Source organism: Felis catus, chromosome E1 (assembly GCF_018350175.1).
Source record: "Felis catus isolate Fca126 chromosome E1, F.catus_Fca126_mat1.0, whole genome shotgun sequence".
NCBI classification, from domain to species: domain Eukaryota; kingdom Metazoa; phylum Chordata; class Mammalia; order Carnivora; family Felidae; genus Felis; species Felis catus.
In genome coordinates, this window is record NC_058381.1 from 54,618,073 (window position 1) to 54,688,228 (window position 70,156).

General features: G+C 53.7%; 4 long non-coding RNA genes across 16 annotated transcripts; 3 read left to right on the plus strand and 1 right to left on the minus strand.

Moving 5' to 3' along the window:
* The first annotated feature begins 8,147 nt into the window (after positions 1 to 8,147).
* On the plus strand, positions 8,148 to 20,000 carry LOC109494453. Of its 2 annotated transcripts, none has more exons than XR_002149348.2 (4): positions 8,148 to 8,399; positions 9,058 to 9,149; positions 17,915 to 18,049; positions 19,312 to 20,000. It is a non-coding gene; the product is annotated as an uncharacterized LOC109494453 (long non-coding RNA). The 2 variants fall into 2 exon arrangements; XR_002149347.2 differs by having other exon boundaries at positions 8,150 to 8,399; positions 19,408 to 20,000.
* A 6,415-nt stretch (positions 20,001 to 26,415) lies between these two features.
* On the plus strand, positions 26,416 to 29,056 carry LOC123382010. Its single transcript, XR_006589736.1, has 2 exons — positions 26,416 to 27,639; positions 28,776 to 29,056. It is a non-coding gene; the product is annotated as an uncharacterized LOC123382010 (long non-coding RNA).
* Positions 29,057 to 31,770: 2,714 nt separating this feature from the next.
* LOC102901701 lies at positions 31,771 to 37,699 on the minus strand. 12 transcript variants are annotated; one of them, XR_006589731.1, is made up of 6 exons: positions 37,481 to 37,699; positions 37,080 to 37,159; positions 35,097 to 35,323; positions 34,578 to 34,645; positions 33,814 to 34,000; positions 31,771 to 32,008 (listed from the first exon to the last, which is right to left on the minus strand). It is a non-coding gene; the product is annotated as an uncharacterized LOC102901701 (long non-coding RNA). The 12 variants fall into 12 exon arrangements; XR_002738212.2 differs by having other exon boundaries at positions 34,578 to 34,640; positions 37,481 to 37,698; XR_002738215.2 differs by having other exon boundaries at positions 33,814 to 33,936; positions 34,578 to 34,640; positions 37,481 to 37,697.
* Positions 37,700 to 64,424: 26,725 nt separating this feature from the next.
* LOC123381961 lies at positions 64,425 to 65,396 on the plus strand. Its single transcript, XR_006589623.1, has 2 exons — positions 64,425 to 64,526; positions 65,224 to 65,396. It is a non-coding gene; the product is annotated as an uncharacterized LOC123381961 (long non-coding RNA).
* The last annotated feature ends 4,760 nt before the right edge of the window (positions 65,397 to 70,156 follow it).

Genomic DNA, 70,156 nt, shown 5'->3' on the forward strand with positions numbered 1-70,156 from the left:
GGAGTCATCGGCAGGCTGGGAGAAGGAGCAAGGCCCTCCCACAAGGGGGCAGGCCCACTCCCCGAGGCCAGAGGGGTCCAGGCAGATCCTGCCACCCCGTTTTCCTCTCACCTGGTGCCCTGAGCCTCCTAGACCCTCGGGCACCTGTGTATGAACTCAACCAGATAGCAGGGCCACTCCGGATCTTCCCCCCACCCCCCACTCCTGCTTCTGGAACTCATCACATCATTCAAAGGTGTGGAAGGAAGACCATTCATCATTTTGGCTCCCTGGTCTGAAAAGGAGGCAGTAGAAGATTGGGTCTCCAAGTGGTCCTGACTCCCCCTGCCCCCCGCCAGCCTCTGAGGACAGTGGGGTGGAGGGGACCCCCCCCTTCCCTGCAGCTCAACCAGGATGAGCTCAACTGGAGAGGCAGGCAGGTGGGAAGACGAGGGGCAAGGACGAGTTTCTTAAGCATTTGAAGAAGGGACGTGGTGAGCCTCCAGCAACCCGCAAAGCTCAGCACGGTTCCGCCGCGTCTCCCCGAGACGTGAGACGGCCGAGGGCGTCGCCAGCAGATGCGTGAAAACTCGCTGCGCGTGTGGGATCCTGAGGGATGAGCTGTCTCACAGGCGTGGGGACAACCGAGTTTTAAGCAGCTTTGAGGAAGGAAGGAAAAGCAGACGGAACAAGAAGGAAGTCAGAAAAAGGAAAGGATAGGGTGTTTATCTAGTGCCTTTGCGCACCGCGGAGGGAAGCATTTTTACCCCATCCACAGGTGCTGGAACAGAGGCTGACTCGGTTCCCCCACCCGTGTAGGAGAGGCCTGAGCTGGAAATCCACGAGGAGCAAAATATCCAGACGTTTTACCAAAAAAAAAAAAAAAAGACCAGATCTCACCCTGCACGCGGCTCACCCTCCTCCCCTGATCCTGGCCCTAACGGATCCTGACTTCATTTGGAATCTGGATAATTTTTTCCATCGTGGGCATTTGGGGTTAATTTTCATTTATTTTTCTCAACATGGCATTAAAATGCTATCCATCTTGATCGCTGACATTTTTGTCCCCTCTCTTAAATCTGGCACTAAGCGGAGGCCTCCCGTCGCTCTCCCTGGTCTCTGTCCTCCTGGAGGCCAAACGGGGCAGTGAACAAAGAGCAGTGACTCTGTAATCGGACACAAAGCCAAGTCCAGTGTTGTGGCTCCAACCAGCCGAGCCTCGACTCCTCCCCCATCAAAACGGGCAAGTGAGGCCGTTAAGTAGGGAGAGGGTGGGCGAGACGGCCATGTTCACCCACCACGGTGTCCAGCATGTAGCAGAGGCTCCGGAAGTGGCTGCTGCCCTCGACGCCACCCCTCCCCCACCCCAGCCCCTGGACTGCAGGGCACTGGGAGCCACGGGCCCGCAGAGCCCGCCAACCGGGGAGCCCCCCTCTCCCGCCCCCACCTCGCAAAAGTCCCTTCCGGATCTTTCTTCGGCAAGTCGAGAAACAAACCACAGATTCTGGGTGAGAAGGAAAAACCGGTGTCAAACCAATTTGTTTGTGTTAATTACAGCCAATTAAACTTTTCTGTTTTTAAGTTACCCCCGGTCAAGCTGTTTTAGAGAAGGTGATTTCTGGCCAGATGGGAAGAAACGCCTGTATCCACCCTCACATGAGGTGGAGAGAGAAACGTGAATTTCAGAGGCCCTCCAAAATGATGAACAGATGGACAGAGGGCTGGAGAGGACGGGACAGGTGGAGATGAATGGCCAGGGCAGTCTGACAACCCAGCCCCCTGAGGGGCGCACGAAGGGGGGAAGGAGGGCCGAGGCTGGCTACTGGGTGTGTGGTCCTCAGACCAGCTGCCTGGGCACCACCCGGGAGCTTGTTAGAAATGCAGCATCTTGGGCCCCACCTCAGACCTGCTGAGTCAGAATCTGCATTTTAATGAGATGTCCGAGGCATTCTACGTATCAGCACAGTTTGAGAAGCGCGGCCCTAAACCTCTCGAGATCCGCCCATCCTGGATCCGTCTGCCCAGGCATGGAATGGCGACTCCTTATAGTCTGGAGACTCCTCTGAATCTCCCCATCCGTTTCCAGAGCTCCTGGCTGTTCACTAAGAAAGGTCCTCTTCATGGGGTCACTACCCTCCAGATCCCTTCACCCTGCCCTGCCCTGCTGGGGATCGAGGAACTGTCCTCAGGTGTCTGCTTTGACTCAGCCAAGGGGAGGCCCCGGCTGGAGACGGGAGCGGGGAGAGAGAAAAGCAGGGGTGTTTACTCCCCACCCTCTCCCTGCAGAACTGCAATATGGCAACGACTCTGCCTCTGTCCTGATGGCCACATCTGGCGGGAACCCACTACCCAAGCTCTAGCTTGAGCTGTGTCCATTAGTGATGCCCCCTCCCCTTGCCCCTGCAGACCTACAGATGCCAACGCTTCCTGGCTTCTCCCTGGATGGCTCACTCTTCCCTGTTGTCTCCCTTACCCCGATTATTTTAGCTGTTGTCATTTTCGCAGATATTATTCAGGCCAACGGATCGGGAGATGATGGCCATTCAAAAATCCATTATACTCACAGATCCTAAGGTACACAGCCTCAGGGTGGGCCACGTGGAGAAGAACCAGGGTTGGTCACGCGGCAGAGGGGGAGGGGAGAACTGGGGACAAGAGTGGCTGGTCTGAATCATTTCAGAGGGCTCTGGGGCTGTCCCGGAGTGATCTGGTACCTGCTCCTGGAGTGTATCGTAGCCTGGAGTGTCAGAGTCCAAAAAGAGAGGGGGTTGGGAGTGTAGGCTCTGCACTGGTTTGAAAAGCATGCCCCTGGGAGGAGGACTCTTCCCTCAGGAGGGACAGGGGTGAGGGGGGCAAGGCCAGGCGACTCAAGTTCATTACTGAGCTCAGACCATGCCGAGTCCGGCCTGTGCCTGCAGGGAGGATGCTACAGCATCAGATTGACAGAAGCCAGAACGTGGCTAACGCACCTATCTCTACCTCTAAAGCACTGCTTCCAGAAACTCTCTCCAGTTAACCCTTTGAATGTGCCGGCCGCTTCCTGCAGGGCTCCGATTAAATCAAAAGGCTCATCTTCTTTGATTCTGTTCTCTGCAAACCTTGAAGACACCAGCGTTTCCTCCACCCGGACCCCGGGCCCTTCAGTCATTAACTAAACCTGTAACCGATGTGGAGTCTCTTTAGAACACATCTGAAGTGTCTGTGCGTGCCTACTAGTCATTTTCAAGGGTGATTCCCACTCGCGCCAGACTCGGAGAAACCGGAAGCCTTAGGCACAGTTATGCGAGGCAGAGCAGAAGGAAGGGTTTCTTCCCAGCCAGGGGCAAGAGGGACCCTGTGGGGAGACATCCAGTCCTCTCCTAGCCCCTGAGACACGGGGGCTCGTCGCCCCCCCCCCGGCTTTGCCTGAACTCGATGGTGTGGTCAGGAGCCCGGAAGGTGCCGGGTATGTTGCCTGGAGCTCGGAGGCTGAGGATAATCAGATTTAATAATTATTAGTGATCTGCACACTTTCTGCAGCAGATGAAATAATTGTATAGGAGGGCTGGTGGAAGGAGGAAAACCATTAATGCCTTTCCCTTTCAGCATTAAACAGCCAAGTTACAGAGCTTGCCGCAATTAATTAGCACTCTGTCTTATTAGCACCTTTGTCTACTCGTCCCCGTCCGACGCAAATGTTGTGTATAACAGCAGACAACTCTCTGCCTTGGCTGCTGCTGGATTTCATCTAAAGGAGCCCCAGGCCTGGGCGGAGCCAGGGAAGGGCCTTCCTGAGCACCCGGCTGGGACCTGGGGGACAGTGCGTGTGGGGGTGTTGCCTAAACATAGCTGCACCTCCAACAGAGCAGAAGACTGACTCACCTGGGCACCGGGCCCGTGCAAGCAGCCCAGGGAATCTTGCCCATGCAAAGAAATGCCAACTGCCAGCAAGTGGCCGGGAAGACCGGGCGGCATGATTGCCTTTCCAGGAGCACACGAGCTCCAAGATGGGCCGTCAAGACCAGCGTCGTGGGCGTGTGACCGGTGCGGTCACACAGGGCTCCAGGCTCGGAGGGTCCCTTCTCAAAATCCTTAATACTTATAGCTTTGAACTAGCCATTTGCAAGTGAACTCCAATGGGACCAGGGAGCGTGGTGGGGGGCCTCCTTGCTTCCCCACCTCCCTGTGGGTGAGTCTCAGCCGCTCACTCTCCCACCCACTGCTGCTGCTTCCCATCTCTGGTGGGGGGCCTGGGTGTCAGGGTGTGCACCCACACCCCCGAACTGTGGGGTGGGGCCCCTGTGCCTTGCACCCGCCCACAAGTGTTCCCACAGGGAAGGAGTGCGACATTAGGTAACAAATAAACACATCCTGACCCATTGCGGAGCTAAAGAAAGGGAAAGGTTTGTTTTGTTTTGCTTTGTTTTTGTTTTGTTTTGTTTTGTTTTTTGCTTTTTGAACTCGAGGCTCTATCAGGTATGCAAGCTGGCCTCCGGGCTGCTTCCAGGCGGGAGTCGGGGTGCTTCCGAGCCTCACCCCGCCATCTACCCCACGACTGCTACACGCCATCTGGGTGGCCCCTCGGGGGGTAGAAGACGGACGTCACAGCTCCCTGAAGAAACCACAACCCTGGACTCCACCGCCCCTCCCGAGCCCCTGAGGACCTGCCGCAGAAAATTCAAAACTACTCGTAAATTTGAAAACATGGAGGTCCAGAGCTCTCCAGGCGTTGAAGTCCGGAGCCCCGGCTGGGATTTTACCCGGCTGGGAGGTGGGGACAAAGCGACAGCACGGAGGTGGTGTAGAGGCTGCTCAAATCTGGCAGGAGGGCAGCTGGATGGGGAAAGAGGGAGGAAACAGAGCCAGAACTGGTTCAATTCCTGCCTCTGTACTTACAATGTGATTCTCGGAAGCCCTTTAAAGTCTTGGGCCTCCCTTTCCTCACCTGTAAACGAGTGCCCTTGACTCTGGATCAAGTAACACAGGATGTGTAGGGCGGATGTTCATTGGCGGTCGGTCCCGGCTGCTGTAACAAAGTGCCACAGAGTAGGGGGCTGGTAGACAACATATCCATGTTCCCCACGGTGCTGGTGCCTGCCTGGAAGTCCGCGATCAGGCGTCAGCAAGGCCGGGTTCTGGCGAGGAACCTCTCCCGGGGTTGCAGGCTGCTGGCTTCTTCCTGTGGAAAGAGCGCAAGAGAGCTCTCCTGGGTCCCTTTTCCATGGGCCCTAATCCTCTTTGCAAGGACTGCACCCTGCTGACGTGGTCACCTCCTGGGCAACAGAAATATCAAGTAACTTGCCCAAGGTTGGGATCCAACTGATGGAGGTTTGGAGTGGTGGATGTCCAGAGCTGACGGCCAAGAAAGAATTCTGGAAGACGGCTTTGGTGCAAAAAGGTGATTTTCTTAAAGCACGGGGACGGGACCCGTGGGCAGAGAGAGCTGCACTGGGGTTGTGAGGAGTGATTGGTTGTAAACTATGGAGTTGGGCGAGGTAAAGGCAAAAGGGAGGACTCCATGAGGACTTTTATTTGCTAAAGAGGACTCAGAAGATACCAGAGCCCTTGCTATCCTCAGGCTAAGGCTATTTTCCCTCTAGTAAGGCATTAACATTAAGACAGGGTGGGGGGCGGTTCCTGGAGAAATGTTCTACTCTGTATTTGCCTCAAGTATTTGTCCACGGGCTGCAGGTTTCAAAGAAATTTCATTTTACCTGCCATTTCCTTCTTGTCTTTGTTGCAACATCACTATGGAGGGGAGGGTGATGCTGGGGCTCCAGGAAACTGAGTCTATAGGCTGTGTATGAAATTGTCTTTTTCTTGTAATTCACTAAGACATTTGTAAACTGATGGAGACCCACGTCTGCATGACGGGGAATCTCTATCAGTTAACCATTTGCTTTCCCCTTTTCTTTGTTCCCGGGAGGCCAGGAGAGCCTGAGGAATGTCACACAGATCCCAACTGGGTGGTGGGGCAGGTGTTTGTCTCATGCTCCCTTATCACGACTGCTGATAAGCAGGCATACTCTGCCACTCTGTGAAATGGGCCCGAAAACCCCAGTGCTGGTAGGCACAGGGTGTTGGTCTTTAGGTGAAATCCACAAGCACGGAAGTGACGTAAAGGAGAAAGCGGGAGTTCTCTGCAGGCGAACACAGAGAACCACGGCCGGGCCTAGGCTGAGTGCTCCCTTCAGCAGAGAGGGGACAAGAAACAAAGAAACAGAAGACAGACCTCAGCGGAATCCCAGGCATCGTTACTCCCCCCACCCCACGCCCGCAGCAGCTGTCACACCCTAAATCTGGGAGCCCCTCGCCCCACCCCATTCCTGGGAAGGCAGACCGGGTGAGCACGGCTAGCGGACAAGGACACTGATGTCCGTGCTACCTGTGACAGTCAAGTCATTCCCTGGGAGTAATCCAAGGCCCCCGGATCTCCCAGTCTGTCTGAGAGCCAAGGTACGGCAGAAATCGAAGCATGTAGCATCTGCAAATGATGACAGTGACAACGGTCCTGCCGAGATCCACAGCCCCCCTTCCAGCCCAGCCCAGCCCAGGAAGGAAGCCCGAGAGCCGACTCCCCTGGAGCTAATGTGCGCCCCTGGAAGGAACACCTTTCTCCACCTGTCCCTGCCTGGGGTAAAGGAACCACAAGTCCCTAACAGAGACAGTTCCTGGTCCTGGCCACATCCGGTTGGCCAAAGCCCCGAGGCCGCCCAGGACCACTTTTTAATTCTTTTGCAATCAGCATTTTCCTTTCTTCATTTGCTGGTTGAATAATGCAGCCTGTAAGAAAAGGGCCCTCAGCACAATTCTGGTGCTCGTTTACAATGGAAATTGGGAAAACGGGCGAAACGCATACTGCAAAATGCATTTAAAAGAAAATGATTCAATTGGATTTGGCAGCTCTGATATTCAGGACCAGAAGGAGAAAATCTGTCTATGATTTGAACATGTATAATTAAGATGAAAACCTTAAGTACCGGGTGCATTTCTTAAGATGTCACCGGCTCTGTTGACTCCGGGCGTTCCGATCAGTGGTGCAGAGCATTTATTTCTGAAATCTGAATAGCGTGAGTGAGACGCCTTTTTAAAACCAGCACTGGGTGCCAAGTCACAGCCTGACACTGCACAGCTCATCAAGTGGGGCGAAGGCAGGGGCGGAAGGCAGCGAGAGTAGAGTGCCTCGGGCCCGGCTTTGATCTTTCCCCGGGGTGTACCCCCGAAACATTCGCAGGCTGACTGCTCGGGCAAAACTGGATCCGTTTGCTGTGTCCTATTTTGGTTCTTCTTCTGGTGCCGACTGGTGTGCCAGTGCCCTGGGAACTGGTCCATCCCGAAAACAGAGAGCCCGCTGTGAATGCTTGGAACCGTGGGCTTTCAAAGACGCAACCTGGTTTCGTGGGAAAAGCCAGGCGTAAGAGCCAGGAGATTGGGGCTCACACCCCGTCGTCACTCCTCGCTCCCCGTGTGATCTCGGGCAGCTTCCTTGGGCTCTCTCTCCCTGCCTCAGCTTCCTCATCTCGGAAATGGGGCTAAATGTTAGCACCTCCCTCGTGAGACAGGACAACTATGTGAGGTTACTGGGCAACTCCCAGCACCGAAGCGCCACTGGCTGCTTGTGAGCTATTTTTCTCCTTCTCTTTGGGCCCCTCCTTGAGCCACTCAGAATGAGCTCCACTAGTCCAGCTCGCCTGGCCCACCGGGCCCTCGGAGCTTCTGATCTGTGCAGAAACCGGATATCATGACAAACTCACTTGCCGTTCGAGATGACTCAGTGACAGAATTTCTGGCAGCCGGACAGCCTTCTCCATGGAGGGCTGGGAGGCTTCCCGAGAATGACTCACAGACAGAACCTGGAGGCTCGGGCGAGCCACGTGACTGCACCTGCCTCATGACTTGGGAGTGCCTCTTCCTGATGGAGGCTGGAATCCCTCTGGGGACTCCTAGGGTCTGCTCTCTGTTCCTTTCCAGATGGGAGAGGAAGGAGGAGCCCTGGCCGTTTTCCTTCAAGGTCTGGCCTTCACCGGAGGGACTGTGTGTGACAAAAGCACTCTCTCCACCCCCTCCCCAAACAGCCTGCCTTTTTCTTGGGGTGACAGGAAGGGAGGAGGGGAGGGCACATGGGGAGCCGGTGCAGGGAGAGAAAAGGAAGAAGCAGTAACACAGGAAGTAACGTCTCACGGGCTGTTGCAAGGCCCCCAGAGCGGCTGCACTCCCTGGGGCACTGGCCAGTGCTTCCCTCCGCACACCTGCAGCCTACCCAGTGGGTGCAGCCCAGCCCCGATCCCCAAGGCCGACAGTCCTGCATCATGGGACCAGAAGAAGCCAGCCTCCCTGTTTCCAGCGAGAAACCACAGCCCGTGTGGTCTTCATAGAGCAGGGAGGAAGCCCCTTCCACCGAGGGTGGTCTCTGGAAACGAGCTCAGGCCAGTTCTGCACAGGTGGGGAAACTGAGGCCCGCCGTGGCTCAGCAGAGCCCAGGCACGGTGGGAACCCCGCACTCCCAGGCCTCCTTCTGGCCCAGACCACTGAGCCACACTGCCCGCCTGGGTTCCAGGGCTTTGCGGTTGTCCACACAGGTGGCTTCAAGCCCTCCAGCCCTGCCTCTTACCAGCTCTGTGACCTTTGGAAAGTTCCTTAGTCTTCCTTTGCGTCTGTCTCATCACCTATAAATGGGGTAAAAGCGCTTTCCTCTGAGGTGTGCCAAGAACCCCGCGAGCAGAGCAAGCACGAAATAAATGTGAGCTCCACCGTCCTTTTCCTTCCCTGTCCTGTCTGCGTTTCTCCCCTTCCCCAGAGCCACTGAAAGCTCAGTAACACCCGTGCCCCTGCTCCCACTCATCCTCCTGCACAGCGATGCCCCCGCATGTGACAGGGAGCCCCTCGGCGATGGGGAGGCCAGGGCTGGAAATATGGGAGGAAACGCCCTCTGATTCTTAAGGAAAGCCCCAGGCTTCAATCCCTAGGAGAAGCGAGAAGGGGCCCGCGGTCCCCCCCCCCACCCCCAGCCCACCCCGTCCAGAGCTTCTGATGTCCTATAGTGTGAAAAATTAATGTTTCTGGTTTCCTAAGTTTTGTTTCTTGCTTTTTACCTTCCAGATCAGGCATAGCTTGCAGGAACCAAAGCAATCCCGACGAGCAAGGAGGAGTGAGGGAAGGAATCCGAGAACAAGCGAAGCAGAAGTGACAAGGTGATGTTCTGTGCTCCACAGCTGTCCCAAGGGTGGGGGGGTGGGCGAGGGCGAGCCTGGCCGCTGTGGCCCCTTAGTGCCGGGGACGATGGCCGGCCATCCAGGTTGACCAAACGGGAGGGGCTGTGTGGGTACCAGCAGCGGGGGGCGGCACCCAGCGACTGACAGTCCCAGGGTTCAGGGCTGCTGTCTGTTCAGGCCTGAGGGTTCGCAGACCTCACCCCCAGCGGCGTGGAGTGTCACCTTGCCCTCAGTGATTCCGTATGTCAGGGAAGCCAGACCAGAAAACGTAGGAGGAAATGCCCTCTGGATGCTGAGGATTGTCCTGTAAGACTATATTCTATGGGGGCGCCTGGGTGGCTCAGTCAGCTAAGCGTTTGCCTTCGGCTCCAGTCATGATCTTTCAGCCCGTGAGTTCAAGCCCCGCGTCGGGCTCTGTGCTGAGAGCTTGGAACCTGCTTGGGATTCTCTCTCTGCTCTCTCTGCCCCTACTCTGCGTGTGCTCTCTTTCTTTCAAAATTAATAAATAACCGAAGAAGAAGAAGAAGAAGAAGAAGAAGAAGAAGAAGAAGAAGAAGAAATTAGAACTTTTGTTGGCGGGCGGTTTCTGTGAGGCTGGACTTAGGCTGGTTTATTAAGAGTTCTGTTTTGTTCCTGTTTGTTTTCACCAAATGCACACCGTTCTCCCTCCTGCACGAGCTCTTTGGCGTCCAAAGGGGGAAGCTGATTCTGGCTTTTCTTACTTCTCCACCCCCCCCCCCCGCCTCACCCCACCCTCCCCACCACTGCCTAGGGAGGACCCTGAACTTTGGCTTAAGAGTTCAGAGTATGCGTTCTGGGGACAAACCCAGAACCCTGGCCGGGCACCGCTTAGGTGATAGTCTCGGGCAAGGTATTGAACCTCTTCACGGCACTACCAGTCACCTGCCCCCAGAGCCAAAATCACCAGGGACTCCCCTACCCCCTGTAGCTAGGTCTTGAACATATGGGCAGTCCTCGTCAGTGAGAGGCAAGGGAATCCACTGAGGTCTCTGGGAAATATTGCCTTGCCTCACTTTTTTTTTTTTTTAATTTTTTTTACATCTATTTTTGAGAGACGGAGAGAGACAGAGCACGCGCAAGGGAGGGGCAGAGAGAGAGGGAGATGCAGAATCCGAAGCAGGCTCCAGGCTCCGAGCTGTCAGGGCAGAGCCCGACTCGGGGCTCGAACTCACAAACCGCGAGATCGTGACCTAAGCCGCAGTCGGAGGCTCAACCGACTGAGCCACCCAGGCGCCCCAGCCTCACCTTACTTTTTAAGGGAGAAATGGAGGAGGAGGAGAAGGAAGAAAGAGCAAGAGGGAGAGGAGATGGAAACCCTTGCCTGTTACTCCTTGCTGCCTTTGAACACAGATGGGTGAGGAGGTGAGGCTTGGGCCTCTGCCACCATCTCGTGATAAAATGGAAAAGCCAAGAAAACCTCAAGAGGCTGCCTGGCCAGAGCGCGGGCGTCACTGTGTTGATGTGCCCCCAGATTCCACACCAGATTCCTGTGATTTCAGTCACTCGTAGCTGGGTGCTGTTCCGTGTGGCCGGATGCATGGCATGCACACCCTTCCCAAGCCCTCATGTGCACAGCCACAGGGTAGAGAGGAACAGTACCGGCCCCGGGACGGCATAGCTCATGTAAAGTGTGCGGCAATGTGCACTGCACGAAGGATGTCCCCAGAAGGCACTCCCTCTTCTAAGCCCAGGCGTCGAGCCCCCCCACCCCCAACATTTCTGGAAGGCTCCCTGAAGCCCAGCCCGGTTGCCAAGGCAGCCACCCCGGGGCCAGGATTCAGAGGGAGGCTCGCTGGCCCAGAACACCATCCGGGGGGAGCTCCTGCCCAGCGACCCAGGGAGGTGGGGGAAACAAAGCATGAGGTCTTGGGAAGGGAGAGAAAATGTCAGGGAAGTGAGCCAGAGGGCTGCGAACATCTGACCCCTCCAGAAAGTGCTGCTGAGGCGAAATGCCAGTCGGGCTTCGCTTTCAGCCCCTGATTGCATTAATAAGATAATGATGAGTCATTTTGCTCTGCATCCAAAGAGTGAAGCAAATTACCTGTGTCTATATTGCTTAATGACGGCGGCACTAACAGGACCTTTGCAGCCCGCTGGACCGAAGTTGACCTATTGCAGGAGGCACGCTCGTGCCCATGGGTTTGCCACTTGACTGAAGCCATCTATCAGGCGGGGAGTGCACCCCTACCACGCGCTCCCCATTAGCCCTTGTCCTCCGCCACACTGCCCCCACCTCCCTAACGGGCTCTGGCTTTCTTAACCTGGTGATCCCAATACCATTAGCTATTTCCCGGACGCGAACCACTGGGCCCCCGTTAGCCAACGTTCAGGCATCACCTTCAGGTGGGAAGTTTCCACTTTGGCTACATTTCCCCAGACAAGCGTTCATCCGAGCCAGAGTCCTGGACCCCCTCTCCCCACCGGCAGGAAATGCCCTTGCCTCCTGTGGCCTTCGGAGCAGAAGGTGATGAAAGAGATTGGGACACAGCCAACCGCGAGAATCTTTCAAAGGCCAGAGAGGCGCTTCCGGGTTTTTTCATCATTTCAGGGTCCATAGACTTTTTTGTTTCATTTCCTTTAATTAAGATATTATTCCCATACAATGGAGTTGACCCTTTTAGAAAGTGGAATGCTCTGGGAGTTGTAACAAATGCATACTCTGACAGCACTATTGCATACAAGATGCAGAACGGCTCCATCGCCCCAGAAAGTTCCTTCGTGCCCTCTGCGGTCAACTTTTTCTCCCTCTCCCAACCTCTGGCCACTAACCTGTTGTTGTTAAAGTTTTTTTTTTTTTTAAGTTTGTTTATTTGAGAGAGACAGAGGGAGCATGAGAGAGAGCAGGGGAGAGACAGAGAGAGAGGGCGAGAGAGAATCCCAAGCAGGCTCCGCACTGTCAATGCAGAGCCTGATGCAAGGCTCAGTCTCATGAACCGTAAGATCATGACCTGAACCAAAATCAAGAGTCGGATGCTTAACAGACTGAGCCACCCAGGCGCCCCAACCTGGTTCTTTTTCCCCCAATGGTTTGGTCTTTTCCAACAGGTCACATTCACTGAGTAGTGTTGAATCTAGTTTCCTTTGCTTAGTAAACTGCATTTCAGATGCATCCATGGGGCTATGTGTACGATAATTGACTCTTTTTTACTGCCCAGTAGCTTCCACTGTGTGGGTGGAGCAGGGGCGGCTTGTAGGGTCCATAGGTGTTGAATAGGCACTTACCTATCCTGAGCCAAATGCTTGACATCTGTTATTTCACTTAATCCTCAGGAAAAAACCAAAGGCAGGCACCACGATCTCCATTTAGAGATGAGAACATAGGACCACAGGGCTAGAAAGAGGTGAGGGTAGTCTGGATACCATAGATGGGGCTGTCCAATCCACCTTCTGTGCATTTCTCGAATGAGCAATTCTGGAGTCCCTCCTGGAGGTGGGGCGGTGTACGGGGTGTGGGGGTGCAATGCAGAACCACACACGGTCCTGCGCCAGGGGACTTAGTGTCCAGGATCGCCCTTCTGCCCGCCTTGCGGGGCGAGTGCTTCGAACTCTTGCACCTGATGCTTCAATGCCCCGTTTCGTGGGTGCGTGGCCCTGGAAGAATGGCCCTCCAGGATGTGTAGGGAGAAAAGATTCATCCATAACATGCTGGGGAACCACTAACAGGAAGCAGAAAGAAGAGGCCATCAGAGATGCGTTTTCCTGGCACGTTTGTGCTCTTGAAACAATGAAATTGCAGGTTTCACTAGAGACGTGGCAGCCAGTGCCTGCGAGTAAATATAGTTATCCCCACGGCTTGCCGCCCTCCGATGCCCACTCTCCATCGTTTGTACTTAGGCGGGAAAAACAGAGAAAGGAAGGGAGGGGTGGGGCATTGGGGAGGGGGCTGCAGTCCCAGCTCCACTGACTAGGATTTGCTGCCACCCCCTCCCTGTTACCTTCCATACCCCCGTCCTCACCCCTGCTCCAGGCAGCACTGCCCTGAGCCTGCTATCCCAACTCCCAGGCTCCCATGAATATACCCAGGGAAATCCCAGGGCAACACACCGTATAAGCAACTATTTGCCAGTTTCTATATCCCCAGGGGGACACGCAAGAGTGGCCCAAGGCCCTGAGGCTCTGCTTAGGGACTTGGGCTCTTGGGGTCTGCCTAGCTTTCTCTGAGCAATGACTACCCTCTCCACACTATGCTTCTTGGCCTGAGCCATCAGAGTGTACCCCAAAATGGAGAATTCGGGGCTACAGGTCTCCATATCATTTCCTCCTGGGATCCCAGGCAGCAGGTTCACTGGACTTCATTCCACAGGAAAGCGCCCTTAGACATATTCGTTCTCTCCACCTCTAGCATAGACCTAGTTGAATAAAAAGCATCAGAGCAATATTTAATGACAGATGGGAGGGAGGAAAGGAGAAGGGAATTGAGGGAGGGAGGAAAGAAGGTTGCAGAAAGCCAGTCTCAGTTTCTTATTTAGCCAAGAAAAATGTGCATCGCTCCAACGTGGTGAAGAGTGGAAATATTGGAATCGAACACTAGGTTGGATCCGTATTCTACACTTGTGAGCTTCACTGTACTTTTCTGAGACCTGGTTTCCTCTCTCCAGATCTTGGAGGAGGGTGGCAGGAGATCATTTAAAAGACAGCCAGCGTATGGCCCACAAGAGCAACCCATTTAGAAGTGTTGGTGACTACTACCGCTTTGGGTTTCCAGAAAGCTCTTCTGAGCAGGCCTTGGTGCAAGCCGGCCTGCACACAGCGTGTGCCTCCAGAACATGTGTTTCCAACATTTCTCCCAGAACCGGGCCCTGTGTGTCTATATTCAGTGTCTGCCCTGCTTGTGAGCGGGAGGCCAGGGCGGATGGGAGTGTGCGGGGTTTGTGAGAGCCCATGGTCCCCCCCCCCGGAGCTGGCGCTCGAGGAGGGTAGAGAAGGACTTTATTAAAATGGATGTCAGAGCTCTGGTCAGGCCTCATCCAGCAGCTAACACTAAATTATTAAACACTGGCAAGGACGCCGGGGGCTTTCCCACTTGCTGACAGATGGCTTTCCACCGAATCTCTGTGCATCTTCTTGATGTAATATCAACAGGGGGTTGAGCACAGCCCGGGGGAGGCAGCACTGGAGAGAAAACCCCACTGCAGACCCCCACGTTCATGGAGAAACCCCCCCAAGATGGAGATGGTCTGCCTTGTCCCTTCAAGCACCTATCCTGATGCACTCACCTGGGTCTGAGCTCCAATTTCCCCCTCGCCCGGGGGCTCCCTGAGTCCAACAGGGCCACCAGACCTGCTCACAGCATCAACTGTAATAATTAATGTTGCATGAGGGCCTACTCTGTGCTTGGGATTTCACATGCATTGCTTTATTTAATCTTCCCACTGGTCCTCGGCGAGACCGATGCCATTAATATCCTTTTATAAATGAGCAAACGAGACTCAGAGCGATTAACGGCGCCGTGTTGAACACTTGCTATGTGACAGAGCCAGGGCGGAGATCTTGTCCTCTGACGTCAACAGCCCTGCTTTTAGCCTCCCGGATCACGGTCCGCAGGCTCCGGAGGCCCACGCTGGCTCCCCTTGGCCTGCCCCGCCCCCAGATTTCCAGGCTCGTTAGCATGCAGGGACTCACCCATGTGGACTCAAAATGCCATGGCCCTCCCTGGAGACCCAAGAGAAGGACACAGAGGTGGGAAAGAAAACTAGCCCTCCCATCTAGACGGCCCCCCCTCAGGAAGGCGGGACCCCAAGAATGGAAAAGGTCTGTTGCCAGAACCCAAGACATGTGCCCTCTGCCCCTGTGCCCTGGTCTCCTGAAGTGGTGCCCAGCCCGCCCCTTGTCATTACTATTTACTGTAATCGCTGCATTTTATTGAGCAGTTACTCTCTGGCAGACATTAGGGTAAAGTTATTTAAGTCACTTCTCTAAGATTTGTCATAAGGAACGTAGGGCCAGTGAAGTGATCTGAATATGGCCGATTTTTAGGCCCCTCCGACTCAGGGGCTTGTGCAGAGCCGGGATTTTATCGACTTTGCAACTGAACAGAACCATCTAAGGATGGAAATCCCGGGCAGCGGCCGATTCCCACTCTTCCTAGAGCCCCCAAGCACCTGTGTCTCGGGAAGAATGGCGTGTGTCCAGGATCCCCAGCCTGACAAGACCCCCCACCCTGGAAGGAGGCGTGTGCCGTGTGCTCAACAGTCTCCCCGGGATGTCTTGCTCCAGCCACAAGGTCTCAAGAGGGTCCTTGCACTGAATCCGGTTTCTCGGTGAGGACAAGGCCACCCCCCAGGGTACCTGCCAGATGACGCTGTGCCTGCCCTGGCCTGGCTCCCCAGGGCCTGCTCGTGAAGATCCATCCCTCCATGGAACTTTCCGGCTCTAGAGAACCCCGGCCCAGAATCCTTGCGAACTTGCATGTGCTCCCCTCCATCTGGTCCTCTCAGTGGACGCTCACATCCCATCTGAGCAGAACACATCTAAGCCAGGCCTTTGCCCCCGGCAAGGAGGGTGAGACTTTCTGGAAGCTTCACCCTCCAGCTTCTTCCTTTCCTCTCCTCACACCTGCTCACGGTCACTCCCAGAAGGAATTATTTTTAACAGATGCCCCCTGCCCTTCCAAACCCCCAAGGGGGAGAAACCCGTAAGGCAGCTGTTTATTAACGGTACTCGGTGTCATTAACAGCCAGGCATGTGGTAAAATATAGATTAAAGCAGGGAAGGCAGGAATCACGCTGCCATTTGTCCTGTTCCGAATGTCATTATGCGTTCCATCGCGGCGTATTACCGAGATGATTAGTGGCATCAAATGACTTCTGAAAAATGATTATGTGCCATTAAAAGCATTAGTCTGTCTGAAACCAGCACAAACAAATGGCCGTGCAAGAATGAGTCATTAGCTGGGGAGGCTGGGTGATGTGACAGAGAGCTGCCCGTGCGCCAGGCAATTAGCACGGCCAACAGGTTGGGGAGGCAGGCCGCCGAGCCTGGAGCCCATGCCCGGCTGTGGGAGCCTCGGGCCCCGAGGACAGCAGGGCGCCTGTGGGAGTCCAGCATCTCCTGGGGAAGCCTGGGCGGCTGGGTTTGCTTAGAAGGGCCTGCCTTCCCCACGGCTGCGGTAGAAATGCCACGGCCAGGCCCGGGATGATGGCGAAGCGCGGCCGATGGTCTCCGAGGCTACAGGAGGCCAGACTGGGGGAGAGACAGAGAGGCGGGAGCGACACAGTCACAGAGGTGTGAGCGTGTGGGTGAAACTCCACAGCAGAGGCCCCCCCGGGGGGAGTCTTTTAATTGACAGCAGCAAAAAAAAAAAAAAAAAAAAAAAAAAAAAAGGCTCATGGAATCACTGTGTAATTTACAATGACAAGAACATATAGAGAAGCTATAATTTGAGAGATTAAAAAGCATTTCTTGAACATATACCAATACAATGGCTTTGATGTGACAGCAAAAGAAAGAAAGAACAAGTGAAAAGGGGTGGTCTTTATCTGTTTTTCCAGAAGAGCCCAGCCCCAACCAGTCCTTAGGGGGAGCCAATGGCATTCGTGTTGAGTTGCGCTTATCGGGGACAAAGACTTGGTTTTGAGGAGATGTCAGGTGCGGTTCCCCTGTTTCCCCGCCCCTTCCATCACGACAAGTGTCCAGGCCTGTTCTGTGGGGGTCATATTCCTGGGGCGGCCACCTCAAAGCTGGCTGGGCACATTCTTGGCACCGCTAACTCACCTGGGTCCCTGCGGCCGCTGCATAATCCCACGCGGGCCTCCCTCCCCAGGGCTGTCACGGGGCCCTGGTGTGACCCCAGTTACAGGGACTCAAGTGTCCTCGGCTATTCCTGGTGGAGAAGTCTGGACGCAGAGCCATGGTGCTGCCCTGTGGACTTTCGTTTTCTCATTTTGAAGAGTCTGTAGAGATTGCCAGGGGCCAACGTCCAGCTGTGCAGGCTCCAGGCCTGTGGTTCTCCACCCAGCTTTGAGAATCTTCTGGGAAGCTTTTAAAAACCAGTGATGCCCGGGCCCTGCCCCTCCAGGGTGAAGAAACGATGATGTAGCCCACCCATTCCCTGTTACAGATAAAGAAACCGAGGCTCACAGACGGGCAGTGCCCAGCACAGGGTCAGAGAGCTGCTCAGGGTAACAACCAGGCCAGGAGCCAAATGCCTCCGAAAAGCAGGCTCCCAACCGTTCTGCCTTTCCTCTCTCTCGAATCCCAAAAGCTGCTCCTACCTGCTACTCCAAGGCCGATTGCGGCAAAGCCCTGAACCCGGCGGCTGTCGATGCTGATTGACACCTGTCACAACCTTGCTTGCACCGCAGACCTTTGAGGCCCAGCCCCTCGACAGCCTTCATCTGCCTTTGCTGCTGCCTTTCCATTTCCAGAGCCAGAAGCATCTACCGCCTCAAAAAAGTGGCCGATTTCCAAAAGCCCTTCACCTCTCTTCCCTCCAGGCCTCACTGGGGACGCGCAGCTCATTCTGGAGAAGCCGTCGTGCTGTGCTGTTTTTCATCTTTATCGAACTTGGCTTTGTGGTTCTTGTTGCCGGGGGAGGGGGGCCTGTGCTGGCAGTTCGGAAGTGCTGAGCTCAAATTGTCTTTCCCGCTCCTTACCTTATTCTATTAGAAAAACACGAAACCTCTTTCCTCCACTTCTTTGTTTTCTTTTCTCTCTCTTTCTCGCTAAGACGGAGAGCAACGTGATATTTGATGACAGCTGTGTTTGTGTCTTGCTTACAACAGGTCGTGAATGTCTGTGAGGTTAGCCCGCTCAAGACCAAGCCCAGCGTCTACAGATTAAAAGCAGCCATTCGTCTCAGCCCTGCTTCTGGGGCTGCTTGCCCTCTATCGACCCCTTCCTGACACTCAGAGGAATTGGTAAGACTCCTAACGGCCTAGAAGCTCTTCAAGATGTCTCACATCAGTCTCTCCCACTGCTGCTCAGTCTTTCTGCATCACACCAGTTCCCATCCTGTCTGCAGAGGTTAAGGACACACAGGAAGGCCACAGGTAGTCTCTCTCTTCCAGCAACAGCCAGCCACAGGCAGCCTTGAACTTGGTTGGGACAGCAATCTCAAGCCCTGCTGTTCTGGGACGTGCTGAAATGGTACCTGGGATGCCCAGCAGGTTCAAAGCACTCCATACGCATGTTGACATTCTCCCCTTGTTTATAGAACTTTCCTCGGGAACAGACGGAGAATGTGGGTGGACTCCGTCCAAAAGATCTGATTGAAGCACCTCTCCATTCAGGATCTGCAGTGGTTCGCAAAGTCTAGGGGATGCCAGAAGCACCTACTGAGTGGAGGGTCCTAGTTCCGAGCCACATGGGCCTTTCAACATGGGCAGTTTGATGCATCAAAGTGTGCAAAGAGGCAATAGAGTCTACAAATAAAACAGAAGTAGTAATCTCTTGGAACCTGATCACAGAAGTGGCATCCCACCATATTAGAGGCAAGCAGCTGTGCCCACACTCAAAGTAGGGTGGCGGTGGGGGGATTCCACAGGGAACAGCAGGAGGTAGGGAAACTTGGGCGCCATCTTGAGTCTGCCCTTCACAAGATTATTTATATCTGTGCTTCTAGGGAACAGCAGTGTGAGGCAGGGAAGGAGGAGAGCCAATTCAAGGATGTGCTCCGTGTCGAGCTGGGCCGCAAGGACAGGCGCCCAGAGCTCAAGCTTACAGGGCTCAGGAGATTGTTTGTCCCAAGAAACACAAGGGAAAAGCATTGACCATTGGTTCCCGCCCCCCCGGCCTCAGCTCCTCCATGCTTCCAAGCTGTAGGTGTGTGATTCCTGAGCAGGCCCCTCTGACATCTCATATGGTGCCATCAGAAAGCCAAGAGCAGGATCAAGAGTGGCCTGGATGGGCCAGGGGACAGGCACTGACAGGGCCAGCTAAGGGCCACACAGAACGGACAGCCACAGCAGTGGCTGAAGAAGGAGGGCCAGAGAGGAGCACAATGATGTGCATGGTGTGTCTGATACAAACCTCTCCCCGTAACATGTGTGTCTACACAGGCCTCTGCCGGGGTGGGGGGTGGGGGGAGGGGGTTGGACAGAAGCCACGGCATCACCATGAGTTCAAAGAGACCTAACACAATGGCGCCACATCCAAATTCAGTATTTTCTCCCACCCACAGGCCGCTCTTCCACTGACCATTCTCCTCCTGGACCCTCGGCTTCACCTCAAAGTTGACCAACCCCCTGTGGGTTCTCTGTTCTCCTTTGCAACCCAGGCCTAACATGCAGGACCAGCCACAAAGCTTGGGAGCACAGCACAGAGTGAAAATGAGGGGCCCCTTCTGAACACGGGGCCTGGTATGACTACCATGAAGCCAGCAGGTCTGCGACTTCAGGCCCTGCTCCAGTCCCTCTCCCTCTTGGTCCTGAAGCTCTCGACATCTGCGGCTGCCCTTTTCCTCTCAGCCTCCCCAGGTCCAGCTCAAAGAGTCTTCTATGCATCTGTGCTCCTGGAAGAGGGAACTTCATCCAGGATCTTGCAGATCGCCCATCCGTCTTACTGCAGACACTGCTCTCCACGACTGTCTTCCTGAAGCACTGGCTTAAGTACTCCCTTGGAGGAGCAGAGGGGTGGGTGCACAGAGTCGGAGTGTGCAGTGTGCAACCTGCATAGCTGTATGCAGCAGCCTCGAGTTAAAGGAGGACTTGCCCAGGAACCAAAATTAGGTGTCCAGGAAGGTCTTCAGGCAGAGTTTATGTGCCCAGGACTAGTAACAAGAAGTGACCCTCAGATATCATATCACTTACTATACCCCAAGCCCTGGTTAAGTTTTTTGCACGTATTAAATAATCGATTTCTTTCTCACAACTTTGAAAGAGTTACTTGTGTTATTCCCATTTTACAGAAGAGGCCCTGAGGCAGAGAAACCTGTCCAGGGCCACAGGGTCAGCAGAAGAGCTGTGATTTGAGCCCAGTCAGTCTGTCTCTCAAGTCCATTTCCATAACCACTACACCACGCTGAGAGTGACAGCTTCAGCTACCAGGGGATCAGGCAGGTGTAAAATTTTGAAAGCCTGACTGTGTTATGCATTGTTTGCAGTTTGAAGAGGAAGGTTTACATTTCATGTATTTATTTCCTTTACTTTTTGCTGAAATTCCTTTGGGAAATTCTAGCCTAGATCAAAAAAGGGTGGGAAGGCAAAGGGAGATAGATAGGTAGGGTGGGTGGATATCTAGATGGATGGGTGAATGGATGGATAGATGGTGGGTAGATGGATGGATAGATGGGTGGATGGTGCATGGATGGTGAATGGGGTGGATGGGTGGGTGGATGGATGGGTGAGTGGATGGGTAGATGGTGGGTGGAGGGGTGAATGGTAGGTGGATGAATGGGTGAATTGAAGGGTAGATGGTAGGCAGATGGTGGGTGAGTGGGTGGGTGGATGGATAGGTGGGTGTAGTGGATGGGTGAGTGAATGGGTGCATGATGAGTGGGTAGATTGCAGGTGGGTAGATGGGTGAGTAAATGGATGGCTGGTGGGTGGGTGGATGGATGGACAGATGGGTGGAGGGATGGTGGGTGGGTGGGTGGATGGATAGATGGGTGGAGGGATGGTGGGTGGGTGGGTGGATGGATGGGTGGGTGGTGAATGGGTGGATGGTGGGTGGGTGGATGGATGGATGGGTGGGTGGAGGGATGGTGGGTGGGTGGATGGATCATGGGTGGGTGGATGGATGGATAGATGGGTGGAAGGATGGGTGGGTGGATGGTGAGTGGAGGGCTGAATGGTAGGTAAATGGATGGTTGAATTGAAGGATGGAAGGTGGGCAGGTGGTGGGTGACTGGATGGTGGATGGATGGGTGGTGGATGGGTAGGTGGGTGGATGGATAGATGGACAGAGATAGAGGGGCATAAATGTCCAAAACTGAGGCTATAAAGAAAGGGAAAGGAATGGGGAAAGGGTGAACCCCTAGGCCAAGCTTGGTGGTCACTATAGAGAATAAAAGAAGGAGCCCCCCACTAAGGTCAGTCAAAATCCTATTTCATTTCCAAGGCCCAACAGAACTGTTGAGTACCCAGGAGACCTCCCCCTTGAAACTGACATGGAGTCTACCTAAACAGGAGAGTGGGAGGCTGTTTGTTTCCAGAAGAGAGTGTATGCCAGGCCTGGCACCCTCCTAAGAGGTCATCCTGACCCAATGAGAACAGCAGTGTTGCTGGGGGACAGCCAGCCTGTAAGGTCTCACTTCCAGAAGCAGCATCTGGCAGGTTGCCATGGGTTCAGGAGTCCTAGCTGACATGGAGTGGTTGCCTTGGGGACGTTGGAAGAGGCAGCCCTTCTGGCCAGCCTAGGTAAGCAAAGGAAAATTCTCCGGGGAGCCTAAGAGGAAAACCACCAGGCCACGTGGAGCGGGCCGTACAGTCACTCATACTGCTGTTTCTTTTGTCTATTAGGGGGGTGCTCTGTCTCCACCAGCTTCCACCAGCTCAATGGCAAGGATAATGGGGTGAGGGGAGCCCTGTATGATCCAGCAACTTGGGTTTGAGTCACTGGAGCCTGCATAGAGGACTCAGGTAAACGGAGAGTCACAGCATCATGAGCTTGGGTATGAGTGGGGAGGTCCGTGGCCAGCTATATCCTTGAGACAAGAAGGACAGCCACCTCCTCCTGCCTCTGGTGATCTCTTCGGTCGTGTATCCTGTGGTTGATAAAGTCCACGGTCGTTTTCCCGGGCCATCATTTGTCATTTCCACCTGTGGTAAGTCACAATCTGTTTTTCTCCAATTGGTCAAGACTCAAAGCCCTCTCCCGACACACCCTACTGGCCCCTGACCCCACACTCTTTGCAGGATCACCCTTGCCACCCTTGCCCATCCCTCCTCAACTGGCCGAGGTGACTCTCCTGGCCTCCAGCTAGCTTCCCAGCAGCTACTTTGGACAAGTGCAAACCGAGGATGATGGGGACAAGGGGCATTGGGGTTCCTTTCTGTCTAGCATGCCAATAAGCTGTCTGATCAGTTTGGATGTGGTCACACCCAGCCTATAGTGGGGCAGGAGCAAGATGCACTCGGAAACACAGAGGAGAAAGTCCATCTCGGGTCAAAGCCAAGGAAAGCGAAGGCTAGGAATGCAGTCACAGTTGGGGATAAAGCTGGGGGACGGGGAGCAATGTGTTCAGTACAGAGGCCCTCGTGGCCCCGTGCTCTGTGCGAGAGCAGTTCACCACTTACCACCTGACACAGTGTGGCCTTCCTCTTAGCAGACAGACCCATGTTCATGACAGCATCCGGGATTTCTTCAGGGCAAGCTATTGGGGGGGGGGGTGGAGGGGGCCACACAGCTGGGGGACAAACTGACAGGTGCAGCATGGAGGACGCTGTCCCCAAAGCCACAGGTTCACATCTGCCGGCAAAACACAGCCTCCCTTGGAAACAAGCAGACATGCCTGCGTTCCCGCCTCTCTCTGGCACCGCCCTGACCACCCCTTCTACGTACTGACAAGTCCAAATCTCGTCTCCGCGTCAATATGCTTCCCCAAGTACTGGATGCCAAGTCCACAGCTGTCCCCCACGCTGACTGCACTTTGGGTGGGATGTGCCTGCTAACATTTACGGGGGCTCTCAGTGCACCGGTCATGTGTGGCTTCACTCAGAGAAGTCTCCCCTCCTCCTCTCCTCTCTGGTTGCAGCCACAACAAGCCTTAGAGAACGCATGGTGCCTCTTGTCCCTCTCCCTACATTCCATGCCTGTGATGCCACTTGGCTGTTGTTGATGCATGACCAGGGCCATCTGTAACACCAGCAATAACCCCAACCCCATGCCTGCAACAGCTCCCGGTCACTGCACATCTCCTATGTGCCCAGACGTGGGCCGGCTGCTTTCCATACTTTTCTTGGAAATTCTCGCAGCATGGCCTGAAGTATGTAGTGTTTCCCATCTTACAGACGAGAAAACTAAGGCCTGGATGAAGGTCACACCGCTAGGAGACCGGACCACGGTAATTATTTTGCAGTCTGCTTAGTGACCTTTCCTATCGTCGGACGTGTTAAAGGATAGCTTTCCCTGAAAGGCAAGATCATGACTCTCGTACTTGAACACGTGTTAAAGATTTTATTTGGTTTAATATTAGTGATGGAACCAGGCGGATATTACAGCTAATCCAAAGGAGAAGTCTAAAAGGCATAAATTTATACACAGCAAAGGAAAGTGGATGTGAATTTACAAAGGCTGCAACGGACTCATTCCTTAAAGAAGAGGGAAATCAATTGAACCACTGGACAGAATTTATTTGCATGTCTATAGACAAGAGTTATTTTGCTTTGCTATCAGTTATCTACAACTTACGGAGCCATAAAACAGCTCAAAGACACCAAAAGGCTAGAATCCAATGGCCTGCAAGGGTGTGCTCTGAACTGCCTGGTTTTCCATCTGCGACACCCGGTGACCTTTTGGGCTCATTCCAAATTTCCTTACAGGGACAAGTACTCTAACCAGATCTAGACAATCTTAGTACCTCACTCTGCCTGATCATAGCGGCTGATATCAGGATTGGACAGTCAGAATCCTTCCTGGGGATGGACTGGTTCACAGGCTCAGAAAGGAAGATGATCTCAGATGATCTGGTCGAGCTAAGGCTGCGGGCCATGAGGAGGAAAAGAATCTGGAAGAGGAACCCTGATTCCCAACTGGACTAAGCACCCGCCACATGCTGGGCACTGTTCCACACGCTTTCTATGTAGTGAGGAGAATTTAATAAACGTACGAGGAAGGTTCTATCGTCATTCCACTTCATGGATGAGGAGAAGTTCAGAGATGCTAAAGGCCTTGCCCCAAGTCATGTTGCTAGTAAGTGGCCATCAGGGGCAAACACGGACAGATTCCTGAGTCATTGCTCCAAGCTCTGTGCTATCCTGCCTTACAAAGTAACCTGGAAAAGGGGCGCCGGGGTGGCTCAGTAGGTTAAGCAACTGACTTTGGCTCAGGTCATGATCTCACAGTTTGTGGGTTCGAGCTCTGCGAGCTCAGAGGCTGGAGCCTACTTTGGATTCTGTGTCTCCCTCTCTCTCTGTCCCTCTCCTGTTCGAGCTCTGTCTCTGTCTCTGAAAAATGAATAAATGTTAAAAAAAATAAAAATTAAAAATAAAGTAACCTAGAAAGGAAAGCAGAGGTACACAATGACAGGTGACGACAGAGGACAAAATTACAGATGGGACAGAAGGCCTTCCAACCCCAAACATGCTGGAGACTTTAAGGGCTTCTAGAATACTCTGGAAGATTCTAGAGCCTTTCCTCTCTAGGATTCCTTGAGCAACCCCAGTATCCCTTCCAACCACCAAAGTCAATATTGCCACCCAGTTTTTGCTGAAACTCCTTCAAGTTGTACTTTTTTCCATGAACAGTCTTGACTTACACAGCCATTAGGTGACAGAGCTGAGTTTCGAACCCTCACCTGCTTAAAATGTATAGCTGTGTCTCCACATTTCTTCGCCTGCAAATGGGACTATTATCATACTCATCCCGCTGGGTTATTGTCAGGATTAAGTACATCAATCCATGGAGAGCTCTGAAAAGAATGCCTGGCACCTAAAGTCACTCAACACAAGTTAGTTTTATTATCAGCTCCATTTTGCAAACGGATACACTGAGACAAAAGGTGTTATGAACTTGGCCTAAGGTCATGCAAAGGTCATGCACTTACCACCATTTTTTGGCAAATGACAGAGCCACCAGATGAACCCAGGCAGTGATCAGAGCCTGTGTGCTTCACCTGGACCCCGGAGAGGACCTGGAGAAGTCATCTGGCCCTTCCTGCTGCCTTGAGCTGATCTGGCCCCTTCTGGTAGCCTGGACCAAAGCACCATGGCAGGAGGGCTCCTGAGCCTGAGCTGGCTCCTCTCCCAGCCCTCGTGCTAGAGCTGAAAGAACCACAGGCCACTGGGGCCTTCCAGCACTGCAGCAGCCAGGTGGGCAGAGCAGAGGGTCATCAGCTCCCATCTGGGGTGTTCTACAAATAGACCCACTCCCATCAGCCTACCCAGGTTCCCCGGAAGCACCTGTCCTGCTAAGGCTGCCTCCACCTCTTCTCCCTACTGTTTCCACTGTATGGAAGCATAAATCCAGTTAATGTGTCCAAAAAAGAAAAATCAAAATGTCAGATCTGCAGAGATGGTTCAATTGAAGGAATATTGATTGTCACAGAGAATATTCTCACTTTATTCACCTACTTAGTCTGCTCCCCTAGGCACATATGAATTCATCAAATATTGTCACAGCACATAATAATGCTCATTCCCGACATTGTTGTGACTGCTCAGTCTTCGGTCCTGCTCACGATGCCTGTCCCAGTTGGGGTGATGGCAGGGGGTGGGAGGAGGGACACAAGGGCAATGCCAAAGCATCACGTCATGGCATTTTCCCCCAGACAAGGTGCTTTCCCATATAGTGTCTGCTCTGATCTTCAACACAACCATGTGAGAAGGTCTTGAAGGATATAGGCATTCCCATTTTCCAGATGGGATCAAGATGTTTAAGCAACTCATCCAAGGCCCTGCTTCCAGCAAACTAGAATTTGAACCTTGGTTTTCAGACTCCAAATTCAGGGCCCCTTCCCCTCCACCCTGGACTTTGCTGCAGATAGCGGCCCTGTTCCAGCCAGAATTGGAGCTGGGTGGTGTTCTCTCAGCTTCCGCCCTGTTCAGTTGCCCCATGGATTATGCACCCATTGTTTGTTCATCCCTGGACATAGACTCAAGGAGATGATCCCTGGCCTTCAGTGGATCTCCATATCAACATGGAGAAGTAGATAAAATGTCTGGAGACTAACATGTTGAAACTATCAGAACAATGGACACCACTATCCACCATGGAGACTTGAGCCCTGACTGTGGGAAGTGGTTTATCAAGGTGACACTGGCACAAAGTTAGGGCTAGAGAACCCTGGGAAAGTAGCACAAAACTCCTGAGGAGCATCTTGGCCCGTTGTGACCCAATTGCTGAAGAACTGACTGGAAAGAGGGGTCAGGTGGCCAAGCCCTGGAGTACACCTACACATAAATTACAGGGTATCTCCAGACACCTTTGAGGAAAACACAGCCTTGGGGTGTTTAGACCAGCATTTCCAAAAGTATGTCCCGAGGAACTGACCTTCTGCAGCTCTGAAAAATTTTTGTGGTTGAATATGTTTGAGAAGCTCTGAGCTAATCAAAATTAAAGAGATTATTTAGATGTAAAGTTTGTCAAATCCTTTATCATTTCGATGACAGTGATAATGGTTGTGGTGATAATGATGGTGGTGGTGATGAGGAGGATGGTGATGATGGTGGTAGTGATACAATAATCGTCATCCATGGAGACTACAGCCCAATGCACCCAGCACCATACATGTACTAACACATTTCAGCCTCACATTGGTGCTGTTGTTACCCCTGTGTTACAGCTGGGTAAACCAAGATGCAGAGAGTAAGTGACCTGCCCAGGGTCAAGAATTCTTGGGTGGTGGGACAAGAGGAGAACACTGGAATCCCCAGGATGGGTGACATAACTAGAAGAGGTGTGTGTGGAATGCAATACTTCCCAGAGTTTGGTGGCTGTGAATCTACCCCTTTGTTTCTTCCCAGAGCATCTGCTAGGACTCAGGCTCTATGGAACTTTTGAGAACTCTGGTTTAAACAGTTGCCCTGACTAGCTAGCTCCAGTATTTCTTGAGCCCCCTTCAATGTACACTTGGAAGCAAGTGCAGGTTGATAAGGTTTCTCAATAGCTACTCTTATTCTTGTTCCTGGACTGCAGCTGTACTGCAGCTGGTCTGAATCCAAAAGTGGGAACTCCTGGAAGAATCCAGACATGCTAGCTGGGCTGAGCCCTTCTTCCTTGGCCACCTTGAAGCAGGTAGCTGAGAAAAGCAGATAGCCTTCACTGTCTGCTTCCTCACCACCACCCCTGGCTGAATACTTGTTCTGGAACTTCCCAACCACATGCAAAAAGGAACTTTCCAGGGGTTAGACTCAGCCCAGAGGAATAAAGATGCTAATCACTTTGGGCAGCTATCCCTCTCTCTCCACCTGGATCTCAGCCACACCCACCCACAATTTCTGGCTTGATTTAACATCTTGGCTGGCATCCTCAACAGGTGCACAAAGTGGGGACTTCATTCCCAGGAGCCTTTGCCAAAAGCTCCCATTCCCTTAGAGGGAGGGGGAGAATATGGCCTCAGTAGAATATCAATAAGAAGCTATGGTGAGAAGACATAGTTGGCCAGAGCTGGTGATGGGGTAATTAATTCTACTTAAGAAAAATGTTACTAATAATTAAATGTACTAATTAAGAAAAATTGGATCAGCTGTTGTTGGTGTAACACAGAAGCTGCAGCTTTGCTGACACATTTCTTGGGTAGCTTCCGGCTGGGACTAAATGCAGCAGACACTGTTGGAGCCCAAGAGAAGCCAGAGGAGATGTGATCTGGAGAGGTCTTCATGGAAGGAAGCAGCACACTTGGGAGGGTCTGGTAAGGTGACAGGTCCAAGAGGAGATGCTAAAGTAAGATAGACCCTGGTGGGCAGTTCAGTGATGGGAGAAGGAACATGGGGAGAGGCAGATCAGAGGTCACACAGGGCAAGGTATCTGATGGCCAGTAGGTGGGTCTTCAGTGGTTAGAACTCAGGTCAGGTGAGCAGACGTCATAGAAAGATGCAGAACTAGGGGCTGCTGGGTGGCTCAGTTCATTGAGTGTCCAACTCTTGATTTTGGCTCAGGCCATGATCTCACAGTTTGTGGGATCAAGCCCCACATTGAGCTCTATGCTGACAGTGCTGACCCTACTTGAGATTCTTTCTCCCTCTCCCTGTCCCTTCCCTGCTCACATGCATTCTCTCTCTCTCTCTCTCTCTCTCTCTCTCTCTCTCTCCCAAAATAAATAAACATTTTTTTAATGTTTTGGAGCTAGATAAAGGTACTGACTGTCCAACATTGGGAATGTACTTAATGATACACTTTAAAATGGTTACTTTTAACCATTGAGAATTTTACCTCAATTATTTAAAAAAAAAAAAAGTGGTTGCCTAAGATCTAGGCAGGACAGGAAGCCAGTGAGGATGCCCAAAAGTAGGAAAATGGGATCTGTCCCTTCCGAAAATATACATCAAATAAATTTTTTTGGAAAGGCCCGGCTTCCTACTTCACCTGTCAAGTGAGTGCAATGTTAGTGAGCTTTGTTAACTGGAGAACTCTGTATAAATGCAAGCACTGTTACTGAAGCACTATATCTGATCTCGTTGGTATTCTCCTGGACAAGCCAGCTCTGGGGTTCTAAACACAGTGGTCCAAAATAGCCATTGTTATTTAGGATGATGTAAATTAATAATGAAGCGGCTCTTCCCTGTTTTCTGGGTGCTCAGCACTGTAAACATACCTTACATGCACCCAATCAGTTAATCCTCTCAGCAACCCTGTGAGATCGTAGGATCAGAACTGGTTTCCAAATGAGAAACAAAATCCTGAAAAGTTAAATCGTTTGCTGTATGAGTTATCTACTGCTGGGTAACAATTCATCCCCAAAACTTAGCAGCTTAAAAGCCACAGTTACTATCTCACAGTTTCTGTGTGTCAAGAGTCCATGCCTGGCTCATCTGGGTCTCTATTCAGGGCTGCCATCAAGGTGTTGGCCAGAGCTGGGGTCTCATCTGAAGGCTTGAGTGGGGAAAGATCCAAGTCCAAGATCACATGGCTGCCGGCAGGATTCAGTTCCTTGAGGGTTGTTGAACTGAGGTCTCAGCTGCGAGCTGGCTATTGGCTGGAGGTCAGTTCCTTGCTAGGTGAGCCTCTCCAACAAGCCAGTTTCCTTCATCAAAGCACGGAAGCCAGAAGGCAATGGAATGTGCTAACAACACAAATGGCAATCTTATAAAGCCTGATCACAGAAGCGACGTTCCTTTACCTTTGCTCTATTCTGTTGGGTAGAAGCCCACACTCGAGGGGTGGTGGGGGTGTGGATTTATACAAGCACATGAATATCAGGAGGTGGGGATCATGGAGTGTGTGTGCTGGGGAGGACACCTGCCAAAGGTCCGCAGATAGTAGAGCTGAGCCACATAGGCCTTGGGGTTTTGAACAGGCTCAGTTTCACACCTACACTGCATATTCTCCATGTTCTTCAAGGGTGTACAGGGGTGGGAGGAAGCAAGGAGGGAGAGACAGAGACAGAGACAGATAGACAGACACAGATGTTTTTTATAGAAAAAAGGCTGTGCTGAACTCTTTCTGGCCAGGCCTCCCTGATGAGGCCGGTCTTCCAGGATGCAGCCCAGAGCTAGGGCTGCCCCCAATATTAATGGTGTCCTCATTAGAGTCATGTGCAATGCTGCATTTTAATTGCTTAGCAGAGCCCTGAGCACCTGAAGAGAAGGCTTTCCATATCCTTCTCGTCATGACTATTAATAGGCTGGGAACATTCAGGCCTCCTAAAGCCCTGTGTTGGCAACCCCCCTCCCAACACTAGTAGTTCAAGTCTTCTTTATACCAGCCCCATAGCTCTGCTGTGACCAAGGGCAGCACCTGCTCTGTCCCTGAAGCTGGTGCCTGCTACCTGGGTCTTCTGAGCATCTGGGAGCCGGGGAGGAAGGATTCAATCTATCACCATCAGATCTGCTCAAGGAAGGACCTCATTTTACCCCTCATATTCCTGGCAGCCAGCACAGTGCCCAGCAGGTGGATGTGAAATGAATCAGTGGGTCATCTGTGCAGATGTACTGGGACACCCGTGAAGCCAGGTGTGAGCGGTGAGGCGCCATCTCCACACACTTCTTGTTTCCCTTCAGTTCTTGAATGAACGGCGCTATTGACCTTCTTGTGCTCCAGAGACATCACTGTACAAAATACGACCTCCCAGGAATCCCCCAGCTCGGGCTGGCAGAACTACTACCGTACCTCTGTGTATCTCCAGCCCTGGCAGCCAGGGAAGAAGTGAGTACCTGTGCTGTTTCTCCCCCACTCCTTTCTCTTGCAATCGCCAGTCCTTAAAACATAAGAGCCTTTGGGCCACCCACTTCCAGCCATGAAGTGGGGCCATTGCTCCTCAACCTTGCTTCTAAATAAGACTCTGGGCTGGGTGTGGGTGACACTGCATTCCCTCCTACAGCAGTGGATCCACAGCGAGTTCTCTGACTTCTTTCTCACTAACATGGAGATGAAAACGAATTTAATATCAGGCAGGGCATCCCCTACTACATACATATCAGTGACTGTCACCCGCTCTGGACCTGCAAGACACCTGGGTAACAACTTGTATAAACAGGCAGCCTGAGAGTTGATGCCAAATGAGTGGTCTAGAAGCCCCCCTTCACTTTCATGGCCTCTGTAGGTTTTAGACTGCCTGGCAAAGATAGTATTCTTATTTGCAAGACTGAATTAAATCTTGGAGGACGTGTTAGCCAAAGGCCATGGGGACCTCTTGACTCCTACTAACAGGAGCAGGGGCAACTGCTGGCCATGAGAGCCTTGACCAAGCAGTGCTAAGACCAGCCCCACCCACCGTCTGCCCTCCCTCCCCATCACATGCCTCCCTTTCCTTCCTTCTCTCCCCAGCTGCCTCCTCCTGCCTCCTTAGGCCGGGCTTTGCTGTGCTGGGAGCAAAAGCTTTATTGAATTTTTGCAAGTACTTTGCATGGCGTCTGATTTACAATTCATAACCTGGATTATACTGCAAGTTCTGCCTTCCGGGGTCGGTGTAATTTAGATCTCGGAAATATTTGCCATGCTTTCAATTCCCCTGACATCTGAGGGATTGGAAATGGATTCCACCCTGGAGCTTTACAATTTGGAAGGGGAAGAGGGGGTGAAGCACAAAACGGGGTGGTGGCGTTGGGGGGTGGGCAGCATAGAGTGAAAACTGAGAGGTGAGAAGAAAAAGTTAAACATGAACAGGAGGGAATGGTGACATGAATGAGAAAGAGGGAGCAGGGAAGGTGTGACTATCTCCTGAACACATTGCCTCCCCATGGCACCACTATGACCTGGAACGTAAGGCCCAGATGCCAAGGGCCAGTGGAGAAAAATGCTACCTGGGGGAGCAGCTTGGCATTATGGAATAGTCCAGGCTGAAGCAAAACTGTCCCTCTTCTGGTCTGCCTCTGTCCCTGGCTTGCTGCAAGAGGGGAAAATCTCCCCAACTACTTTACTTTTAATGATTTTGTTGAGATATAATTCACATACCATACAGTTCACCCATTTAAAATGAATAACTCGGGGTTCCTGGGTGGCTCAGTTAAGTGTCGGCCTTCAGCTCAGGTCATGATCTCGCAGTCTTTGGGTTCAAGCCCCGCATCGGGCTCTGTGCTGACAACTCAGAGCCTGGAGCCTGCTTCGGATTCTGTGTCTCCCTCTCTCTCTGCCCCTCCCCAGCTTGCACTCTGTCTCTCTCTCCCTCTCAAAAATAAATAAACATTTAAAGAAAATTTTTTAATAAATAAATAAAAATAAAGTGAACAACTCAATGGTTTTTAGTTTATACACAGGGTTGTATACTATACCCCAGTCAATTCTAGAATATTTTCATTGTCCTGAAAAGAAACCCTGTACCCCTTAGCCAGTACCCTCTGAATTCGTTTTCTAGAGCTGCGGTAACAGATTACCACACCCTTAGTGGATTAAAATGACAGGAATTTATTCTTTCCCAGTTGTGGAGTCCAGAGTCTAAAACCAAGGAGATGCAAGGGCCGTGTTCTGTACAAAAGCTTTACATGGGGATCTTCCCTTGACACTTTCACCTTCTGGAGGTTCCAGGTGTTCCTTGGCTGGTGGCCACGTCACTTCAGTCTCTGCCCCCATCTCCGTGTGATCTCCTCCAGATGTCTGGGTTTGGGATCTCCCTCTGCCTTTCTCTTATAAGGACACATGTCACTGAATTTACATCTTGCCCAAAATCTAGGATGATCTCGAGATCCTTAATTACATCTGCAAAGACCCCTTCTTCCTAATAAGGTCGTATTCACAGGCTCTGGGTTTAGAATACGGACATATCTTTTTAGGGCCACCATTCAACCCACTGTACCCCCCTGGTGCCCCCAGCTCCCCCAGCCCCTGGCAACCACTAATATACTTTCTGTCTCTACACATTTGCCTATTCTGAACATTTCATGTAAATGGAATCATACAATATGTGGTCTTTTGTGAGTGGCTTCTTTCACTTGGTATGTTTTCAAAGTTCATTCATGTTCTAGTACCTATCAGTACTTCATCTCTTTTCATATCCATTGTATGGATATACCACATCTTTCTATCCATTCATCCAGTGACGGACATATGGGCTGTTTACACTTTTTGATTATTCTGAATAATGTTGCTATGAAAGTTCATGTCTTCTTTTATTATCAGCAAAGCAGAATCTCACATCTGCCTCCCCCAAATCCCATGGCCATGGTGTCTGTGATAGGCAATTTCTAAAATGGCTCCCAATGAGTCCCATCTCCTACTATTCATGCCCTGTGTAAAATCCTCACCTTAAATGAGAGTTGCACTCAGTGGCCTGTGTCTAAAGAATGGTATACGACAGAGATGGCACTTCAAAGCTTCGGTGGTAAAATACTGTGACTTCCACCTTGCTCTCATTCTCTTCTTGTTTGCTCACTTTTTCATTATAATAAGGGAAACTGTCAGATCATGAGTTGTCCTATGGAGAGGTCCACAAGGCAAAGAACTGAGGGAGGCCTCTGGCTAAGATACAGTAAAGGCCTGAGACCTGCTGACTATCATGAGTGAGCCTGAAAATGACTCTTTCCCCAGCCAAGACTTCAGATGAGACCACAGCCCCAGATAACAGTTTTGATTGCAGCCTTGCGAGAGCTCCTGAGCCTAGGGCCCAGTTGAGCTACACCAGTATTCCTGACCCATGAGCTGTGAGATAATAATATATGTATATGTTATTTCTAGTCACTAAGTTTTATTGTAATGTGTTATATAGCAAGAGACAATACAATACAAGACAATACAAGTGAGGATAGAAGAAAAGGTAAGTTTGGGAGACTCTGGGCTTCTGGAACGATGGTGAGCCAGGGATGAAGTTATTGGGAATGAGCTCTTGAACCAGAAGAGCTGGTGTTTGGAGGGTTGTGGCTGTGGATATCCCAGCCCCAAATCCCATAAAATGATTTGACTTTCTTCTTTTGGGTGGAGAAGTGTTGAGCTAATCAGAGTGGAAAACTCAGGTATAAAATACCCTCTTCTGCCTCTGAGTCTCTGTAGTACTGAAGGTATGGAAATGGAGAAGGGGCAGTGAGTAGCTCCAGACTGGCTCAGAAGCACCACACAGAGTTGGTTCAAGAAACCAAAGATCTGGGCTCCTAGGACACTGCTGTCTCTAATGCAGTAGATTTCCCAAAGGGCACAGAGAGGGTATTGTCTAACCCTCTAAGAGGGTGAATACCAGAGGACAAGAAAACATCAAGGTCTAATGAAGAGATCAAACTGTGGAAGATTATATTCCAGAAATGGCTGCAATAATATCTCCTCCTACATAGTCTTCCTGCAATGTGATTTGGTCTCTCCCCCATCAAGATGAAGGGTCCCTTTCCCTTGAACCTAAGCAGACCTAAGTGTCTCCCTCAATCCGTAGAGTATGGCAAGAATGATGCTTTGTGACTTCCAAGGCTACGTCAAAAAAAAGGCAACAGAGCTTCCATGTGGTTACCTGTTTCTTGGGATGCTTGCTCTTGGAACCCAGCCGCAATGTTGTGAGGAAACCCAGGCCACATGGAGAGGTCACGTACAGGTGTCCCAACAGACAGCTCCAGCTAAGGTCTCAGCCAATAGTCTGCATCAATCACCAGACATGAGAGAGTGAGGAGGTCTTTAAGATGATTCCAACCACCTTCTGACTGAAACCACATGAAAGAACCCAAGTGAGAACTGACTGGCTAACCCCAAAACCATGAGAGATAGGAAGAATAAATGATAATTGTTTTATATCACTAAGTTTGGGGTTATTTGTCACACACCTATAGATAATCTGAACCAAAAAAAGATGCTTTAATCATGAAGATGATACCTAGACAGTAAAGATAGACAATGGACAGATGGATGACAGGTGTCCAATGAGAATTTACTATGTACCAGATACTAGACCAAGTGGTTTACTGACATCAGATTCTCATAATAATCTTATGAGGTTGATATTCTTATCCTTAACCACTTACCTGGGGTTACACAGCTAGGATGGAGCAGGTCTCCCAGACTCCAAGCCCATGCCCAGTGCAGGGTGGGGAGCACAGGTGAGGAAGGGAGGGTGAGGGAGTTAAGGATGAAAAGTGACAGAAGTTCCAGGCCTTATGAACTCAAGAAGAATTTAACCACTCACTGAACCAGTCTGACCTCTTTTCTGAATGCCTCACTTTAAGATTTTTGTCTGGAGCACACCTTGTCCCTTACTCTTCTCCTGGAGACTGGAGAACCTACCTCTTGACCGAAAAATGAAGAACCTCAGAGAGAAGGCTGCCAAGGACTCTGTTGTGCCATCTTCTGTTCTGGAAAAAAGGTGGCCAAAATAAGAAAAGCAGTTTTCTGTTGTTGTGACCATGATGATGGTGGTGATGGTCATGGTGGAAGTTAAAATTCGTGGACTTTCTTTGTAGAAAAGGGAGGCCTTTGGCCAGAATCATGCCAAGCCCTCTTTTCTAAAGCAAATCCAACAAAATGATATGGGTGTGACATGTGACATCTTTAGAACATAGGTGGTTATAGAAGTCCCTCCCAAACCCATCCAAGCAGCCAAGAATCCTAGAGCCACTGACACTCGCCACTCCTACGTGGCTATTCTAAACTTGGTCCATTGTGGCTCAGGGGTCATTTATGATCCTAACTGAATAGCCCAATGCAGAAAGAGAGTCCTTGTAAGTTTAACACAGCGTCCCCAAGGCTCAGCATAGTGCCTGGCTTATGTTAGGCCCTTGATACACATTCATGAGTAAAACAAACCTTCAGCAAACCACAGTCCTACTGGGGACCAGGGATATCCATGACTGGATTCCCAAGACCTCACCAGAGCTCTCAGAAGGGGTGGTTGAGGATGGGAGTTGGGCACATGGGCCTCCCCCGGGACAGAGATGGCCTCAAGGTCCTTGGAACCACAGAAGAAACTGTGTCACAATCACATTATTCGAAGACAGATGGAGGTTGATGGCCGACTAGGCCTTTTGTGTGACCTGGAAGAAGATGTGTTTCGGGAGAATATACCACCGTAAGAAGAAATAGCTAATGTTTCTGGCAGCTTGCGATGTGCCATTTTAAAACTTCACATGAATTTACTTATTTGATCCTCAAAATGACCCCGTGACATATGTGACATCATTACCATCATCAACATCATCATTTTATGGAATAAAACTGAAGCTGCATGGAAAGGATCACAAGTTGTCTGAAGTTCCATGGCTATTTACTGGGTGGTAGAACCGGGACAAAACCCCAGACGGTCTAGTCCTAACCATGCTCCCTGAGTGCTCCCTGTGGGCTCCCCTGCCCTGCATTTAACACCTTCCAAGAGTTGTGGCCTCACCACCACCGCCAGCCCCATGTGGTGGGTGGACAGTCAGGGTCCTGGCACTCCCTAAAATACTGATGGAAAAGAGTCCAATGAAGGGACCATTGCAGAGGTGAAGCAAGGCTGAGGGGCCCAGGGAATAGGGTGAGTGGACACCAGGGCCCAGAAGGGAGGGAAGCCATTGCACGCCCAGCACTGAGGACAAAAGGAGAACTTGGGAATGGAGGTGACCATGGAGAAAGTGACAATGGTAGTTAAAGCCAAGCCACACCCTGGCAGGGAAAGAGCTGGGGAGCCCAAGTCCTACCTGCTCTGGCCACCTTTGGAGCCCCCGGTAGTGCCACAAGCCAGCAAGCCAGAGGCCGCCTCCCGGGCCAGGCAGAGAAGAGGTGGGGGGAGGGGGAGGGAAAGTGGGGAGCGGTCTGGAGGGCAAACAGAAGGCTTCCAGCACAGGAGAGCTTAAGTTGAGGCCACAGGAGTCTCAGCCACTCACCCAAGGTCACCAGCCCGAAGGCGGCAGGTGGCGGAGCCACGTTGACTCGACTCCAGAATTCTTTCCACGGCTGCCTGTGTGGCCTGGGTCACAGCAAGGAAGGTTTCGGTGTGTGCACATTGGTGTAAACGATCATCAACAAGGCTGCCAGCAGCCTCTGCAGTGTTTTTGTAATGGGATTTTAATTCGCTCCCCCCATCGCCCCGCTGAGCTGAAAAGCACTCCTGTTTGTCTACTTCTTGTTAGGCTGTTGCCTAAAACAGGAAACAGGAGGCAGCAGCCCCTCTGGTCTGCTTACCTCGGGGAGGCCATTCACACTCTCCAGGCCAAACCCCTTCCTCGGGTTCCGCGGCCGCTCTGCAAACACCACCAGCCTCCCTGCAGCCGGGGAGGAGAGGTTGTGCGCAGGGCACCATGGGAACAGGGAAGGGAAGGGAATGGGCTGCCACCTCCAGATGCTCCCCACAGTCCCCAGAGGTGGCCGTCTCCCCAGAGCAGGGCTTTGGAGTCCACTAGAACCTGATTCCCAGCCCTCATCCCGGTCGTTCCTGTATCCGGAGGAGCCACGACCGTCCACCGATTGTCAGGCCAAAAGCCCGAATGTTCCTGGGTCCTGTGTCCATCACCCCCACCCCCGGTCTTGAGCAAGTCCTATAGATGCCAACTCATCCTCCCCCAAAGAACCAGTCCCTCTCAGGGCACACCAGGGTGGAGTTCTCTTCCTCTGACTATTCCCTTTATACGATGGGTGGGCTGCAAATTTGCGCTTAAATTGCATTTTTGTAAATCGAATCCCAGCATGCCACTGGCTTACTGAAGCTCTTTCTGAGATTCCCTCCCCAGCGAATCCTAAACATTTTAACCCCAGCTCTACCATTGGAAAATAGTCTAGGCTTTTCCAAAAGGCATTTTGTACCGATCTACTCACATCTACGATGTGGGTTGTTCCGTGGGGCTTCTTTGACCGACTGTTGTATGTGCTGAGCGTCTGGGTGGCTTCCCTTGGTGCTGGTAATGAGCATCGTGCTGGCTTCTCTTTGTTCCTCTCCTCCCACCTCCCCCCCACCACCACCACTGCCATTCCATGAAAGCCATTCTTTCTCCTTCCCTCCAACCTCTACAGGCTGATTGACCAGGCGCTTTTGTCCCTCCCTTCTAGTTGGGTTTGGCCAATTGAAAACACTGGCTCAAAGCTGAGGGCAAGAGAGAGAAAGGTTGGGGTATTTATTCCGCTCACTCCCTCCCTGCCTGCTGCTGTCCTGGAGCACCCCTCCTCTTTCCATGGCTCTACCCTCTGCAGGCTCCACCAGAAACACTCCTTTCCCTCACCTCCAGGTGGTAAGGCCTCCCCACTGGTGTGGGGATCCCTGGATCCTACATCATCCTGTGCTGGCTCCCTCAGCTCTGCTCACAAGTCTGTATGTATATGAATGGTCTCTTCATTAGACTGCCTTCTCTGGAACCCCTAGCTGGTGCCATCTGCTTCCCGCTGAGACCCTGCCTGGTACAATGACAGTCACAATGGTGATGTTGCTAGGCTCCAAAAGTCAAAACCAGACTCCCACCTCTCCCCCAGGGCCCCTGGTAACTCATTTTTAGCCCAGGGGTAGGTTTGGAGGAAAACCAGATGCCTCCAAGGTGAAGTTGGCACCAGAGTGAGTTGCCAGTGTCGACACCAGTGACAATCTTGGTCATTGGAGGAGAGGGGCTGTCTTGTGCATGTAGAATGCTTGGCACCATCTGTGGCCTCCACCCACCAGTTGCTCGTAGCATCTTCTTCCATGATGATAATCAAAAATATCTCCAGACTTTGCCAAATTTCCCCTGGGGGGCAAAGATATCCCAGTTGAGAACCATGGCCCTCCAGAAGGATGGGGCACAAGCTGAGGGCAAACAGGGCTGGTTTGCTTCTTAGAAGAAGGGGAAGGAGGGAGCAGGCAGCTCAGGAGGCCCTGAAGGTTCTTCCTGGGAACACAAGAAAGGGGTCCTCAGCAACCTCCCACGGTGGCTCCAGAAAACCGGCCGAAGCCCAGGCTTTGCAAACCCCACTCCTCACATGCAGCCCAATGCCCCGCTTGGCGCTGGTGCCCGAGCAGAAGGACCCACACTGACTAGCACCTCTCATGCCCCCTCCCGGCTCTCCCCCATGCTCCCCTCTTCTCTCCTCTTACCCGCCTTGAAATGATTTTGGGAGGCAGCTGGCGACAGGGGAGTACAGCTGCCGCTAAGTTATCCAAACGATTTATCTTAAGATTCATGCAGAATTCATTGTGTAGGGACCAGGGTGGGTTGCGTTTTAATATTCATGCAGATTTGGAAGAAATGTTAATCATGGGTTTGGGTAATTTGCACTTCTGCTTAATTCTCCCGCCAGGCGTTGGCCAGCCCCCTAGCCCTCTCCTCCCCTCCAGTCCCCTGGGCTCCCTCCAGCCCACCGGCAGCTGGGGCTGGGCCGGGAGGTGGGGTGGGGGCTGGCCACTGTCTCCCCGGTTGAGCCGGCCCCACGGCACCTCGGAGAGGCTGGGGGAGACTGGGTGGGCCGCACCAGGCTTGAAGATCTGGAGGAGACATTGGGCCATCTTGACGGGAAATAGATAACCCACCAGAGCGGCCAGATATGTGCAAATTAGCATTGATTATTCTCAAATTAACAGCTTGGGCATTTCAAACCCAAAACAAGGCCTCGGCTCTGCTCTGATCTCCTCCCTCTCTCCCCCTCCCTGCTCCCCTTGGCTTCCCCTGCCCCCAGTGTCAGCCCTCTATGCCCAGCACAGGTGAGAGGCTGCCTCCTGGGGAAGGGGTCCCTGGGGTCTCCCCCACCAGATCTCATGATCGTATGCTCTCCCCTCACATTCCTCCACCGCTGGAGAAGAGATCTTTCCGGCACGTGTTCGTGGCTCTGACCACTCCCTCCTAGTCTGAGCCCTGCATATACAGGGAAAGTGGGCTTTAGGACTTAAGGCCAAGCACATCTCCCACACCCTCCCAGATGAGGTGGAGACGGCTTTAGAGGATCACAGGGGTGATATCCGGGAGTGAGTGGGTCTAAGGAGCCCCAGGAGAACACCTAGAAAAGTCCTGGATCCCACCCCCCCTACCCCGGCAGAGGGTCCAGGGTTCATCAGGGGCTGCTGTCTGGAGTCCTCCTCTCCCTCTTGCAGACGGGAAAAGTAAAGTCCAGAGAGGAACAGCAACTAACCCAAGTTCACACAGCGTGTTGTTGACAGGAGAATTCGAGTCCAGGTTTGTCTGAGGCCCAACCAGATGGTGGCGGCATCGGGTCCAAGAAGAAGCAGACGCCACTCGGAGGATCTGAAGGGGGAGCCACATCCACAGGGACTTGGTCACATGGTGAAGGACGAACTGAGAAACCAGACAGGGGATGGTGAGGCGGGTCAGGACTAGCCCAGCACGAAGCTGCTGCCATCCCGGGCAGGAGCCACAGGAGCAGCGGGGCCCCTCATGCTGGCCAGTGGGCCTGTCTCACAGGAGCGGGACTGCAGAGGAGAATAGGAAACACCACGCACCTCCCCCTTCCTGCCCTCCTCTCTCCCTGCCAGGGCCTCACCCGCTGCCTTCATCTGTCCAGGCTGCTCTCACGAAAATTCCAGAGACGGGGGCTTAGACCACAGACATCTAGTCCTCACAGTCCTGGAGGCTGGAGGCCAAGGTCAAGGTGCTGGCAGGTTCAGTGTCTGGTGGAGGCCCACGTCCTGGTTCACAGACGGCTGTCTCCTCTCCGTGCTCACGTGGTGGGACGAACGAGGCTTTCTCTAGGGTCTCGTTGTAAGGACACGAAACCCATTCGGGAAGGTTCCACCCTCGTGGCCTGATCACCTCCCAAAGGCCCCACCTTCTAACACCACCACACAGCTGCCTCTGTCTGGGCCCAGAGTAATAATCAGGGAGCCGCAGGCGGCCGAGGACAGGGGCCCAGAGACACATGGCAGTGGTCCCCAAGACCTCCCTCTTGCCCTACCTCTCCCTCGTCTGTTAAGACTGAGAGTCCCAAACCCCCGACGCCCACCACCCTCACAACACACACACATACACACTCACACACACACACACACACACACACACACACACACACACACACATTCACGCACCGGGGTATCCTGGAATCAAGGTGCCCGAGTGCCAAGGTGCCCCCAGAATGCCCACTAAGGCACAGAGTGAATGAGATGCCCATTGAGGGAGCATCTCAGAACCACCCCAGTCTCCCCCTTGTCTCACGGAGGAAGCCTCAGAGCACCAAGCACATACCTTCCTTCCAGACGGAGTCCCTTGAAAGCAAGGTGTGAGGCAGGGATGCCTTCACCTGCCCCAGGTAAGGAGTGTAAGGCGTGACACTCCCGAAGTCATCTGGAATAGATGTCCCAAGCAACCCTTCCACACAATGCCTGGAACATGGTGGGCATTCAGGGAAACATTTTTGTCTGCCTAACATGCTGCTTCATCACGGGGCTCCTTAGGGGAACTTATCATGCACTACATGCGATTCTGGGGGGCTTCAAACACGGTAGCCTGGGTGATCCCTCCACCTGGTGGCAGATGTGATCACATGACATCACACATGTGATCATGCGGTGGAACTGTCATAACATTGCATTCTCCTGGTTGGAGTGATGGGTTCAGAGATGGTCATGTGATTCCAGACAGCCAATCAGAGTCTTGCTTGACACAAGTCTATTGATTCTGTTAGAGTGGATCCAGTCAAGCATCTCCCTCACCACACAAAACCCTCTCCCTGGGGCCGGAGGAGAAAGCCCAGGAGGGCCGGCCTTGGAGACAGCATGCTTCTGGGTTGAGGAAGGGCTCACAAAGTGGGGTGATGTCTTTTGAGGGTGGCTCTCACACTGGTCATTCAGGACAGCTTCCTGCAAAGCAGACCTCACTGTCCCCATACCATCCCCCGGAGGCCAGGACACAGCCTGGACACTCAGTTCCAGCCCCCTACTGTCCACACACCATAGTCACTCTCCTTGAGAATCTGCAAGCAGGGAAGGGCCAGGCATGCACCCCTGGGTGCTGGATTATCACGTGTTGGGAAGAGAAGCCTAGCCACCAATGTCAGCAGGTCTAAGCTAGAGGGCATCTCTGGAATGTTCTCCAAGTAGCCCAGGTTACAGACATGGAAACCAAGGCCCAGCAGGAGAATTGAGTCAAGCAAACCTCCCAAGAGAATCAGCAATGGAGCCCAGCTGGTCTGGCTCCTAAGCCATTATCTCTTGTCTGCATTCCCCCTCCTCCCTGGGCCATCTTGGATGGTGCTCTAGGATTCTTGGCATGGTCTGGCTCACTGGTGGGTGCAGAGCAAGGGAGTGGGTGTCAGGGGCCAGTGGCTTCTCCACCCACCCCACTGCCACCCTTCTGCCCAGGGATGGGAGGTTCTGGGCCCACGGTAATCTATCCCCTGAGCTTCTGAAGGCCGTGAAACTGCTAAATCACCATCTCCGAGAGCGCAGACTCACGGAGATTTGGGTTGAGCGGGGAGGAAGGGAGCGGAGGGGCTAAGGCAGGTTCAAGGGGGATTGGCCGGGGAGACAGACAGCGCCGTGTGTCAAAGCTGGCTTCGGGCTCAGACATAAACCCCTTCCTCTCCTCGGAGGGAAGATATACAAGCCGCCTTCAACCAAGGCTTTAAGTGGAACGTGTCCAGGCTTTTCAATGTTCTCTTCCCAGATGGCCACTCGATTCCATCTTGTCTGAGCTGGCAGCAAAGGGGCGTCTCTAAGCTTGCCTGGAAATGAGGAGTCTGGCCCTCTCAACCGCTCTGAGAGAGACCGTGCCATTCGGCGGACAGAAGGGAGAGGCTAGCTTGGGCTCTGGGGTCAGACCTGCCTGAAATTGTGCATCTGCCAGTGCTGGCTGGACGAGCCTCAGTAAATCACTGATGTCTCTGAGCTCCAATGTCTTCACCTGTAAAATGGCAAAATAACATTACCTTCCGCATTAGTTTTCTGTTGCTGCGTCAGACTCTTGATCGATCTCAGCTCCGATCTTGATCTCGTGGCCGTGAGTTCAAGCCCTGCGTTGGGCTCCGCACTGAGCGTGAAGTGAAGCCTACTTTAAAGAAACATGTAATGGCTTAACACAGCACAGATTTATTGACTCACAGTTCCGTGGGTTACAAGTCTAACATGGATCTCACTGGGCTAAAATCAAGATGTCAGCAGGGTTGTGTTCCTCCCAGAGGCTCTAAGGAAAGAATGCTTTTTCTTGCTTTCTCCAGGCTCTAGAAGCCACACTCATCCCCTGGCTCTTGGTCCCTTTCCTCCATCTTTACAGCCAGTGACACAGAATAGCTCTGACCATTCCTCTGCTATCACATGTCCTTCTCCAACTCCCCACCTCTTCCACTTTTAAGGACCCTTGTGATGACGCTGCCCCCCCCCCCCCATGTTCTCATCTCAAGATCCTTAGCTTAATCACATCTGCAAAGATCCTTAAGGCACGTAGGGTGACATCTTCACAGGTTCCAGGGACTGGGGTGTGGACATCCTTGGCGGATGGCCTCGTCTTATGATATCTTAACAGCGCAGCTCTGCCTGCCCGGTGACATGCTGGGCTCATCCCCAAGGTGGCGGCACCCAGGCACGTATGACAAGCCGCCCGCCTGCTCTCTCTCTCTCTCTCTCTCTCTCTGTCTCTGTGCAATGCCTGCCTCTGGCGCAACACCCCAGATGCTGCTGTGCCTTTTACTTCTGCCCAGACAGTTGCATCTTCTGGCCGTGATACAGATGTTTGCACAGCTGTTCGCACGCCATCATACATGCATGCACATACGTGATCTGCTGCTCAGGTTCAGTGATGTACATGCATGCATACAGGTGCACCCACCCGCACATGTGCCCCCCGTTCAGGCACAGCCACACTTCACCAGACCCCAGCTCCTCTACCCGTGAGCAGCTCTTCCTGTCCCAGAGCAGCCCCAGCTGCCTCCACGCCCCAGGGTGACAGTCAAGTGGTCACGGGAGTTCCCCCTCCCCCCCCAGCCTCCTCTCAACAGCCACCCCCTCCAGTCCTGTCCTGGGAGTCACCACCTCCCCCCTCCGGCTCCCAGCGCGTTGGCTCCCATTGATTGGACTTGCAGCTCAGCAGCCGGAGATGTGCCCCAGCTGGAGGAAAACACTTGTAATTTATGGAGTGTCTGATTTTTAATCAGTTTTTTGTTCCTGTGCTGTAATTGTCCTAATTAGATATACATATTTTGATGAAGGTTTTTCCAAAATAAAAATTGTAATCGAATCTTGCTTGACATTCTTTACACCCACTCGCTCTGATCCAAACTTCCACTGCAGTGGAATCTAGAAATTATGCACATGGTTTAGGTATTTGCGCACTCCTCCTCTGGGCCACCGCAGGCTGGGAGGCAGGCTCTCTGGGCAGGGCAGTTTCCTTTCCCCGGGCATCCAAGGCCTCCCTTGGACTGGCAGTGGGGGAGGGGAGGAGGGGTGGCCAGGAGCCTCAGGCACCCGTATGCCCCCTCTCTGCCCCTACTTCTGCTCCCTGGGACACTTCGTCCCCCATAGAGTGAGGCCACCCCACAAGCCTCAAGGACAAAGGCAGACTTCCCCAACCCCCATTCTTACAGATCATCTCCGTTCCTGCCACTGACCATGTGTCTAGCGTGTGCCAGGCACTGTGCTTTATGTACGTTACCCCTGATCCGCATGACCACCCTCTGAGGGGATTGTACAGGGAAAGAAATCAAGCCTTGGAGAAGCTGGGGCACCTGGGTGGCTCAGCGGGTTAAGCATCCGACTTCATCTCAAGTCATGATCTCGTGGTCTGTGGGTTGGAGCCCTAGATCGGGCTCTGAGCTGACAGCCCGGAGCCTGCTTCAGATTCTGTCTCTCTCTCTCTCTTTCTCTCTCTCTCTTTCTCTCTACCCCTCCCCTGCTCACGCTCTGACTCTCTCTTTCTCAAATATGAGTAAACATTTTTTAAAATCCGCTGTCTCAAGGTCACACGGCAATAATGCAAGCGTTGCTGTCCCGCATTGTCAATGTTAGCCACATCGTTGAGAGGCCACGGCCGCCTTCCTGGGAGCTGTCTTGGGGGAGCTCAGCCCTCTGGGCGGGGGACCCACACAGCCCATCTCACTTGCGCAGCAACCACACCAGCCCTTGAGGGGGTCGTGGCGCAAATGGCCTCCTGCCGGGTCTGCAGTGCAGACCGCATGCACTCTCTCTGGAGCCCATCTCCAGGGGTCTCTCTGGGACCCGGAGCCCAGGACAGCTGGGTTGCCAGGATGTCGGCTCTAAGACTGGCTGGGAGGCCCTGGGCAAGGGCTGGCTCCAAGAGTGCTACACCCCGGAGAGGTCTGCACAGCACAACGACCGGGTCGGAAGAATCAAGCTAAAAACAGTCTGTGCTGGTTCTTCAGCTGTTGCCACTTAGCTCCAAACCCCAGAGTCACTCTAGGTTGTGAAACGCGGGGCTGGGACTCCAAGAACCATTTCTGCTTGGCCCACTGCGCCCAGTTAGCTCCTGCCGGCAGGGGGCGCTCGAGAGACTCCCCTTCCCCTCCCTCCCTTCCCCTCCCCCCCTTCCCCTCCCCCCACTTTCCCCTCCCCCCCACTTTCCCCTCCCCGCCCTCCCGCCCAGGCCGGGAGGAGGGAACCGGCTCTAAGCTCTATTTTTTTCCTCTTTGCTCCGGGCTCCTCTCAAGGTCACCCTGGCAGGGGAGGTGACCCCATTCAGTGGTGGGTTCCAGTCCCTCCTCTGCACTACGGAAGCCAGCCTCTGCTTCTTGTGCCCTCTCTAGGCAGGCTCCTAAATTGTAACGTTTATTTATTTTTGAGTGAGTGGGGGAGGGGCAGAGAGAGAGAGGAAACACGGAATCTGGAGCAGGCTCCAGGCTCCCAGCTGTCAGCACAGAGCCCGAGTCCGGGCTAGAACCCTGGAACCTTAACATCATGACCTGAGTCGAAGTCGGACTCAACCCACTGAGCCACCCAGGCACCCCCCACCAAGTTCCTAAATTCTAACTCTTGCCTTGTTCTCCCAGCACTAGGGGTGACGGCTGCTCCCTGTAGCTGCCGTCCCTTGGTGTCAAAGAACTGTTGCATTCTTCAACACGCACTTAACCAGGTCCTTCGAGTAAATTCTCTCTGCTAAAATGATGGGTGTGGTTTCCGATTTTTGACACCACAGCCTACATGGTGTCCAACCTTAAACTGGGAAAGGTGCCCTGAGAGGTGTGGCAGCCACACCCACGTTGGGGAGTGGTAGCCTGGGGACGCACGGAGCCGAGTAAGAAAGCCCAGCACAGAGCTGTGCGCCGCCCCCCCCCCCCATCTGCTCACTCACAGCACCCTGCCTTTGTGCCCGGCTGGAGGAAAGGAGGAGCAAATGGATGAGTGGGCAGAGTAACCAATGTAGGAAAGGAGAGTGGTCGGCCATGGGACAGTCCATTCCAGACCCAGCCATAGCCCCCCAGCTCTTATGGAGCCTAGTACTGTAATCCGAGTAATTAATGTTAGCAGTTGGCCCCCAAATCTTAGTGCCTTAACACAATAAAGGCTTATTTTACGCTAACACGAAGTTGAATGTGGACATCGTTGGTCAACTAGCACTCTTGAGAGAGTCTCCTACAGGCGGTGACTTGGGGACCTAGGTTCCTTCCATCTTGAGTCTCCGCTGTCCCTAGGACATCCTGGAGGTCTCCGTTGGAGTCTCTGCATCCAGCTGGCAGAAGAAACAAGAAAGCAAGCGTGGCAATCTTACATGCAATGTTTAACCGGCCACCGCGGCCCGGAAGCAACAGGCGAGCACTTCCACTCATACTCGGTTGGTGAGAACCAGCCATGCAAGATGTATGCAGATGCAAGGGGTGCTGGGAAAGGCAGTGCCTGGCCGGACAGCTGATTCCTAGCAAGGGTTCTACACCAAGGCGGTGTGCATTTTTCTAGGTCAGCTAGCCATTTCTGCAGCCACCCTGAGGCTCCGTGTTGAGTTCATGCTACGATATCGGAAATATGCTAGATACAGACTCCACATGGGAGGGACACAAACTAGAGAAACTAGGCAGACGCAAAGAGACGAAATGTGGTACGTGCCACCTATTTAATAGGGAAGCCACAAACAACCTCCAAATACCGGACAAGAGAAGAAACAGAGAAGCTGCATGTCCGTGTCCCAGCCTTCAGTCTAGTTGAGGAAGGTTCAGGCCAGCGAAACAAGGAGACACCAGTCCAAGACTGAGGGGACCCACCAGTGTCTGCAGGGCCAATCAAGGTTCGTGAATGGCTGGACTAATGTTTGTAACCAAAAATATCAGTGCAGTTTGTAAGCCCTAATATTTCTTCCTATTTTCATTTCAGTAGGTGCTCATAACAAGGTCCTTAAAAGATCCTGTTATTTCTAGAATTTTGGATGGTGCCTCCCTTCTTTTCCTAAGAAAACCCTAGGCGGTCCTTGTGCAGGTTGGTGGTGGTAGACACTTGGCCAGCTTCCTTCCCCAAGAACTTTCTCTCCCTCATCTGGTGTCCCGAGCCTTCTCCGGAGCACGGCTGGGGCAGGTCTGTGACCCAGTCATTATAGCCCATCTCTGTGCCATGATTGCTTAATGGAGATTCAAGTCAGACCAATAAAAATCCTTCCCGAGGGGCACCTGGGTGGCTCAGTCAGTTAAGTGTCTGACTTTGGCTCAGGTCATGATCTCATGGTCCGTGGGATCGGGCCCCTCATCGGGCTCTGTGCTGACAGCTCAGAGCCTGGAGCCTGCTTCAGATTCTGTGTCTCCCTCTCTCTCTGCCCCTCCCCCCCTCTCAAAAATGTATGAACATTTTTTTTAAAAAGTACTTCCCTAATGGGAGAGGGGGGCATGGAATACCTTTCCCACCGAGACCGAGGAGCTGGGAGAACATGAATTTGGACACTGTGGCCATGTTCATCCCCACACAGAAAGATTTCTCAAGAAGGAAGCCAAGCAGAAGACAAGAGGCAGAAAGACCCAGAGCTTCTAGTCCTCAGTCCCATTCCCAAAGGCCACGCTTTTGCTGTCCCAGAATCCCTTGCGGCTCCTGGACCAATGCATAGGCTGGTTATGTTGGGTTCCTATCTTTTGTAAACAGATGAGTCCTGATGAACACACTGGCTTCCCAGCGTCACGCCCAGCCCACCTCACCTACGCACCTCTGTTCTCCTACAGAAAAATGGCTTGTCAACAGAATTGGTTATGCAGATCTTCTTAAGAGTTATTTCTGGGCCTTATCCTGGACTTACCGATCCAGAATCTCAGGGGATGAGCCCAGGAATCTGCCGGCGGTTCTGATACACACACAGTGTCAACTTTGCAGCGTGAGATCACTGTGTCCCCTTGGCTGCTTACCGGGGTCAAGCCCTTCTGGAGAATTTTGTTCTGGCTGGGTACGAGACTCTAGCAGGGGAATTGGAGGGCATGAAAACCAGGTCACTGAGGGCTCTCAAGCTGTCCCACCTCTCATGTGCTTCTCAGAAATCAGGGTGTTTTACCAGAGAAAGAAAGAATCCACGAGGGACGTGCTAACTGTCTTCAACTGTGTGAAAGCTGTCATGTGGAAGAAAAACAGATTGACTTTGCAGCGCTCCAGAGGGCAGGCCTTCAACCAAGGGCATCTTGGTGCCAGATTTCAGCTAAACAAAGGGAAGAACCTTCCAGCAATTAGAGCTGCCCCACAGTGGAAGGACTGCCCCAGAAGGTAGTGAGCTGCCCGTCTCGGCAACGTGCATGCATCAGTAACTCACCATATGTCAGTTGCTGTGGCCAACTTGGGCAGAAGGTTGGATGGGCCGCCCTCTCCTTGCCAAGACTGTGTCATTCCAGAACGTGGTCTGGGGACAAAAGAGGCCACGCATACAGGAGGGGCTGAGCGGGGAGATGAGCACACAGTTACTGGAAAGATGCGTGTGGGAAGCAGAACCCATGAAGGACCAGAGAAGGCTGCCTGGCAATCGGTTCGTTACAGCTTGGGCTGATTTGACGTCACCACAGTCAGGGAATTTTCTACTTGGATACCTTGGTTTTATTTTACTATATTGTCATGACTATGAATTACTTTTATAAAGGGTGGGGGGCGGGTGGAAATCCCAGATATTTCCAGTTTGAAAAAGTAATACGGATAGTAAACTGACTGACACCTACCAGGTATAAATGTAGGGGTGAAAGGAGGCAGGTGGTGCGCATGAAGGAGAACTTTTACCACCAGGAGAAGCTGAGTCCAGACGTCCAGAATGCCACACTCCACCTGTCTCTCTCCGTCCTGCGCCCTTGACCCTAGAGGTCAGGGTGACCAAGATAATTTGAGTCATGTCTTCACCTCGGGTTTCTCAACCTTTGTCATGCCTAGGCATCTAGAAACTTCTCTACGTGTGCTACTGTATTTCTGCGGCAGGGGAAAAGGCAAGGGCCATGTGCCATATCAGCCAATAGCCTTGGAAGGGGAGAAGAAAAGAGATGCTTGACAAACAGACCTTTGGCTCTAATCAGAAGGAGGAGAGAGGGGAAAATAACCAGGAATGTATGACCCAGCCGCCACTGCTGACGAGAGTGGGGACACGTGGATGGGCTGGGACATGGCCTGTGAAGGCCAACAGAAGTTGAACTCAACTAGCCCCAACTCCAGCAAAAGGGGAGTTTACCGGGTCTTGTCACTGGGCGGATTCTGGGGTAGCTCTAGAAGGAAAAGAGAGACCGTAGGAACCAGGGCTTTGGGACCGATCTGCTCACCCCGTCTGCCTCTACATCTTCGTCCCCGCCCGGCTCTGTCTCCTCACCCACTCACCCCTTCCCGCCGACTTCCGTACTTGCTCATCTCGGTCACAGCCAGGCTGTCTCTCACGCGGCGGGGAGGACGGCCACCGGACACCCCACATCCGCAACTTCCCACCGTAGCATCTGAGCAAGAGACCTTCCCTTCGCTCAGGACCCAAGGGAGGCCCTGCTGTCCGGCCTGCTTTGGCAGAGGGGATGGGGTCCTGTGATGGGTCAGCAGGGGTCACATGCCCATCCCCAGGGATTCTCAGCAGGGGTCACATGCCCATCCCCAGGGACTCAGGAAGAGCGAAGTCCATTAACGGTGACCCGTGTCAAGGTCTAGGTCTGGGTCTACCTCTGGAGGGTTGAGGAATGCATTAAAAGCTCAGGGATTTGGAGGCTGATAGAAGAGGAGCCTGGGGCAAAGGAGGAGAAACCCCAAGAGGGCTGACAGTCAGGGTGGCATTCCTGCCAGGGAGGCCTTCCTGACGCACGGGACTGGCAGTTCAGCTTTAAATATGTGGAAGGACCAGCATGAAGCTGGCTGCTGCTGGTGGCTGGCCCTGGCCCTCAGGGGTGGAGCTCAGGAGGATCCTTGACCCCGGAGCGGGGGGTCTCCAGATTCACCCTCTACCCACGCAGATACACACACAGGCTGTTGTGTATTCATTCATTCATTCATTCATTCATCTATTTCTTTGAGAGAGAGAGAGAGAGGAAGTGCAAGTGAGCAAGGGGCAGAGAGAGAATCCCACCAAGTGCAGAGAGAGGGGGAGAGAGAGTGCAGAGCCCGGAGCAGGGCTCCCGCTCACCCAATGCGGGGCTCGAGGCCACGAACTATTACACATGCTCTGACACACAGAGACAACACACACTCACATACACACACGGCGCCACTCCTCCACACTCATACCCTGTGTCCATAGTCCCTTCGAGGGGACTCATAGTCACTACGCTGTCCAGCACCGGCCTTTCTGGGAGCACCCAGGTTCCACATCGGGGGTGGGGGTGGGGGGGGTGGGAGAGGAGCCTCCTGGATGGAGACTCTCCCTGGGAAGGGTCTCCATTCCCCTGCAGACTGGATCACCTTATCCCGACCTTCCCCTACCTCCAAGCTCCAGGGGAAATTTCTGTCCGCAGGGAAGGAAAGAACAGAGAAACAGACGCTTTTCCCTAAACCACGCCAGTGGTCAAGGGCAGCACCCTGCGATGAGAAAGAACAGCCTGGGGGCTTCAGTCAGTTGAGCGTCCGACTTCAGCTCAGGTCTTGATCTCATGGCTCATGAGTTTGAGCCCCGCATCCCGCGTCGGGCTCTGTGCTGACAGCTCCGAGCCTGGAGCCTGCTTCGGATCCTGTGTCTCCCTCTCTCTCTGTCTCTCTCTCAAAGAGAAACATTTAAAAAAGACTTTTTTAAAGAAAGAACAGACAAGTGTCTGTGTCACACTGGCTGCTTTCAAATCCCAAGACTGCCGCGTGAGGCTGCCTCCTTGCACGGAGGAGGCGCTCCCCAGGTGAGGCACAAGCACATCCCCTCTTCCCCCTGCTCAGCTCCTCACCCCCCCAACCCCCTCGCAAGCCCCCCTCCCCGCCCCGGCAGGCCTCCACAGCTTTGCCCACGCTGTTCCCCTCCTAGAATGCCCTTCCTGTCTTCGACTCACTCGACCAGACCTTTCCTAAAGTCGCCTCTCCGTGAAGCCCCCGGCAAACCCCGGTCCTCAGCCCCACCCCCACTGCACACTTTCATCTGACCCTTGTTCCCTGGCCGGGTTTTATGTCGCTGCCTGCACAGCTACACCCAGAGCCTCCAGGGCACAGACTATGTGCAGCGTGTGTTTCAGCCCAGGACCGGCTCAGTGGAGGCAAACTAGGAGTTCAAGATGCTTCCAGATCACGCTGCGGAGGCCAATTATGGGAACTATCCCCTCGTGTCCCCCACCCCGGGATCATGTCGGCTCTTGGTTTCCATCCAAAACATCCACTCCTCCCCAGAGGCCGCCCTTTTTCTGTTAGTTGATATTTATGGGCGATAAGCCAAGCACATCAAAACCCGAGGTGAAATGCCTCTTAAAATAAATACTCTCGGGGCACCTGGGGGGCTCAGTCGGTTAAGCATCGACTTCAGCTCAGGTCACGATCTCACGGTTCATGAGTTCGGGCCCCACGTCGGGCTCTGTGCTGTCAGCTTGGAGCCTGGAGCCTGCTTCGGATTCTCTCTCTCTCTGCCCTTCCCCCGCTTGCACTCTGTCTCTCTCTCTCTCTCTCAAAATAAATAAAACATTAAAAATTAAAAAAAAAAACACCTCTTTCCAACGAGTCAATCCATCCAGGCAGCCTGGGTTCTGCGGGCAGCCAGGCAAGTGCAGGCAGGGCTGCAGGAGGGGGAGGAAGGGGTGCCTACAGCTCCCTGGGACATTGAGGGATGGGTGCAGGGGTGGGGGTGCCGTCATGAAAGGTGGAAATGGAGCGCATCGCTTCTCGGCCTCCGACTGCAGCCAGGGATGAAGCAGGTCATTTGAAAGGCTGGCTCTGGAGTGGCAGCAATGACTGAGCAGTGCAGAGGCTTCTCCGTCCACGTGGGGAGGGGGACGAGTCAAGGTCACCGGAAAGCAGCAAAGCCTCCCGCCAGGCTGGTGCTGGGAAATCAGAGAAGGGGGTCTTGCTGGCCCGCAGGGGGCCCCAGGACACCGATGGGCTGGGCTGGGCTGTCCGGGTGGGCTGGGGCTCTGCAGGCCAGTGGGTCCAGCCCCCTGCCTCTGAGGGGACCGCCTCACTAAGCCCATCCTCCGTCTCTCCGGAGGACGCTCCACGCTGCATCGCTGCATCAGCTTCCCATCCTCAGACCCTCTGCTGCCTGGACACGCGCCCCATTGGCAGCCTCCCATGGGGGGAGGCCAGTATCATTGTCACACTGGCTGCTTTCAAATCCCGGCTGGGGGCCAGGATCTGGGTCTTCGTCCCTTTTCTGAAGACCAGGTTCTTGGCTGAGCCAAAAGCAAGAGGGTCCCCGTTGTCTCAGTCACAGGCTGCGCTGAAGGTCGCCTCTGCTTCTCCAGGCCAGCTGAAGGCAGGAAGCTCAGCGTTCCTCAGTTTCCTTTACTCCGGCCAGGGTGCATCGAGGCGTCTGCGGAGGCAGCCCTAGTGTGTTGAGTTGGTGACACATCCTCTGCCCCTGAGCTCTGTGCTGCCGGGATGGCCTGGAAGCCGCTCCTCTCTTGCCCCCAGAGAGCGGACTCATTCATGCAGGAAGGGATGAACCAGATCCCAGCCCGTTTGGGAATAGGCGTCCAGTGAGAAGTGTAGTGTTCATGAATGAATGAATGAATGAATGCATGCATGCATGCACGGGCCTTAAGGAGAACCCTCTTCTTCCTCACGTCTTGTACTTTCTTCTTTCTCTCCCCACCTGGAGGTCAGATCTCTTCCCTTTTGCCCACCTGCTCAGGTGCCACACTCTACCTGTTGATCAAGCTCCCCTCTCCAGAGCAGGCCCCTGAAGGTCCGGACAGCATGCTCCGGAGCTCCATCCACCTTGCCTCAAATCCGGTCTGGGGAGAAGCTGAGATGGGCAATGGTAGAGAGACCCGCTCATCATCCTCTGGCCCACCTGGAGCTGCCCACCGGCACCCCACGCCGAGCAGAAGAGCCCCCCGTCTGCCTTGCAATCTCCCACTATCATCTGTAGGGGACCCCAGTGCTGCCCTCTACCCAGGACCCCAGACTCCTGCACGGAGGGTCCACCATCCTGGCCAAAGCTAAGACCTGGCTGAAGTAGAATACGTGATAGAAGAGGAGAGACCCTTCCCCAAATGGTCACACCCAGCCCCGGCCCCAGCCGCAGGCAGTGTTGAAGCTGGAGACCCCAGAACTGCCTCCTGGGCGGTGTCCCATCCTCCCGCCCTCCCTCCCGCCCGGAAACCTGTTCTCGGTCAACCCTGGAGAGGTCAATGGCTGCCATCGTCATGCCAAGTCTGGCCAGTCGTGGCTGCTGGAGCGCTGTAGAGACAAGTCTTCTGAGCCCCCTCTGGGCTCACTGGGGAAGAGTGTTCTGATTGATTCGTGATGTCTGCCACGGACCTGGCAGGGGAAAGGGATAGCGGGTTGGCTCCGTATTTGAGACTCCATCTTTAACTCGAAAGAACTTTAGTGGAATTTCAGAAGCAATGGAAAGTGAGCCCTCATGGGTGCCGCTCTAATTACACCCCTGGGGTAAACAGAGACTGGCTCGGACAATTCTGGATGCTTCTGCTGCTTCTCCTACTCTCCACCCAGCTGGTTACAATGAAATGAGAGAAAAGGAGGCACTACAGTAACCCACAGAAGCACATGGAAAGGTGGACGACCCTGGGCCAGAAAAGTGGGCATGGGTGAGTGGCCTGGAGGAGAGAAAAATGGCTGTTCCAGTCTCCTTCAAGATGAACCAAGAAGAGTGGTTCTCAGATGTGGCCGTGCACTGAAATCACTTGGGAGGCCTGAGCCCCACCTGCAGAGACGTTGGCTTCATCGGTCTGGGGCACAGCGTGGGTTTAGGGATGTTTTGAAAGCTCCTTGGGAGATTCTAATACACAGTCAAGATCAAGGCCACTGGGCTGAAAGGAATCTTAAGTAACCACCCAGGCCAGTGCTTCTCAAACTGCAATACACAGATCACCTGGGATTTGCTAAAATGCAAACTTCGGTTATAGCTGGGTTGGGGCCCAAGCGTCTGCATCTCTAAGAAGCTCTCAAGTGATGCTGCAACTGCTGGTCCCAGGACCGTACTTCGAGTAGCAAGGATTTAGGCTAGTGGTTCTCAAAGTGTGGTCCCCGGGACCACAGCATCAGTATCACCTGGAAACTTGTTAGGGATGCAACTTCCGGGTCCTAGCCCAGACCTACTGAATCAGAAACTCTGGGCGTGGAGCCCGGGGGCACACTTGAGTATAGAAACCAGCGATCACTGACAGGGGACAGTCCCCTGGTCCGCAGGATTCCTGCAGAAGAGCGCCCTGGGACGCAGCTCCCCTCCTGGCCCAGCCAGGTGAGCGTCCGGGGGTGAGAACAAGTGTGGAAGAATTAATGAGTCTATATGTCAATTTCTGGCAGGGAATAAATGCACACCGTAAATGCACAAATGTCTAGTTTTCAGACCCCAAGGGAGAAGGGGAAAAAAAAAAACACCTGAAACACACCAGAAATGCAGAGATGAAATTCAATTCCAAACTAAAAGTACACATTATTTATCATTATCTAGAAGGAGATTGGGAGAAGGCCATTAGCAAGTATTTTCTGGCTGGTGCTGTTTTCAATGGCATGAGCAGTGAGCCAGGAGGGCTGTTGTCCAACATTGTCTCTTGCTGCATTTATGTGCAACAACTCCAGTGCACAGAAGGCCCACACCGCTTCCTTCCACCGGGAATGATCTCCCATTACCTGGTGACTAGTGGGGCGGGCATTGGGGCTCAGCGGGTGCCAGCTCCTCGGGGAGGGCCATCCCCTCTTCCCAAGAGAATAACTGAACACCGGCAGTGCCACTGAAGACAGACACGCCCAGGGCCACGGTTCTGGGACGGGGGGTGGGATATACTCCTGGTGTTTTTCCAGAGAAGCCCAGCATCCTGGATGTACCCAGTCAACTCTATGGGCTTGGGCTTGGCAGGGAGGGGAAGGGGCCATGGCTGCCCCTGCCTGTCCCCTTCCTGGACTGCAAGGAGGCTTCGCAGAAGAATGTGGGCAAGGGGCAAGTTGCCCTGAAGATCTGAATCTGAACTGACCTGGGAAAGGAGGAGGAGGACTCAGAGGGGAAAGCAGCCTGTTACATGTGCAGGAGAATAAGTCTGAAGTGTAAACAGGGCAAGGCTGAGAGAGGCAAGATGGGGGAAGTCAGGCAAGAGGGGCTGATCTAGGCGTGCTTCGGTGGCTCAATCGGTTAAGTGTCTGACTCTTGATTTCGGCTCAGGTCATGATCTCACTGTTTGTGAGTTCGAGCCCTGCGTTGGGCTCTGTGCACACGGTGCAGAGCCTACTTGGGATTCTCTCTCCTTCTTTCTCTGCCTCTCCCTGCTTGTGGGCGCTATCTCCCTCAAAATAAATAAATTAAATTAAAAAAAAAAAGAGGGGCTGATTCCACCCCCAAAGGATCCCAGCCGCAGCCCCGATCAGAGGACAGTCCATCTGGGGAGGGAGAGGGTATACTTTCCCCTACACGCTCTAAGTGAGATGTCAGTGATTGACGTCTCCTATCCCAGACCCACCATGAGGAAGGGTAGAAGTAATCGGGCGTCCCAGTCAGAGAATAAAGCAGTGGCTTTTCACTGGGAACTCTGGGTCAGACAAATATGGATTCAGATCAGACTCCCCCATCTATCAGCTGTGTGCTTTTGGATGAGTCACATAGCCACCCTGTGCCGCATTTTCGAATCTGTAAAACGGGGGAAATAACGGCCTCTCACACGGGGTTCATAAAGCACTTAGTGGGGTGCCTGGCAAAAAGCGGGTCCCTAATAAACAAGGCTGAACTGAGAGTATGCAAGCCCCCCCTTAATCCTGCAGCCGCTCCCTATCAGCTCTCCATGCTTCCTGTAGGCGGGGCCTCCTCTCCCCGTTCTGTGTCAGTGTGGAGGCGGAAGGGAGAGAAAGGCAAGGGAAGGGGAGAACCAGGGTAGGAGGAAGGAGAAGGGACAGAGCAGAGGGAGCTGACAGCAGGCACAAGGCCCTGGAAAGACCGGGCACAGCTCCCCAAGGCCGTGCCACCAGACATGAGTCTCAGCCCAGGGCTGGTCACCACCCTTCGTCCCCTCCCTCTTTGCAAAAGACTAAATGACACAGCTGGCCCCCGAGTCCTAGGCTGGGGAGGAAGTCCAGCTGGCTGGGCTCATGGGGGGTTGCAGGGCGGGGCAGGAGGGGTTGCCTGATGGGAGAGAGAGCCAGATCTGCCGTGGGGGGCACTGGGGCCACAGTAAGCATGAGAGAGGGCCCCTGCTCCTATGTGCATCTTGTTGAGCTGCTGTAGATGTGCACGCCCCTCTTTAATAGGGACCGGGAACACCCCAGCTACTGGGTGGTGAGGACACCTGGCTCCCAGAGCTGCCGCAATCCGGGACCCCCACCCCCCACCCATCCCAGTCTCTGCGACACAGGCTACATTTCTCTTCTGTGTTTTCCGTGTGTCTGACAAGCTGGCTGCTCCGGGGCCCCGGAGGTTTCTGCCTTCATATTGCCTCGTTTGTCCGTAAACCCCATTACATGAAATAGCCCGAGCGAGCCTCTGGGCCCGACCACCTCAAGAACTTGTCCTGGGTGGCAGGTCAATCCCTTAAAATGCCATTATGAAGACAGAATGGAAACCAGGCCGCAAAAACTGAAGAGTTGAAGGCGACAAGTAAACTCAGCAAATGGAGCATCTGGTGGACTGGCGGGGTGAACGGGATTTGGGGGAGTCGGGCCGCCCCTCCCCCGCAGGCCCCTCCTGAGCCCTTGGGGTGCCCCCGGGGTGCCCTGGGAAAAGCCTGGAGCTGGTGAGCCTTGCCCCCCAGCTCTCCAGGGGCCGTGGGCATGCTCCCGTCCTGGAGCGATCCCCACAGGCCACCGGCTCCCAGTGGGTCCTTAACACTGGCTTCCCAGCAACCTCTTCATTCCTGCCATATACCTGCACCCCATATTCAGGCCGCTGAAGAAGCTCAGAAAAGACCCGGGAGCTTCGCAGAGTGGAGAGGGGGAAGGAAGAGGCTCAGGGGTAGCGAATAGCGTCGCACTCGTGCTGGGTGATGGCCCATCTCTGCCCGGCTAAGCCACCTGAGCAGCGGCTGCCCGTCACCAGCTCTGCCTGGCCACATGGGCGGGATGACGATTGTTATTCTATGGGTTCTGTTGCTTTTTTAAAATAACAGTTTGGTACCTACTACCATCCTTCACTATTAGTCCCGAGGGTCCCCAACTCCAGCCAGCTGGTGTCCCCAATAATTGGTAAAATATTAGATCCCAGTAATTCACTTCTGCTCTCCTGAACTCCAACTCTGAAGGGCAGGAGGATGCAAAGGTCGAGGATGCCTTAAGAATATACACCAGAAGACCCCGCTTACCCCTAACCTCGGCGTCCCAGATCCAGCTCCCACCTCGATGTTGGACCTGCTTTTCCCGAGGAGGGACGTGGCCACCTTGTTGACGAGTGTCATAGAACCATTTCAGCCCTTCCGACCTTGTTCAGCTTTGCTTAAGTGAGGTGGATGCTGTCAGCTCTCTCGATATTCTCTCTGTGATGGTTAATTTCATGTGTCAACTTGACCGGGCCAAGGGATGCTCAGGGAGCTGGCGAAGCATCACTTCTAGGTGTGTCTGTCAGGATGTTTCTGGAAGAGACTGAGCATTTGATTCAGCTGATTGGGTGAAGAGATGTGCCCTCACCAGCGTGGGCAGGCACCATCCAGTGTGTCGAGGGCCAAGTGGAACAAAAAGGGGGAGAAGGGATATCCACCCCCTCCTGCCCTTGGACTTTGGAGCTCCTAGACCATGACTGAACTATACCACTGGCTTTCCTGGCTTCTCTGGCTTGCAGGTGGTGAATCTTGGGACCTCTCATTCCCCATAACCACATGAGCCAATTCCCGTAAATCTCCTCTTACACATATGACTCTCCTGTTGGTTCGGTTTCTCTGGAGAACTCTAATACCCCCTCCTTTCCTGCTTCCGGGCACTGTGCTCCTGTTTTCACCCCTCTAGCTGCTCCTTTCTAGTTACCTTAAAAAAAAAAAAGTTGTTGGGGCATCGGGGCAGCCCGGTTGGTTGAGCGCCCAACTCTTGATTTCAGCTCAGGTCGTGATCTCACGGTTCATGAGATCAAGCCCCACCCTGGGCTCTGGACTGACAGGGACAGTGCTGAGCCTGCTGGGGACTCTCTCTCTCCCTCTCTCACTGCCCCTCCCCTGCTTGGGCTCTCTCCGTCTCTCTCTCTCTCTCTCTCTCTCTCTCTCTCTCTCAAAATAAAAGTAAATCAACATTTTTTTTTTAAAGATGTTTGTTGTTGTTGATGTTGGCTGTTGTTTAATCGAGGTGTCATTTAAATATCGTAAAATTCACCAGATGATTTGCTTGGCCTCGACCCTTCTTCACCTGGCCTCCAGGACTTCAAATTCGGGATTGTCTTCAGTTCCACTCATTGGATTGGCTCCTCTAAGACGCACAGTTGATCGTGCCATACCCAGCTTACAATCCTTCGGTGGCCCCACGGACCTGCAATAATGCCAGTCCCCTTGACAGGGTTTCATAAAGCTCTGCTTCCAGGGGCTCTGTGCTGACGTTTCCTGTGACCTTTAAATGCAGTGGTGGGGGGTGGTCCCGGCCTTGTCCCGAGGACACCCAGCCAGACCCCTGTTTAGAAAAGGAAAGAAAGACTCGGGAAGGATTCAGGGGAGTCACCAGTTCCCCCGTCTGCTTCATACTGTCCCCATCGGTCAGTCTATTTCTGAACTGAGTGAGCTGACGGCCGGACACTGGACATCGACTGCTCCAAGCTTCAGAGACAGACAGAACAGGCCTCCAGGACCCATGTCTCCTAGCACTTCCCTTAGCGCATCTGGGCGTTGAGACAAATAGGCAGTTTACCTTCTCATTTGTCAGTTGTCTTGAGAGAGATGAAGAGAGCGAGAGACAGCAGCTGGCTTTGCATCTCCAATGGGTTAAAAAAAAAAAAAAAGGCAATTCCATCTATTTACAAAATAGGATTACAGTTTTGCAGAATCCTGCTGGGGCCTGGGGGAAACTTTGAAGATACATTCATTTTGTTTCCTCCTTATCAGAGTTGCCTGCTCTCCCTTCCCCCACACTGGCCGCCTTCCCCCCCCCCCGCCCCCCCGCCCCTTGGGAGGCACTGCTTGACCTTCCTGGCCACCTGGATGCCCACATCCTTGGTCCAGAAAGCGCCCCTCTGGAGACACAGAAGCATCAGCAGTCTCGGGGGAGCGGGCCTGAAGGTTGGCCCTTTTCCCCAAGACCTTGGCAGAGCACCCAACCTACAACCTGGGAAGAATTCGTCTCCCTCCCAGACCCTCTGTGTCGGCAGGAGAAAGGGAAGAAAACCAAAGCAGAGAAGGGACAAGGGACTGAAGCTACCGTGAGCGGTGCTTGGGCTCCCCCAATGACGAACGTGTTGGGCAAATTGCAGTCTTAACTCTGGAGCATCTAATCTTGATGCAAAGCCTCTCCTCCCTGCACCAGAGGGGGGACGAACCACAGTAAACAGGAGGGGGCGGCGGGAATCAATTCCTAAGGCACTTTTGTTCGTTGAATGGGAGAATCTCAATCCATGTCTGTCCTTTCCTGTCTTCGATTAACTTTGCCTCTTGTGAGGGGCCGGCTGTGCACGGTGAGGTGGGGCCGCGGTGTGGAAGGTGAGCAGAGGGCGGCAGGTGGCCCTTCGGGCTGGGCCACGACATCTTGACTGTTCATGTGGGGTGGGGGGAGTGGCGGGTACGGGATCCCAGTTGGCCTAAAGAAATCACAGCTTTGTAGAGGCTTCAGAAAGCATCTGCTCAACCACCTTGTTTTTACACAGCAGGAGAATACATTCCAGAGAGGTTGAGGCCTCGACCAAGGTCATTAGGTTCCCCGTGGCAGAACCAGCCTATAAAGAAGCTAAATGGATAGGGAAGCCAGGTGCCCCCACGGGTCCAGGGACAGGCACTGCCGCCCAGACCACAGGGAAGCCTCTTTCACAGCTCCTTGGATGTTGTTGCCTGGGGTCGAGTGAAGAGCCTTTCCAGGGATAATGGCTCGTAACTCAGGCGCTAAAGTAATGGAAGCAAGAGGGAAGATCACCTCCTGACTCTAAATCTCTAGGGTGGAAAGGGAAGAGAAGTGATGGGGGCCTCCGATGTCCCTGCAACAAATCCACAGAAAAGTGCTTCGGAACTAATCGCCTCCTCAAGGCGGGGAGGGGCTGCCCTTCAGATGGTAAATCTCTCTATTACCAAGGACGGTTCTTTTACTGCCAATTTGCCGGCTCATCCAGGCTACAGCCCTAGGTGCTTCTCCCTGGCTCCTGAGCCCAACCAGTCCCGTTCCCCCCGCGTCCCCCTCCCACCTTGGTGCAGGGAGGTGGCGAGACCAGAAGGAAGGCTTGTCCCTGACATTACGGAGGAAAGCCGGGAGGGCCTGAAGCCCCCTGCCCGTCCGGCCTCCGACCTGCCAGCTGCCAGACTTAGCAAATAAAAATAGAGGATGCCCAGGTAAGTTTGGAAAATAGCTCTCACTGTATAACTTTTGCAACGTTTGCGGGGGGAAGCTGAACATAGGACATCGAGGCTGTTCTGACAGGGTCAGTATGTGTCTTAGGATAAAACCGTTAACACAGAACAGGTCCCCTATACACATGTATACACCTGGCCATGCTCCCAAACCCTTTGTCCCAAGCAGGCTTATGGGAAAGTGTCCAGATGCAACACAGGGGTGTGTCCGCTTCTCCCAGGGTGAGCTTGATCTCAGTGTCGACCTGGCAGTCTCAGTGTTTCCTCCGTCTGCCCAAGCACCAGATGCAGGGGAAGCCCAGGAAGAAAAGGGCTCTCGGGGACTGGGCTGATAACTTCATCCCACGGGGGCTTCCTGGTGGAGGCAGGCTTTGAGAAAGGGGGGAAGAGGGAGGATTTACGTAACATGCCAGAGCTCCAGCGTGTTGACGTGCACTTGAAAGTTTGGGGGTGTTCGCACAGAATTAAACACCTAGCATGGGGATTAAAGCAACAAATTGTTTATTAAATGGGTCGCAGGGTGTGGCAGCCCTCTGCACAAGCTCAGGCAAATCACCCGACCTTTCTGAGACTTGACTTTCTTATTTGTGAACTAGGGGAAAGAAATAGGCCTTCCCAGGGCACGGGTAGCTTTGTTCTATTGGCTGGGATAATGGAAATAAAAACACTTTTTAATGTTTTTTATTTACTTTTGAGAGAGAGAGACAGAGACAGAGCACAAGCAGGGGAGAGGCAGAGAGAGAGGGAGACACAATCTAAAGCAGCCTCCAGGTTCTGAGCTGTCAGCACAGAGCCCGACGTGGGGCTCCACCTCGTGACCTGTGAGATCATGACCTGAGCCGAAGTCTGATGCTTAACCGACTGAGCCACCCAAGCGCCCTTAAAAGCACTTTGAGATAGCAAACTGCTACTCATGAAATACCAGCCCCCAGTGACATTGGGCATGCACACACTGACACCAGGCACCGCGCTCGACATTTTCTGTGCTTTATCTCCAGGTCTCTGGGTGAACCCACCCTTCACAGGCCTGGGGGCAAATCCGTTAATGCACCACTTTAGAGCTGAGGAAGCTCAGAGATCCAACAACTGCCTACGGTTGATCAACAAAGACACCCCGATTCCAAAGCCACTGCCCGTTCGTTCCTTGTTGCCATAGCCATTTGGCGACTGTCCACCGTGTCTGAGCAGAGTGGATGAAGCCCAAATCATCATTTACAAAGCCTTTCCTATGTGCCAGGCACTGCGCCAGGTGCCGGACACGGTGTAGGAACTACTGTCCTCCCCATTTCACCAACGGGGAGACCAGGGCTCAGAGAGGTTCAATGGCAAGCCCAAGGTCACACGGCTAATACGCGGTGTACATGGTGGAGTCTGGATTCAAACCCAGGGCATCGCTGTTACACTAGGCGAACAGAAAACTGCCATCATCGTCATCATCCTTCTTAGCATCAGAAGCCTCACCTGCACTGTAACATTCGGGGTCTAATAAATGACTATGTCAGCCTTTGGAGTCAAGTTTGTGAAGTTTAGAAGAGAATCGCAAAGGGCAGGCTCTTGAAACCGCCGTGCGGGAAAGATCTAACGTTTTCCTTCCAGGAGGAGGTGAGGAGTGCAAATCCGAGGCTGCGGCTCAAAGACAAAGAGGGAGAGAGAGGAGGCTTCACCTCCCGCTCTGCAACATTTCCACGTCGGCACTGCTGCGGCTCATCTCCCCAGATCCCCTCGGAAGAATTAGTTCTCAGTTAGAGCAAGCAAGCAGCCATCTATCAGACGGACCCGCCGTGCTCGGGGCTCACAGCTCCCCGAGCCGAGGAGAGGAGGGCAACCGTCTCTGGGCCCCCACCCGCCCTGACACACCCGCCCAGCTGCGGCTTCACCGGGGGAAGGAAACACGGCTGGAAAGCCTGTGCATTAAGAAGCGTATAATTATGCATAATAAAAAGACGCCGGCCCCTGTGTATATAAACACAGCTTTGACTGAGTACCCTTTCCCAAACAGCCCTTCTGGCTCACAACTGCAGCAATCCAAGCATCCTAAACATATGGTTGCCACCCAGGCCTCCAGGCGGGTCGGGACTGGGGTGGGGAGGGGGGGGGAGGAGGAGTCAGGGCAGGGAGGGCAGGAGGTGGCTGTGTGTTCGGGGAAGGGGGCTGAGCCGAAAGCTGGTGGGCCAGGGATGAAGACCTTAACAATTCAGGGCATTGTCTGGGACAGGGATGGGGGTCCCCACCCCAAGATTGGCTGTCATTCTCCCTGCCTCTCCTCCCCATCCATCAACCACCCCAAGGACGGCAGGGCACTCAGCCATGCTGGTCCAGAGAGGGGAAGTGGGCAGCCGCCGAGCAGCCTGGACCCGTCCATCAGGGGTGTTTTCTGGGTTTGATGTGGGGGCTTGGGGGTCATTTTCGACGCATGCTGAGTGTGCGCACTTGTCACCTGCAGAACAGTGTAGGAGGCTGAGTAGGAAACACACAGGTAGGTAAGTTGTCCGGCTAGTCAGTCCAGCAGGGGGAGCAGCCCCCACCCTGCTCAAGCCCCCAGGGGTCCGGCCCACCCAGGGAAACATACCCTGTGCTACCGGCTGCTCCTGCTCAGAGCGGTGACCCCCGAGCTGGTGCTCGGCAAGGCCAGCCAACTCAGAGAGTCTCTGCAGTGTCCCCACCCCCTACCCTGCTCCCGGTGTTGTCATGCTGCACCCAGGGAGAGACTGCACTCCTTTCCCACTCTGCAGGAAGCTGGTCTGGACTGGAGAGCCTGGAGGGCCGTGGAGCTGGTCTCCTGCTCTGTCCTCACCAGTGGCCCGGCTCCTGAAGGCGTGTGCGCTCTGCCCGCTGGGGGTGGCGGTGACGGTGAAGTGGGTGTCAGGGGACACAGTGCTCCATCTCATCGCCTGCAGCAGGCACCGATTCTTTTTCTCCGCATCCCAGACCGGGTATAGGCATTGGCCTCAGTCTGGGTCCTCTTGGAAGCAGAGTCTGGGCTGAGGACCACCGTGCACCCAGGAGGCAGGAGTGGGGGGCCAGGGGGAGTGGGATGTGGAAAGAGACAACGAATGGTGTGTCCTTGGGCTTGCTCCCACCGTGGACACTTGGGCTCGATCCCGCCAGGGGCCCCTTTGCCTCACAACTGTCCTGCTGAAGGGCCAGGGACGACGGCATTCAGCCCACTTACTCCTTCCCCATTGAAGGAAGTTGAGAGTTAAACCTCCTTCCCCTCCAGCTGCACCTGCCAGGACGCTCCTCCTCCTGTGGAGAAAGCCCCTGGCAGACTGGGAAGAACCTCAGAGCACAGATCTACAAATGAATGAATGAATGAACAAAGGAATGAACGAATGAATGAGAGCTTTAAGAAAGTTCCAGAGCAAAGGCCCAAGGCTGGGAAGAACGACCCACTCGCTGCCTGACCATAACCTCCCTGGGAATCTCAGCTTTGCCTGTGAAAGGGGACAACACCAGGCCCCGGCCGAAGGCCCAAGCTATGCTCAAGACGATGATGGCCATCACCACAGTGGGACCTGACAGGTCAAGGGGCACCAGAGCGTGGCCTCCGTGAGCCAGGGACCGTGAAGCTGGTGTGTGGCTCAGCCTAGGGGAGCAGAGTGAAGGGCTCAGGCATCACAGCAGCTCTCCCAGTGGGTGCCATGCTAAGGAATTGGGACTTTGCCAGGGAGGGTAATTTCCTGTCCCCCCTCCCACCCAGGCCACCCCCAGTGCAGACACACCCTGGCAGTGACAACACGACAGAGAATCACAGCCCTGGGAATTAGCAAGGGTTTCGAAGGAAAGAGTCCATTAGAAAAGCCAGAGTTAAGCAGAGAGGCTGGCGGGGGCAGGGGCGGGGGGCAGTGCATCTCTGTGAGGGAGGCACCCTACCCATGAGGCACAGGAAACCCGTTGGGCATTCTTCCTTCTTGCATTGACTGGGGGGCACTGGATCGAGTGGACAGGAAGGAACAAAGCACCCTGCAAGGCACAAGGCAATCCCCCGACGAGAAAGAGCGGCTCCCCCACAAACGCTGCAGCATCTCGGTCCAGCCCAGGCGCCTGAGACCGAGGGGCGGAAGGACCTATCCAGCCTCTCGGGGAAAGAGGGCGGCCACGTTGGCAAAGTCTCTGGGTTCCCTGCCCAGCTGGCTGAATGTTTAGGGATATGATGGGGACACCAGGTTAGAGGTGCCGGAGAGGAGGGAAGGGGAGGTGTGGGACAGTAAGCAAGGGGCTTGGATGGAGACATCCCCCCCATTGTTGTGTCACTGTCACAGGTAGGGGCCTGGTAGGGGCCGCCGGGCTGGGCCAGTCTCTGCAGATGCCCGAAGGGAAAACAGGCCAAGAGAACACTTTGCTCCTCACAGGTCCCTCTGCAGCGGGGCCACTGCGTGCCCTGAGGCTCGGGGGCTCAGGCAGGGCAGGCAGGTGGGCGGCAGGTGGGCGGCAGTGGACCAGGGGCTGGGAGAGAAGGAAGGCGCTTCCTCTCCATGCCCACACCTCCCCTCCACTCTCCACCTCTAAGAGGTCTTCCTGTAACCAGTAGCCAGAGGGGGACTGGAGATGCTAATTTCGTTTCATTAGATCCCAGCAGCCTTCGATTACAGCAGGCAGGGGGGAGGAAAGAGAGTTGATGTGTTTTAAAAAACCGCAGTTTTGCACTGTTTTTAATTTAAAGCTGCCGGTAGAAGATGCCGCCTCGGAGTCGCTAATGATCCTCGTGAATTATTTTCGTTGATTTATACACCCCTCCGACTTTAAATAAAGAGGGACAAAGGAGAGCCGGGTCCCCCCTGGGGCTGCAAACCTGCAGGAACACAGGACTGCTGAGACTCGGGCAGGGGGAGGGGGATTTTCTCGGAGCTGTGTTTCCTCGGGGTGGGGGGCCTCGGGGTCCCCCTCCCGCACCCCCTCATCACCGGGCATTTACACACAGGATCATTCCCTCACACCCTCCCCATCCTTCAGCCCTGTTGCTCCTACAAGCACGGGTCAAGTAACAGTAGCAGTTAATATATTTAGGGTCTGAATCGTGCCGCAGATCTCGGGCGAGGCGCTTTATCTGCACAAACTCTGAGGCTCACATCGACGCTGAAAATTGGTGTGATTTTCTCCGTGTCTCTAGGAATTCAAGGAAGCCCTGAGAGGCTGGGGAGCATGTTCAAGGTCACCCAGCCGGGAAGTGGTTAGGCAATGTGCAAGCTTACTCCCGGAAAGGCAGGAACCTTCTGGTTTGATCCAGGATTGTACCTGCAGGACTGCAAAAAATGAATGAGCGAATGAACGTGACTTGTCGGATTACAGAGTCAGGCGTCCCTCCTCATTTTTTTAAAGTTTATTTATTTATTTTGAGAGCGAGAAAGAGTGGGGGAGGGGCAGAGAGAGAAGGAGAGAGAGCATCCCAAGCAGCTTCTGAGCTCTCTGTGCCGAGGCCGACGCAGGGCTTGATCCCGCAAACCGTAAGGTCGTGACCTGAGGTGAAATGAAGGGTCGGACGCTTAACCAACTGAGCCGCCCAGGCGCCCCAGTGTCTCTCCCTTTTACCTCCCAAAGTCCAATGGGCTCCAAAAGGACCATATTAGCCAGAAAGGCCAGGACCAAAGACAGAGACGTGAAACCCTCCTTCCAAACCCCCAGCATCTGATCAGCAGAGGCAGCGAGGGTTCCTGCACCTTGCCCCCAGCATCCCCAGGCACAGATTTGTCTGCCTGGAGAACAGAGTCTGGTGGTCTGAACAAATATTTGAAAAGAGCCTCCATTTATCTTGATTCACCGCTCAGCCCCATCAGGGGAAATGTCTCCCGTCTGCTGGTGCCCCCTTTCTTTCTCCTTCCCTTCAAAATAAAATTAGAGGCAGCCGGCAAGAGCATTGAGCCCCTTCCAAATTTCTGTTCCTCATCTATCATGTCAGGACCACACAGCCTCTCGGCCGCAGCCCGGGAGGGAGGTGACGGGCCGGGGCTGGGAAAGGAACCCAGTTCGGGAGCCCAGGGGGAGGCGGCCCCTCCATCACCAGGAGGTCAGGGCAGCCGCATTAGTGATTCAGCGCAGCCGGGAGGCTCTGAACCAGGCGGGGGCCGAGACAATCAGGAAGAAACCCGGAATCATGAGCAGAGAAATAGAGGCCCCGGGAAGCCTCGTCACTTTCCCATCAAAGAAGAAGCAATCAGTGTGTATGCAAAATGCTGCCAATTTCCACTCCACTGGACTCCTCAGACCGCTAAGAGCATGGGCTGCGCAGACGGGGGTCCTGGGTTCGAATCCCAGCCCTGCCCTTGAGTCGCATGTGGCCAGTTATTGGACTTCTTTCAAATGCCATCTGCCTGAGCTAAAGCGGACCTGGCAGGAAGTGGATGACCCCCTGCAGCCCACCCAGAAAGCTGGACTGAGGCACCAGGAGAGGCCGTTTGTGGGTCCGGCACAACATGAAAACGCAGGCCCCTTGTTCGAAAAGTATTAAGAATGTCAAGATGACGACAGGGGAGCGTTTAACCCACAGGGGGCTGCACAGGGCGCCTGTAATGTGGCTGGCCCCGGAGATGACCTTTTACGTAGATGGGGACAAGGACAGGACACCACAGGGGCAGCGAAACTCCCGGAGCTGTAGCAGGTGTGAGCGGCCCGGAGGAAATCAGAGATGTCACCCTGTCGTGGAGAAAGCAGAGGAACGGAGCCTCTGATGGAAGAGGCAGCTGTGGCCAGGGAGGGGAAAGGGGGGTGTCAGGGAGCTCCCCCACCCTCTCTTTCCCCTGCCCTTACAGCTGCTGCCCTCTGCAGCCCCCAACCAGCAGCCTGAGTCAAGAGAGCCTAGTGTCTGCAGTCCGCATAGACAGGGCTCCCAGGATCAGGGCAGAGGAGAGAGGAAGAGGGTGAACCCGGGGACTGACACTCCCTTGGCCTTGTTAGGAGGCTTTGGTGAATTTGTGTGCAGGAAAGCACACGGTGGGTGCTCAGCCAGGTGAATGAATCTGTTTGCGAGGCTGCTCTGGGCCCCCAGGCCCGGCCAGCCCAAGGCTACAGCCCTCAGGACACGGGGAGGTGATGAAAGGAATCCGAGAGCCAAGTGGGAGAATTAGAAGCCCCGAGCTGAAGAGGTCCCGGGCAGAGGGGAGGCTGGGTGGAAAGTGGGCACCCTAAGAACCAGCCATCGGCCACCATGAGGAGGCCTCCGCTGTCTTACCCCAATGCCACTGCTCCCCTTAAGCCGCTGGGAGGAGAGCACTGACTGCCAGCATGTCCACAAAGCCATCCAGGCCGGAGAGCATCTCCCCACGCAGACAGCTTCCTGTGCCTCCAGTGGAGCCAGAGGCAGGCTGCGAGCTGAGGCAGCCGGCGTCACCCTAGACCACTCTCCCTTTTCAAGGAAGAAGGAGACCCTGCCTGGTCAGAGCTCCAGGCCACGGGCAGAGGTCACCCCGCCTGCTGTGGCTCAGCAACACTCCAAAACCGGGGCCAGCATTGGAAAGCTCCCTGTCTTCTCTGCTGATCGGTCAAGGTCATACTCTTGGGGACCTGGCTCCTCCAGAACCCTGTGTGTACTGCGCAGCCCTGTGCCTCAGGGCCATTTCCTGGCTTGGGAAGGCTTTGCTTCTCCGGCTATCCCAATTCTGCTTCTCCACGGTCACAGTGGGAGCGTGGTCCTGGGAGAAGGATTTCGAAGTACAGGGGACCCCGCGGGAGAGCGGGAAGGTGATCCAGGGAAGGGAAGGCAGCCAGGAAAGGACTGTTGATAAACTGACTATCACAAAAGGTGACTGGGCTTAATCCCAAGGGGACACTGTAAGAAACCATTCAAAACACACGATCTGGAATGATCCACCCCCCCACACACACACTCTGTAAGAGGTAAGCGTCCTTGATTGAGGGCTCCCGGAGAATACTAATGCTGGATTTTTCTGGCTGCACATGAGGGCAACAGGGCCTTCCAAGGCAGGGAGTGGCCCCAGAGGCTCTGAGAGGCCAAAGCCGGCAGGTGGACATTGCCCCGGAAGGGATTTCCACCAGAAAACTTACAGAGTCTGTTTCTCCTTCCAAGGCCCAGCACGTGTTTGTGCTTTCCGAGAACATTTATTGAGTACCTACGGTTTATGCCAGACTCAGAAGCAGATACAGAGAAAACAAAGTTGTTTCAGAACCTAATGAGGGATCGGGCACAAAGCAAAGTCGGCACGGTACAGCGTCACAGCTAGGGCCAGGCCACCATCTGACCCGGCACCGAAGTGGAGAAGCTGGAAAAGCTTCCTCAGAAGGAAGAATCTGCTCTGGGCGGCTTTTAGTGTCACTTGTATATCAGCCCCCCAATTTATATCCCGACCTGAACTGCCTCCCTGAATTCCAGACTTGGAGACCAGCTGCCTACCTGACATTTCTGCTTGAGTGTTTAATACAGATCGGTACTGATCATCTACAAATGACCCCAAAACTCAGCAGCGTACAACATCCAACATTTAGGATCCCACACAGCTTCTGAGGGTCAAGAGTCCAGGAGCGGCTTAGCTGGGTGGCTCTGGCTCATGAGCCCCTCATGAGGCTGCAGTCCACAAGTTGGCTGGTGGATCCATTTCCAAGGTCACTCCCCTGGCTGCCGGCTGGAGGCTTCAGTTTCTTACCCCCTGGGCCTCTCCATCGGGCTGCCATGATGTGGCAGCTGGCCTTCCCCTGAACAAGTGGTCCGAGAGAGAAAGAGAGGCAGAGCTTGCGACACACAGGAGGTACAGTCTTTTACAACCTAATCCCCGAGGTGGCACGGGATCACCTCCGCCATATTGTATGGGTCACACAGAGCACAATATGGTGGGGGGAGGGGCAGGTGGGGACTACAAGGATGGGTCCAAGAAGGGGGACACTGGGGTCATCACGGAGGCTGTATCAGGATCTCAAACTGAACTTGTCCCAGATGGAGTTTCTGAAAAGTCTCCCTGTGCACACAAACTTCTTTCCACCTCCTTTCCTACCACCTTGCATTGCCGTAAACAGTGAACCTATCTTTCCATTTGCTCGGGCCAAACCCTTGGAGACATCTTTGACTCCTCTCTGGCCATCCCACTCATGGCCAATCCTTCAGCAAATCCTGGCAGCTGTGCCTTCAAAATATATCAAGATTCTGACCTGTGTCCCTCACCCCCATCGCTACCATCCTGGCCGAAGACGCCTGGTTTAGCATCTCGCACCTGGGTTGGTGCAGCAGGCCTCTTGAGTGATCTCGCTGATTTCATCTTTGAGCCTCAGTGGTCTCATTCAACTGAGTTAACTCCTCCGCTCAAAACCTCCCACGAGAGTAGAAAGTCCTGGCTGGGATCCACAGGCCTACACGATGTGACTGCCACCACCCTGGTCCCACGTTCTGCAATTGTCCTGCACATACTCCATCTGTCCTGGGTATTCCTCACACACTCCAGACTCATCACTGTGCGGGGCCTTTGCACACACGGTTCCCTCCGCCCAGGGACCCCCCCCCCCATGGCTGATTCTCTCATTTCCTCCAAGACTTCACGCAATGCCGCCTACGTGCTGAGGTCCTCCCTGGTGTCTGACTCTCCCTCTTCCCTTCCCGGCTTCATCTCTCTCGGCCACCATTTGATTTTTCTTCTTCTTGTTGTCTGTCTCCTTTGCTAGAACAGATGCTCCAAGAGGGTAAGGATTCTTGTTCATTTTCTCACTGTTCTATTTGTAGCGCCTAGAATTGCGGCTGACACATGTCGGGCGCTAAGAAATGTTTGTTGAATGACTAGAGAGAAAGAGCATGAAGGGCACGTTTCGATTTTCTGTTGCTTCGTGACAAACCACCCCACACTTGAGAGGCTTCGAACAACAACAGCCACTTCTTTGGCTCCTGAGTCTGCACCTTGGGCGGGACTCGGGAAGTCGCCTCATGCTGGTTCCACGCGGCAGGGGCCAGGGTGGCTCACAGGTGGAGGGACTTGACAGCAGGGGCTGGAACCATCTGAAAGCTCGCTCGCTCGCTCGCTTTGGGCTGCTCCGCCACGGCCCGCGACCTCAGCAGGGGCCGTAGGCCTGAGGTCCACACTGGCCTCTCCGTGCGGATCTTCTTGGCTTCC